This window comes from Lampetra planeri, chromosome 23 (assembly GCF_965212315.1).
Source record: "Lampetra planeri chromosome 23, kcLamPlan1.2.h2, whole genome shotgun sequence".
Taxonomy (NCBI): domain Eukaryota; kingdom Metazoa; phylum Chordata; class Hyperoartia; order Petromyzontiformes; family Petromyzontidae; genus Lampetra; species Lampetra planeri.
Genome location: NC_136129.1, coordinates 9,625,337 through 9,696,158, shown reverse-complemented (window position 1 = coordinate 9,696,158; position 70,822 = coordinate 9,625,337). Strand labels below are relative to the sequence as shown.

The 70,822-nt window shown below is 53.3% G+C and overlaps 4 protein-coding genes across 7 annotated transcripts in view; 3 read left to right on the top strand and 1 right to left on the bottom strand.

Annotated features, from left to right (window-relative positions):
• Positions 1–3,237, top strand: part of BUD31 (BUD31 spliceosome associated protein) — a 5,742-nt gene extending 2,505 nt beyond the window's left edge. The window contains exons 4-5 of the mRNA XM_078605192.1: positions 121–287; positions 967–3,237. Coding sequence (XP_078461318.1) covers positions 121–287; positions 967–1,017 — 218 coding nt within the window. The 3' untranslated portion in view covers positions 1,018–3,237. The remainder of the gene's footprint in view (positions 1–120; positions 288–966) is intronic.
• A 2,199-nt stretch (positions 3,238–5,436) lies between these two features.
• Positions 5,437–16,972, top strand: SLC29A4 (solute carrier family 29 member 4). The gene is made up of 10 exons (XM_078605191.1): positions 5,437–6,639; positions 7,827–7,964; positions 8,340–8,453; positions 9,815–9,943; positions 10,256–10,330; positions 10,835–11,124; positions 12,309–12,438; positions 13,324–13,502; positions 13,884–14,124; positions 14,611–16,972. The coding sequence occupies exons 1-10, from the start codon at positions 6,360–6,362 to the stop codon at positions 14,811–14,813; spliced, it is 1,779 nt and encodes a 592-aa protein (XP_078461317.1). The 5' UTR covers positions 5,437–6,359; the 3' UTR covers positions 14,814–16,972.
• A 2,699-nt stretch (positions 16,973–19,671) lies between these two features.
• LOC144726457 (actin, cytoplasmic type 5) lies at positions 19,672–25,225 on the bottom strand. Its single transcript, XM_078605190.1, has 6 exons — positions 25,040–25,225; positions 23,379–23,530; positions 22,268–22,507; positions 21,291–21,729; positions 20,793–20,974; positions 19,672–20,530 (listed from the first exon to the last, which is right to left on the bottom strand). Exons 2-6 carry the CDS (start codon positions 23,502–23,504, stop codon positions 20,387–20,389), a joined length of 1,131 nt encoding a protein of 376 aa, XP_078461316.1. The 5' UTR covers positions 23,505–23,530; positions 25,040–25,225; the 3' UTR covers positions 19,672–20,386.
• A 25,189-nt stretch (positions 25,226–50,414) lies between these two features.
• On the top strand, positions 50,415–63,164 carry LOC144726449 (fascin-like). Of its 4 annotated transcripts, none has more exons than XM_078605176.1 (9): positions 50,415–50,750; positions 51,693–51,990; positions 53,213–53,411; positions 54,698–54,976; positions 57,671–57,827; positions 58,735–58,891; positions 60,830–60,951; positions 61,767–61,937; positions 62,925–63,164. In XM_078605176.1, the coding sequence occupies exons 2-9, from the start codon at positions 51,704–51,706 to the stop codon at positions 63,125–63,127; spliced, it is 1,575 nt and encodes a 524-aa protein (XP_078461302.1). In that variant the 5' UTR covers positions 50,415–50,750; positions 51,693–51,703; the 3' UTR covers positions 63,128–63,164. The 4 variants fall into 4 exon arrangements, with proteins under 4 accessions (XP_078461302.1, XP_078461304.1, XP_078461303.1 ...); XM_078605178.1 differs by having other exon boundaries at positions 51,509–51,990; XM_078605177.1 differs by having other exon boundaries at positions 51,455–51,990.
• The last annotated feature ends 7,658 nt before the right edge of the window (positions 63,165–70,822 follow it).

Sequence of the window (70,822 nt, the reverse complement as noted above, 5' to 3'; positions counted from 1 at the left end):
GAGCTTTTCCGGCAGGCAAGGATGCGTTGGCTGGGGTCAAGTGCTCGCGAAGCACTTATGAAGGTCGTCTGTTAATGCTATACGGGGGGACGGTTTGTCTTTGTGTGTGTCCACGCGTAGAGCTGTACGATTACTGCGTGAAGGAGGGCTACGCCGACGCCAGTCTCATCGCCAAGTGGAAGAAGCCGGGCTACGAGAACCTCTGCTGCCTGCGCTGCATCCAAACGCGCGACACAAACTTCGGCACCAACTGTATCTGCCGCGTCCCCAAGGCCAAGCTGGAGGAGGTGATCCCCCCCCCTACCCCCCCTACCCCCTCTACCCCCCTCGCCCTCCCGAGAGGGGCCCTCCAGCCCAGGGCCCAAACACACAGGAGACACTCGCAAACACACAGAGACAAAGATCCCCCTCGCAGCCTTAACAGACTCGAGCATCATGAAGGCCGGCACAGCACACGACGGGGTGGCCAGTGCCACACCTGACCACCTTTGTCTCCCCAGTGGCGATGTTCACACGTCGCACCAGGTACTCACACTCGGAGGGATCCACTCCCTTATGGGGTCACGCTGGTCAGGGCCCACTCAGTGATGGGGTCACACAGGTCAGAGCCTACAAATAACGCAGTCGACACGTGCACCTTGGAAAGGACCCTTCACACAAAATGAGGTTGCACGCCTTTGGACCCACGCGCACCAAGGCCCGTGTGCTGATGAACACCTCTTCTCTAGGAGGCCACGTGAGTAGGCAGTAGTGCCACCGCGTGTGGATACGAGACAATCGAAGTGACCTGGGAAGCAGTTTCTCTGAAGTCACCTTCCAGAGTTCCGGATGGCGATTCCGTCATCTCACGAGTGTGTGATTGCCGAGAAACACAAATAGAGTGCGAATGTGAAAAGGGGCAAATGGAGTAACAATGCTAATGGCTCTTCTCCTCTCCCCTCCTCCCCCGGTGCCCGTGTGGTGCAGGGCAAGATCGTCGAGTGCGTTCACTGCGGGTGTCGGGGCTGCTCCGGATGAGATCTCGGGCACCGTTATCCCTCCCTGCCCACACTCCTTCTGCCCTCCGTGCACCCTACACATCTTTTTGTTTTTTGTTATTTACTGACGATGTAGGAAATTCCTTTTGCATTATTTTTCTTCTTACTTGTCGCTCACCTGCTATTTACATGCGAAAGCCCAGTTTGCCTTGGTCCAGTGAACCGGGAGCTGCGAATTTTAAGGTGGGGGGGGGGGCAGTGTCCTTGGGGGAAGAAAAAAAACCCAACGATGATCCACAAACGCTCATTGTACAGAGAGAGTGGCTGGTTGGGTTGAGCGGGAGGAGAAAAGTGGGCCAACCGTGTGAATGATCAAATGCGTTCAGAATTGAGCGCGTACATTTTTTAAATAATAAAACGTGGTTCATCGATTGTTTCAATGAAGCCAGCATGAGTTATGTTTAAAAAAATATAACAATGATTTGTCACGTTTTTCCAAGATACTCCACAAAATAAAAAATGTGCTGCCCCTTGTCAATCAGCTGACCAATGAAAGGCCCATTCTCTATGACATGTCGGTGACGGGGGCTTGAACCATACTTCACCATACTGGTCGCTGTGGGATGTGGTGGATTGGGAGGGGGGGTGGGTGGATGACCCAGGACTGGCTCGGGTCTAACTTCACTGATATCAGTGACGGTCGCCAGAGATCAAACTCGGGTTGCCAGGTTCATAGCCTACTGCGCTAACCGCTGCACCACCGCTCCCATAGCGTGGTGTTTTATGAATATAACTGACGTAGAGTCATCATTGCCTTTGGTTAACTTTTGCAGTTGTAGTCGTGTAGGGACAGATATCATTTGCTGACTTGCATCTGTATTGTACAGTTAGCATTGCAATAATTCATAACCGATTCTGCATGGCATAGCTGGCATGGGGACTCAACGCGACAAGGGACGGTGGACATTGGCTGGGGCTAGCGACGGGAGTGGCAACCCAAGGAGCGAACCGCGCTCCCGAGGACGGCTACCACGGAGATGGAGCGGATGAGTTGAGCCCGTGCGCACCGATGGGATTGCTGTTCTGTGAGACCGAGAGAAGGTGACGACTTCAGGGGGTGGTGGGGGCGATCTTTATCCAGCAGTAGATAGATGATGGCTGGCTATGCTATCTCTGTTGTGGTTAATTGTTCCACGTTGTGGACCTTGGTAGAGCGTGGATGTTCACGGTGCGTCTCTGTGCCAGGCGTGGAACGATGCATCCGTATTGGTTAGAGATGTCTTGCAGATTATTTTTTCGTATTAATTTCAAGTACCAGTTTTGGATATAAAAATCGTGGCCTAGACGTACAAAATGTATGCTAAAAAAATGTTGAATCGATCAGAAAACATGACCGTTACAGGAAGTGGCATCACTTCCACGTTACAAGTTGAAAAAATATTGCTCAATCGAGATGTGACGTAGAATCGGAATCTGCCGCCGTCACTTGCGAGTGCGAAGACAGGATACATTGGTGCGGAACACGAATAATCCGATTGGCCATGAAAAATCCAAAACACTTTAAACGGGGGAAACCGTCCTTTATCGCTCAGCTCACGGTAACGTGCGTCTGTCCGAACGGCGTGCTTCAGATTCGACCTTTGAACCCACGTGTTGAAACCCGCGATCAACAAACTAAACTATTTTTTGATTTGACCAGGTAAGGCCCACTGAGCTGTATAGCTCTTCAGAAGCGACCTGGCCACAACTGATAGCTCAACGAAGTGGCTTTTCACGTGGAAATGTATTGCAGCCAAATACTCAATGCACGTTGATTCTAAACGCCGAAGGGAAAACCGGAGGACCCGGAGAATACTCCACGTGATCACGGGTAGAGAGGCTCCAAATATACAGCAGGGTCGGGACCGAACCCACGAACCTCCTGCATACCAGGCGAGAGAGCTAACATCTAGCCACCGTGACGCCACCACTACCCCGCATATCGCACCGCGGGAGATATCTGCATGATCGTGACGCGGGCTTCCCACCCCCCCGCCACTTTTCTCTGCAGGGCTTGATGCAAACAGACCACCATCAATCCCCCTGTGATGCTTATTGCCTCATCATTCAATTACAGAGTCCGGCCCAGAGGCACGCCTGTGTTTGTTGTTGTGTGTATGTGCGCGCGCGCGGTTTTTGTAATCGTTATTTCGATATGAACGATGCGTTCCCGTGTCATGGTTAAGGCTGGACAAAATAAAAGATAAATTGCCCATCCCAATTATTTTTTTGTATCTCTTGTCCGCAATTATCCATCAGTGTCGGCCCGCTACATCGCTAATGTTTGGCCATGATGGCGATGCCAATTGTTGCTTGAAAATAATATTTATTGTTGGGTAGTAAAGTATTCCCAACAGGGTACTTGCACTGTGGTCGGTATAGCAGCGGTGGTGTCATTTATTGAGCCGGCGCCGAGGGAACACGGGCCCATTGAGGCACGTGACAATGCCTACTGATTTACAAGGGTGGTCTGGCTTACACACGTGCTGTGGAATACAACGGAGATCGAATGACAAATTCGAATTTAGTACGTTACGGATGATTCTGCTTAAATGTACAATAAACACACTGTACGTTACTGGAAATGAAAGCTTTGCCGAGTATTGTTAAGATGCGATGACCCAGCAGTCTGTGAAGGCTACACGGGGGATCTTTGTCTTTGTGGCCGCGTGCGTGCGACTGTCTTTGTGACGTAGGCGAGTCGTCGAGAGAGGGGGGGGGGCAGCAGCTTGGGCCCTCGTACAGCGCCAGCCCTCCCTGCACCCTCCCGCCCCCTCTCCACCAGGATGAAGTCAGCGAGCAGCAATCAGAGCTTGACATCTGTGAAACGGAGCTCTGTAGCTCCTCGGATCCCTCCAGAATAGATACAGATTCTGAGTATGAAGCCGTGGGCTGGGTGGCGGGGGGTGGCGTGCTGGTGGGACGGGGGCTAAGAGCAGCGGGGAGGGAATTTAGTTGCGGCTGAGAGGCCGAGTGGTTCCGTGTTGGCGGGGCGACCGCTAAGAAGGGTGCCCAAACGCCTGCAGGCGTCATTGTCGTTGTTGTTGTTCGCTCTGGGCACGGACGCACGGGGGGAAATGGCTGGCTCCGTCCCCTCGCTTGGAGCTGGTTGCGGTCAACGCAGCGGCTGCGGCGGGTGCCTTGCACTCGCATGGGAGACGAGGCTTGGTTGCCGCAGGTTTCCCTCCTGTCTGAGCGAGGCTGAAGACCGGCGGGTTGAGCGACTGACAGCACGGGTTAAACGTGGAGCGAACAAAAGCATATATTCTTTTTTTTAAATGAGGATTTAAATGCCAGTGGGGTTGAGGGTTAGGTACAGAGTCAGGGGTTGGGTTGACCACGTCGCGCTAAATATGGACACGTCAAGCATCGTACGTACGTGTGTGAATGCGTTTGCTTGTTTCTGTCACTAGATTTGACGAATGATTCAATTCCGAAATGGTTTGGTACATCGCCCTCTATAAATCTGGGTCTGTTTCCCCCACCACCACCCACCCCCACCACCCGCCACAACCCCCCACCACCCACCCTACCACCCACCCTACCCCCCACCACCACCCACCACCACTACCACCCACCCCCACCTCTGCACCAAAGACATCGAGTCTAATTGAATTGCTCCGTGGTGCAGTGTGGGTAATGACCACCCCGGAGGAACTGCGCCCCCCCCCCCCAAAGGCTGAACGACGCGGGGTGTGCGAGACAGAATGTTTATTCATCCTGGAGGAATCCGATGAGCTATAAAGCTCTTCGTCACAGATGTCCAGTAAGGGCTGGTCAGGACGTTACAACAACAAACAACACAAAAACACGATAGGAGTGCAAAGTATAGAAAAGGTAAAACAAATCAACTAAAAAAAAAAAATGATAGCTCAACAGGGGGTGGTGGAGATGGGGGGAGACGTGACTCCAGGTGGGTGTTGTTCAATGACCATCGATGAAATCGCAAATCTGCTTACGGACTCTCTTGCTCCCAGAGTGACGGAATAATCAAGAGCTGACTCCGGGGTCATTTGAGCGATGAACGCCGAGCAATTTGCTCTCGCGAACTTTCGAACCGCACGGATATCATTAGTCACCGCGTGGCACTTTCAGCGCAAGACATTTCCAGCAGCAGCAGCAGCAGCACCATCACCATCATCGCCCACCGCGAGCCATGATCAATTCCTCTGCCGCGTGAAGGCTTTGCCCCTGCGAGTTCAACAAAGCCGCCCAGTAGGACGCACGCGATTAGAACTCATCTCTCGAAACGCTCCACAGTGCACAACAAGCTGGCCGCAGCTGATTACACCGGCAGTCCATTCTCAAGCCACTGCTGGATGAGGGTTGTTTGACCATACCTCACTGCCATGGTCACCGCGAGGTTTGGGTGAAAAGGGGCACCACAACCCCAGGACCCGTCCCGATGTCACTCGGCAGCTGATGTTAGCCGTGGCCGGGATCGGAACCCAAAGTGTGGTGAGATGTTAATTGCCTCGCCTGGTATACAGGAAGTCGTGGGGTCGATCTCGACCCTGACGCCTGCTGTGTATATTTGGAGTTTGCGTGTCTCTCTCTCTCCGTGGTCGCGTGGATTTTTCTCCGGTTCCTCCGCATTTGGAATCAACGTCACGCGTTTAGAGTATTTCGCTGCTAAATTCCCACGTGACAAGCCACTTCGTTGAGCTATCATTTGTGATGGCCAGGTCGCTTCCGAAAAAGAACTCCATAGCTCAGTGGGCCTTATCTGGTAAAATAAAATATATCAATAATGTCGGAACGTCGCTGGGTTAATGGTGCAGTGCACCAACCACTGCGCCACCGCTCCACCAATTACAATTGATAAACAGGCATCGGGAGCGAACGTCTTGGAGAGGGTGGCGGGTTGGATTGATGGACTTTGTGATTTGAGGCCGTGTGTGATGGAGGGTTATCTGCGATTCATGCAACCGCGATTAATTTGGAGGCACAAAGTGCGGCTTGGGTGTGGTGGCGGTGGTGATATGTGGGGAGCCGTAGTCGGAGTGTAGCCAAAGATCCCCGCTATGGCCTTAGCAGACTGTAGGGGCAAGTGCTGTTAGCCAGCACCTATGAAGGCCGGCACGGCGCACGAGGGGGTGGGTGGCCAACACCGCGCACCCCCTACATCCACTCACACATTGACACACACACACCCACGCACGTTGACACACACACACCCCCACTCACACGGGAGGACACACACGCACGTTGACACACACGCACGTTGACACACACCCCCCCACTCACACAGCAGGACACACACCCCCCCACTCACACAGCAGGACACACACGCACGCGCGCCGCTCCTGCCCGGAGCGCCTCGCTGTGTCTCTCCCGAGCCGAATGGAGGAGCAGGAGGAGGAGGCTGCTGCTGTTGTTGTTGATGTCGCGAGGCGCGCTCTCGCCATGACGCCCGGCCGAGACGCGGAGCAGCAGGAGCAGGAGGAGGAGGACGTGGAAGAGGAGGAGGAGGGGGACGCGACGTGCAGAGAGGGCGCCCAGGAGGAGATGGAGCGCAGCTCCGCGGGAGGAGCAGCGGGAGCCGTGAACCACGGATTCGACGAGAGCCCGGACAGCAGCTTCCCCTCCAGCCCCGAGCGCAACAACGACCAACAGGCGCTACGTGCGTGAGACGGGGGGGGGGGGGGGGTGAGATGGGGGGGGGGGGGTGTGAGATGGGGGGTGAGATAGGGGGGGTGCGTGAGATGGGGGGGGTGTGAGATGGGGAGGGGTGCGTGAGATGGGGGGTGGGGTGTGATGGGGGGGGTGAGATGGGGGGGGGGGGTGTGTGAGATGGGGGGGGGGGAGTGTGAGATGGGGGGGGGGGAGTGTGAGATGGGGGGGGGGGGTGTGTGAGATGGGGGGGGTGTGTGAAATGGGGGGGGGGGAGTGAAACGAGAGGTGTGCGTGAGACGGAGGGGAGTGAGATGGGGGGAGAGTAAAATGGAGCGGTGCGTGAGATGGGGGGGGGGTGACTGGGGTGTGTGCGTGAGACGGGAGGTGTAACAGGCTGAGTGGGGAGCGGTGGTGTAGCGGTTAGCGCGCCGCGCTACGAACCCGGCGACCATAATTCGATTCCTGCTCACGGCCAACACCGGTGACGATTATCTGAACCGGTCCTGGGCCTCCCTTAGGTCGACTCAGCCTCAAATGAGTACCTGGTGCGATGTGTAAACATCGCCGCTGGGGAGACAAAGGCGGCCCTACGTGGTGGTGCTCGCTACTCACCCCGTCGTGTGCCGTGCCGGCCTTTATCGGTTCTGCTCGCTCACAGCACTTGCCCCAACAGTCTGTTAAGGCTATACGGGGGATCTTTGTCGTTTTCTTTGTAACAGGCTGTGTGCGGCAGAGTGTGCGTGGAATGAGGGATTAGTCGACCACGGAATTCGGCCTTCACGAGCCGCCTTCTTCTCCTCGTCCGCAGAGGAGGAGGCTCGTGGGCAATTTGGAGGGCGGGGGGAGCGACGCTCACAACAACGAGCGGAGCGCCGGGCGGATAAAGCGCAGCGATTTGGCACAGGAGGGGGGTGCACACAGCCGGTCGTCTCAGCTGGTCAACCCGTGGCACCTGGGGCCGTCCCTTCACCTCCTTGCCAGCGAGTGTTCTGCACAACTTCAAAGTGCACCTAGCCTGGCACAAGCGTCGTGCGTGGTGATGTGACCGCCGCTTCGTGGCGATCGGGGGTCGTCGTCATCGTTGTTATTGTTGTTGTTATTGTTGTTGTTGACCACGTGCGCGCCACGGGGTGACTGGGTCCGGTCGCACCTCAATCGCCCCCCCACACCCTCCGCCCCCCCCCCCCCCCCCAGGGCCCGCAGACCCCCACAAGGAGCCACGTGACCCGTGCCACTTCATTTACCTGTCCATGGTGCTGGCGGGCACGGGGTTCCTGCTGCCCTACAACTGCTTCACAGTCGACGTGGACTACCTGCACAGCGCATACCCAGGTGAGGCTTCGTACTACCCCTTACCTCCACAGGGCATACCCAGGTGAGGCTTCGTATTACCCCCTACCTGCACAGGGCATCTCCAGGTGAGGCTACCCATAACTCCTTACCTCCACAGGGCATCTCCAGGTGAGGCTACCCATAACCCCCTACCTGCACAGGGCATCTCCAGGTGGGGCTACCCATAACCCCCTACCTGCACAGGGCATACCCAGGTGAGGCTACCCATAACCCCCTACCTGCACAGAGCATTACCCAGGTGGGTTTACCCTTCAATGATGATGTAATGGACGATGATGTATTCATGATGATGTATTGAGATAATGTATCGATGACGTGTCGACGATACATTGATGACGATGTGTCTTGCCGTAGACTCGACCATCGTGTTCGACATCAACACCACCTACCTCGTCACGTCGCTCTGCACCGTTCTGCTTGTGAGCCTCCTGGTGGAACGGGTGGACATGCACACGCGCATCACTGCCGGTGCGTGCATGCGCGTGTGCGCGTGTGCGAGTTCGATTCCCGCTCACGGCCACCAAGCCCAGTGACGAATATCTCAAGCGGTCCTGGGCCTCCCCTATCAAATGGGTACCTGGTACGTTGTGTGAACATCGTCACTTAGGAAGACAAAGGCGGGCGGGCGTGGTGCTGGCAATCCAGCCCACCGTGCGCCATGCCGGCCGTCGTAGGTGCTGCTACTCGCTAACAGCACTTGCGGTCACAGCCTACTAAAAGGCTATTGGGTAAACCCCGTGATCACAAATCGCTCTCTAATTCAATGCAAGGGGCTTGAACTGCAGCATCTATTTACCGTCCTTAAGGGAAGAAAAGTGGCGACACAACCTTTGAACCCCCCCTCCCCCCCCCTGAGTATTGCTGAGGCCTTGGGCACGTGACAGGGCAGCCCCCCCCCCCGTCCCTGAAACGATTTTACATCGTTTTAAAAGCAAGTCGTTCAGGAATATTTCCATGGCTGTACCACAGGACATGCCCCTCGTGCTCCGTGACCACGTGTTCCCATACTTCCGTGTCTATGTGTTCCCGTGACCTCGTGACCCCGTGTCTCCGTGACTCCATGTCCCCGTGCCTCCGTGTTTTTTTTTTAAGTGATTTGTTTACCTTTCCTATACTTTGCACTCCTATCGTGTTTGTTCACTGTTTGTTCTTGTAACGTTCTGACCAGCCACAACTGGACATCTGTGAAAAAGCGCTTTATAGGATAATATGTTTTTTCCCCCTTTTTCCTGGCAACAAAACAAGTGTTAAGATGTAAAAATACCAAACTGAAACCTTTAACAATGAATCATGTCTACATTAACCACAATGCTTGTGGTCAGAATGCAAACAAAAACATACTCTGATAATATATACGTTGTTCTTGAAACTGATTGGTCCACACTAGAGACATCTTTCTCTTGAGCCTTGTCTCAAACGGTGTTAGACCAGGGGACGCCAAAAGGCCCAAATCAGTTTCAAGGACATTGCATATATTATCAGAGTATGTTTTTTGTTTGCATTCTGACCACAAGTGTTGAGGTTAATGCAGACATGATTCCTTGTAAAAGGTTTCAGTTTGGTGTTTTAACATCTTAACACCTGTTTTGTTATTTTTGGTTCTTTCGGTAAAGTCACGTAGAAGGGAAAAACCTATTATTCTATTTTGGTACTGGCAAAGGAGGTCCCATGATGTAGCGCTTTATAGCTCATCGGATTCCTCCAGTATAAAAACATATTCTGATTCCGATGAATTTGACCCCAAGATTTTACGTGCCCGTGACCTCGCATCTCCGTGTTCCCAAGATTCTGTGACCCCATGCCCCCGTGACCCCGTGACCCCGTGCCAGGCTACGTGCTGGCCTTGTTGCCGCTGCTCTTCGTGGGGCTCTGCGAGGTGTGGTTCGGGCTCATCCCGCGCCACGCCTCCTACCAGCTGCACCTGCTCTCCGTCGCCGTCGTCGCCTTCGCGAGCACAGGTGTGGGCAGCACGTGACCCGGGGGAGGAAAGGGGGGGGGGCACAGGTAACACGTGGTGGGCGGGGGGTAAAGAAGGGATGGGATGGGGAGGAGGAGGATGAGGATGGAGGGAAGGGTGACCAAGGAAGGTGATGGTAAGGAAGGGAAAGCGATGGAGGTGTGTGGAAGAGTGCGGATGAGACGGGAGGAAGGGGACGGGAGATGTCAGGTAGTGGAGGGAGGATGGGAAGAGGGGTGGGAGGGAGGGAGGGGTTGGGATGGGAGGGAGGGAGGATCGGCTGACCCCTCCGCCGCTCCTGTCTTGTGTGAAGTGCAGCAAGCCAGCTACTACGGCTTCTCGGGGATGCTGCCGCCTCGGCACACGCAGGCCGTGATGACGGGCGAGAGTGAGTACAAGCGTAATGACAACTCGGCACACTTGTCTTGAGATGGTTTCTTTATTGAAGAGACACGTTCACTGCAACAGCCCCGAGTCTCCCGCGCATCCCCCTTCATAACGGACCGAGGCCACGCCCCCATTCCCGGAACTTCTCGCTGACTCTGGACGCTCGCTCCACCAGCAGACTCCACCGTCCTCTTCCGTCACCTGGCCACGCTCCTATTCTAGATCATTCCCGTAGCCACCAGTCCCTTCGTACTTACAGCTGATACCCCTGTCATTACCTCTCGTGGCCACTAGTCCATTCCCACTGCAGGCTGACTCCCCTGTCATTACCTCCTGTGGCCACAAGTCCACTCACACTGCAGGCTGACTCCCCTCTCATTAACTCCCGTGGCCACAAGTCCATTCGCACTGCAGGCTGACTCCCCTGTCATTACCTCCCGTGGCCACTAGTCCATTCGCACTGCAGGCTGTGCCACCTCACCACCCCCCCCCCGCTCCACCCAAGGCCTGGCGGGGGTGGTGGCCTCCACGACCCGCATGGTGACCCGCGCCTCCGTGGGCGACGTGAGGACCAACACGGGCATCTTCTTCGCGGCGGTGGCGGCGATGGAGGTGGTGTGCCTCCTGTGCCACCAGCTGGTGCGCCGCTCCCGCTTCGTGCACCACCACACGGCGGCGGCGCGGGGTGGAGGACGCCGCCCCGTGCCCCCCTCCAAGGCTGAGTCCCTCCCCGAGCGGGGCACGGCCGCGCCCTACCTGGCCCGGCACAGCGTGGCAGGCGAGGAAGTGACATTTGTGAGTCGTCTGTGTGTGTTTATCTATTTGTTGTGGGGTCCCCCCCCCCCGCCACCCCCCCCCCCCCCCACCTCCCCCCCACCTCCATGATAACCTCAACTTCCATGGTTAACTGGACTTCCATAGTAAACTGGACTTCCATGGTTAATTTGACTTCCATGGTTAAATGGACTTCTATGGTAAACTGGACTTCCGTGGTAAACTGGACTTCCATGGTTAATTTGACTTCCATGGTTAAATGGACTTCCATGGTTAAATGGACTTCCATGGTTAAATGGACTTCTATGGTAAACTGGACTTCCGTGGTAAACTGGACTTCCATGGTTAATTTGACTTCCATGGTTAAATGGACTTCCATGGTTAAATGGACTTCCATGGTTAACTGGACTTCCATGGTAAACTTGACATCCATGGTTAACCGGACTTCTATGGTTAACTGGACTCCCATAGTCAGGGTTCGGCAAAAAAATAACAATTCGGTAAAAAAGGTAAATATTTTAAGAGCCGCAATGCATGTGGTGAATACGAGACCGTGGGTCTTTAATAAATGACGTCACGATGCAGTCCTTAAAGAGCCGCATGCGACTCTGGAGCTGCAGGTTTCCGACCCCTGGCCCAGGACTATGGGCACTGTGCAGTCCTGTACACCACAGTACTATAATACAGTTTCAAACCATACCTCGGAACCAATCAATTCCCAAATCCCGAAAATAAATGCCAATTCCTGCACTCTCCGTGTCAGAGACAGGAGGGTCCATGTGAGCCCTTTAACTCTGCCTTCAACTGAGGGCTCGGATAGACCCTCCGTATCAGGGTCAGAGCAAGCCACCCTGCTGTGGCCACGTTACAAAACCCCTCGGCGAAACCTCAGGGTCAGACCAAGCCAGGAGGCCACCCTGATTTGGCCACGTTCTAAATTCCCACGGTGAAACCTCTCGGAGGCGGATTGGGTGGAAGCCATAATTTGTTACAGGGCAATAAGATGATAGCCGAAATAAATAACTAAATATTCCGAGATAAAAAAACCTGTCTTTTGTATAGAATTTAGACTAACGGACATACAAACACACACATTATAAAATTCAATTGTAACCATTTTACTGTTATTGTCTTGGTCAAAACGGGACAAGAAGCTATTATGTATTTCACCCTCCCTCCTCTTCCGTCACAATCTCCCCCACCAGGAGAATGAGGTCACCCAGAAGGATGACTCGCCCGTGTGGGATGGACTGAACCATGTGGGCGAGGAGGGGGGTGTCTACGTCCGCATGGACCCTCCCGTGCAGAGCGATGGCACTTTGAAGAAAATCTTTGGTAATGCTCACCGCGCTACCCTAACGTCTGGTGCAGACGCACCGCGATCAGCTCACTCACTCGCTCGCTCGCGCAGACAGGGCGCCGCTACTTAGAGGGAGTGCCCTCGCCAGTAACAAGGGCAGCAGGGATTCGCAGTGGTGCTTCAAGCACAGGACCTGGGTTCGACTCCCGACTCGGGCGTCTGTCGGTGTGGAAGTCTGCATCTTCCCACCCTGTTCTGCGTGAGTTTCCTCCGCGTGTTCTAGAGAATCCTGCACTGGGATATTTGACCAACCCCAAACCACAGACATTGTGTGTGTGTGTATATTGGTAGCCATGGGAGTAAACTGGAGAAACCGGAGGAGACCCCATGATGAACTTCTTTCGCACCGCACGTAGCCAGCCGTGATAATCGGAGGTGCGGATGGAAGGAGTCGGTGGTGCGGGGATGAAGGAGGACATTAAAGTGGGAACAACAAACAAACTGCACGCAAAAAGTCTGTTGCCCACAGTGCCTGTCCCAGTCTTTACTAAACTACAAACTATTTATTTTATTTTACCAGGTAAGGGCCACTGAGCTGTATAGCTCTTTTTCAGAAGCAACCTGGCTATCACAATTGATAGCCCAACGAAGTGGCTTATCATCATGTGGACATTTCTGGCAGCCAAATACTCTGATTTTGATTTTGAATGCGGAAGGGAAAACCGGGAGGACCCGGCGAAAAATCCACAGCAACACGGGGATTGCACCAAACGACCTCCTGTATATCAGGCGAGGTAGTTAACATCTCGCCACCGTGGCGCCAGGGGCAGAAACTGCATTGATGTTGGGATCTGAGCCTGCCCGATCTGACCCGTAGCCCCCCCCCCACACTCCCTCCTCCCCACCCCCTCCTCCGTCAGGGTCTCGCCTGGCCGTGAGCCGCCTGCTGTGGCCGTACATGTCGGCGATCGCCATCACGTACCTCATCTCCCTGACCGTCTACCCGGGGCTGCTCTCAGAGGTGCGCAGCTGCGAGCTGGGCGAGTGGATGCCCATCATGCTCATGGCGTTCTTCAACTACGCCGACCTCCTCGGCAAGGTGCGGGTGGGGTGGGCGGGGGGGTGAGGGGCAGCCGGGCAGGGAGGGCGGGGGCACGGGGGTCAGAGGGGCAAAGGGGCAGCAGGCAGGGGAGGGGGGGGGGCATGGGGCAGAAGCTACTTGAGTGTCCAGCAGCGCATGTCCTGAGATTGTCCAACGACGGTGCGACCTGCCCATCACAAGTGAGAGCTCAACGAAGCGGCTTATCACGTGGAGATGTATTGAAGCCAAATGCTCTGAACGCGTGTTTCTAAATGTGGAAGGATGATATGAAGTAACCAATTTCCTCCCCCCCCCCACCCCCTCCGTCCCATACCCCCCAATCCCCCGCGACCCCCCCCCCTCCCCGCGACCCTTCCGACCCCCGCCCGCTCGACTCAGTTTCTGGCCGCGGTCCCCGTGCCCTGGAAGCCGCTGTGGTTGGTGCTGGGCTCCCTGTCGCGCCTGCCTCTCATCCCGCTGCTGGTGCTGTGCACCGCGCCGCTGGCGGCCCCCGCGCTGCCCCCACCGGCCTGGCCCTGCGCCCTCTCCATCCTGCTGGGCATCACCAACGGCTACATGTGCAGCGTGCCCATGATCCGCGCGCCCGGCGCCGTGCCGCCGGAACGCAGGGAGCTGGCCGGTGAGTCGGAGGTGGGGGGGGGGTGCGTGGTGCGGGGAGGGGGGTAGTTGTGATGGTTCTGAGAGATGCGCGGTGGTTTGATGATGGGGGTGCTGAATGGGGTACTGGGAGGGGTGCTGGGCAGGGTGCTGAGAGGGGTGGTGTGATGAGGGTGGTGCTGAATGGGATGCTGGGAGGGGTCCTAGGCAGAGTGCTGAGAGGGGTGGTGTGATGAGGGGGGTGCTGAGCGGCGTGGTGACTGGGCAGGTGAGATGAATGCTGAGCGGTGGTGTGGTGAGAGGGTTGGTGAGCGGTGGTGTGGTGAGAGGGTTGGTGAGCGGTGGTGTGGTGAAGAAGCGGTCAGCAGCAGTGCGGTGAGCCGGGCGGCGGCGACTCGTGCGCGGCGAGCGTCTCTGGGCTAGGGCAGGCGAGTGTCACGTGAGTGCGGCACGTCACCTCGTCCGTGCGCTCATCGTCCATCGCGTCACTGTGACCCCCTCCGCGCAGGCAACATCATGACGGTGTCGCTGATGATGGGTCTCACGGCGGGCTCGCTCATCGCCTACTCCTTCTCGGGCCAGGTGCGCGCCCCCGACGTGCCCTGCGGGGCCCTCAACTCCACGCTCGTCAGCTCCACCCTCGGCGGCTCCAGCCGGAGCATCGCCGCGAGCACAGCGCCCTCGGTCTTAGTGGAGCGCACGCTCCTGTGATGATGACGACGACGGCGACGTCACAAAGGGTTTCCCCACACCGCGTGGACCCAGCGCGCGCGCGCGTGTCCCACTCGGCACGCGAGAGGTCCGTTTCCAGAGGTGGCGGTAGTACAGCTCGACAACTGCGGCGCCGCCAGATCTCGGCGCCAATAAAATTACTGCCGCCAACCGCGTGTGGACGTACAAATTCTGTCCGACTATCCGGCTCAAACCGGGTGGTCAAGTCCGGGTCAATCCGAGGTCACGCCCGGATCAGGTGGCGACCCCAGAGCGGCACCCCCCGCTTCTCCGAGCCGCTTTGAGCGTGAAATGTCTCGGCTAAGCGGTGATCCTTAAACGGCTGCTGATGGGACGTGCCGCGTGCGGTGAGTCGTCCTGGAACCGGTTTTGCGCACACGATTCGCACGCAAAACGCGATTCGCAGAACGAGACAATTGGAATCGGTTCTTGCCAATTGAACCGTGGCGCGAATCGTGGCTCTTCAGTGGAATAATTCTGCCTGTCAAAACAAAGCGCCAAGAGTGCGGGCCCTGAGGACGTCGTTGAGCCAATCAAAATAGTTTTAGTTTCGTGTGGTCATTGGCGCTGCTCAGACTTGTGTTGGAAGACAGGGGGCACCGTGGGTTCGGTAGAGGGGATTGGCTTCTGGATAGTTCGGTTTAGAGTCGGAGATAGGGTTCGGTTTGGTTTTGGGATATTGTCGGCGTTACGGTCTGGATGAGGCTTAGGGTTGGGGTTTGGATCAGGGATAGGATTTGGATTAAGGATCGGGTTAAGAGTAATTGTGTTCGGGTTGGGGTTAGGATTCAATAGTGATTGGAATAGAATTCGGTCTAGTGTTAGGATTGGGGTTAGGATTAGGATCGATCGTGTAAGGGATAGGGTTGGGTTATGGTTCAGTACTATATAGTGTTGGGGTGAGGGATATGATTTAGGATAGTGTTAGGATTGGGTTAGGGATAGCGTTCGGATTCGAGATAGATCTATGATTGTCTGCAGAACTTTGTTTTCAGTCGTATTATTTCAGACTGTTTGCGCCTTCGGCTTATGGCTACGTGTTCCATGATGCCTTGCGGGCTGAATGTTCTTCTCTGAACGTGGCCGCTTGCCCGTGTGCAGGTGCGCGCGCATGTGCTTGAGTGTGGACATGTGTGCACGTGGACATGTGTGCACGTGGACATGTGTGTACTAGCGACGATTATCAGAACCGGTTGCTGGGCCTCCCCTAGGTCAACTCAGCCTCAAATGAACACCTGGTGTGGATTAAGGTGTATAAACATCGCCACTGGGGAGAGAAAGGTGACCGGGCGTGGTGCTGGCCACCGACCCCCTCGTGTGCCGTGCCGGCCTTCAGAGGTGCTTGCCCTAACAGTCTGTTAAAGGCTGTACGGGAGGGATCTTTGTGTTTGTGGATGTGTGTAGGTGCCTGCGCGTGTTTGCGTGTGTGGCCGTGTGTAATTGTGAATGCCTCCCAAAGGAGATGTTTTGTTTTTTTAGTGGCCGTGCAGGGTCAATGAAATGAAATGGCTTTAAGTCCTCGTTTAACGCGGTCGTAGATGCGTTCCTGAGAAGTGCCGCGTGAGAGAAGCGAAAAACGCGTTAAGCGAAAACAATTTCCCCAATAGTGAAACGATAAAAGTTTGGCGAGATACGACGGACGCGGACACAGTGAGATGGCGGGACAAATAACCGAGGGCATTCTGCCGCGTTACTCTATCGTTCCGCGTGTTGTATCACTCCGCACAGCTGCGCAGCTCAAGAAAGTAGTTCGTCGTCGACCGCTCAGAAAGCGCGCTATATCGGTGCGCTTATGTACCGCGTTATACCACCGCGTGTTAAGCGAGGACTAGGCGCGCTTGTTTCTATTTGCTCCGCTGAAGGAGAGGAACGAGTTGGCGTTACATCGTCCAACGCGCTGCTCTTGTCCGCGATGTCGATCGCCGTAATCTCCCGCCTGCTGTCAACGTGGCTTCAAATGTGACGCGCGGGAAATCTCCACGTGGGGCGATGGGCGAGAGAATCCGCTTGCTGCCACCGCTGCTGCTGGAATTGAACCCAGGGTCTCTGTGTCTCTTCGCCCGAAGTGCATGACTGTCGTGCCAACGGGCGACTCCCATCTCTTGGGAAATAAAGACGGCCGGCGATGATGATGATGATGATGTTGTGAGCTGGTAACTTCCCACTGATGGGCAACAGCCTCCCACATTTCCTTCCGTTTTCTCCTTTTATGCATCTGTAGGGTTTCCTATGTGAGTCCATGTATGGGTCTCTATGTGAGTCCATGTATGGGTATCTGTGAGTTTATGGGTCTCTATGCGAGTCTTTGTGAGTCTATGGGTATATATGTGAGTTTATGGGTGTCTATGTGAGTCTATGGGTCTCCATGTGGGTTTATGTGTTTCTATGTGAGTCTACGTGTATCTGTATGAGTTTTTGTCACTGTGAGTCTATGGGTCTCTATGTGAGTGTATGGGTGTCTATGTGAGTCTATGGGTCTCCATGTGGGTTTCTGTGTCTCTATGTGAGTCTACGTGTCTCTGTGTGAGTCTGTGTCACTATGTGAGTTATGGGTCTCTATGCAAGTCTATGGGTCTCTATGTGAGCAGGTAATTAGTGTTGTTTATTTTTGTTGAGAGCCTGTAACATCCCGTTCTCTTCCTCTCCCCAACCGCGTCTGTCCGGGAGTGCCCTCTGCGATCAGAAGAAGTAGAAATCCTGGAGGAATCCGATGAGCTGTGAATCTCTGTGATGTCGCCTCGGTCATGGCGCGTTCACCGTCTCTCATCAGCCACTCTCATCACGCGCCCTCTCCCATTTCCGCTCCAATCCATTGGCTTTAACAAACAGCAGTAGTGTGACTCCTCTTCCTTATATAGATGGGGTTTTTTCACAAGGCCATGTGGCCGATGGAATGCGTAAATATTTGTTTTTAATGTGGAGACAAATACGGGAGGGAGCCCTATTGTGATTCTTAATTTTGCAAGTCGAGTTCAAATGGGATGTTCACCTCCGATCAGCACGATTGGCTGCGTACGGTGCGAAAGAAGTTCAACATTTTGTACATACATACCCGTATGGCTCACAAATAAGCCCTCGCAGATCTCCCGTTTGGTGGCGGGTGGCGCCCTCTAGCGGTGGCACGGCACCATCGCAACTTCCAAATTTATCCGGCGGCAGATGTCAGATACCGCATTGCATTCCCAACGGAGGCCCTGACAAACCTTCATCGTCGTCGTTGACAAACCACTGCCGGCCTCTCCACTGCTGGATGAAGGCCAAGACGACGTCGCCGCCACCTTTCTCGCGGCTGGGGCGCCACGGTGGTGAGATGTTAACTACCTCGCCTGGTATACAGGAGGCTGTGGGTTCGACCCCGACGCCTGCTGTATATTTGCGTCTGAATCTCTCTCCACGTAGTCGCGTGGATTTTTTTCCGGGTCCTCCGGTTTTGCCCTCCACATTTAGAATCAACATCACGCGTTTAGAGCATTTACCTGCTATACATTTCTACATGACGAGAAGCCACTTTGTTGAGATTTCACTTGTCGCCAGGACGCTTCTGAAAAGGAGCTATATAGCGGTGGGCCCCGCCCGGTAAAATACAAAAATAGTTTAGTCGACTTGACTGTGGTGTACCCATTTATATTGATGGGTGAAGAGAGGCGGTGTGTTGGATAATTTAAGATTGCAAGATTGTTTGAACAAACACGCCGGGAGATTTCCAAGTTCAGCTGTTGGCTATCGTCTTGCAGCAGAGGTATGCTTATTCGTTCGAAGTGAGATTTGAGGGGAAAAAACTAGTTTTGGAAGTTACAGCAATTGACATATAGCCCATATGTACCCTACAAGTTACCGCTTTCCAGAGGACATTAAACAAGTTTCAACTTACAAAAAAAACTCATTAAAAGAAAACGAAGAGCCGTGGCAGCGTGCCAAGAACTCGGCATTCAATTCCCAGGCACGGTTTGAGTCGGTGCTAAAGTCCAGTAATTCAGAATCACCCAGCCCAGCAGTGTGAAGTTTGATGGCCAAACAAGCCCCACACCCGCCATAGCAGAGGCCTTCATCCACTAGTTAACCGACAAAAGGACTGTACAACAAATATAAATTAAATCCTAACCTCATCCTTTCCAGAGTCGCTCTCGCCAGCTGATAATGGACATCAGCCACGCAAAAAGAGGGTTGACTTGCAGGCACCAAGACTCCGCATTGTCCCTTGATGGCAGGCAAGACTATTTGAAGCATACCTCGAAAAGTTTAGATTGCTCTTTTCGGGCAGTGTTAATGAGGGGAAGATACCGTGCACTACTTGAACACCCATTGGATTAAATTAGCTCAATTCTAATCATGTTATGGTGAATTTGGCGGCCTCTCATTCCAGGTGACAGACCCTGGGGGACATTGCTGCAATACAGGTGTCGGTGGTTTATGAACCATTGGGTAGCACTCCGGATTCCCAACCACCGCATCATTAACAAGTGCCATGGGCTTTGCCGTTTTTGATCCAACGCCTTCAAAGCCCACCAAGCGACCACAATGAATGGTCAAACCCCCCCCCCCCCCCCCACAAATGGTCAAACATAAGGTGGGACTGGACTTAATCCCAGGGTGGATTGTTTGGAGTGGGAAATTGTTTACCATTGCCAATGAACTGTTGTACCATTTAAAACTCATTGCAGGTGTTGCAGATGGCTTGCATTTAAATCCCGGTATTCGGCAGAGCTGGCTTGGGGAGATTTTTGGACAAATGATCAGAGCCATCGGCCAGTGGGCCCGAAAACCCCTACCCCTCTACAAAATAGCACACGTGTTTTTTTGTTGTGACTAGACAGACGGCACAGGAATGATAGAGCAATGCAGACATGGTCCTTTATTAATTGGTACAACCAACAAAGTCAACATGTGAAATGTGCTGCTCACAACAGGCGATACGATTTTAAACGTCACTGTTCACCTTCAACTTCACCAGAAATGGGAGTTAAGTAGTTTTAAGGCAAGTAAAAAAAAATAACGACAAATTCTGGTCTGCGTACAAAACAAGCAGAGAAATTAAATGTACAGGAAATTTGAACCAGTTTTCGGACTGTTGCAACTCACGCAGCAAGTTGTATCTCAGGAGAAGACTCAAAGTCTACGTGGAATGATCTAGGAATGCACAATGCTCACCTATTAAGGGCAATAATCAAGTGCATCAGTGCGTTTTGTATCAATTCAATTAAAACTTGACCTTGCATGTTTAGTAGTACTATGGAGCAGTTAGACTTAGAAAAACAATGGGGAGGGGCAGGCATTGACACGGCCACACGGGGGCCACCACAATGCATGGATAAACGATGGAACAAATTTTTTTTAATCAATTACAGGCCCAAGAACAGAAACAAGAGCCTTCCTGCAACTCTGCCCCCAAGTCGCCTAACTCCTATCCACCCCCCAACAGTGTGAAGTGGGGGTGGAGTGATTAAACAGAGGATCCCCTTTGTTAAGACATCGCGACTCCTAAGAGTGGCGGCACAGGGGGGACGAGACGCAGGAGGGTTTGGTGGCGTTTTGTTGCCGTTTCTGCGGCTGCTTTAGAAGCACTTGCGGTGCACAATGGAGGGCCCAGACTCGTCGTACTCCTGCTTGCTGATCCACATCTGCTGGAAGGTTGACAGTGACGCCAGGATGGAGCCTCCGATCCAGACGGAGTATTTGCGCTCTGGTGGGGCGATGATCTGAGGGGGTAGAGAGGAAGAAGAAACAAAAACCCAGGTCAGTAAAGCCATGCCAGCAACGACACATCACTAATAATTTACCAGTAAACTGTTGGGGTAGTAACATTGACTGAAAACTAAAGCTCGAAAGCTTTCTTTTTGTTAAGAGGACAAACACTTGATACAAGCAACATGCAATGGAATTTTAAATAGAAGCAACTCCCAACTTTAAAATCTGTACAGATAATTTTAAATGTTGAGCCAAGGTGGTGGTGGTAAGCACCTTGATCTTCATGGTGCTGGGCGCCAGGGCTGTGATCTCCTTCTGCATGCGGTCGGCGATGCCGGGGTACATGGTGGTGCCACCGGACAGCACGGTGTTGGCGTACAGGTCCTTGCGGATGTCCACGTCGCACTTCATGATCGAGTTGAAGGTGGTCTCGTGAATGCCACACGACTCCATTCCTGTTGGCACACGTGGTGTAAAAAGAGGGGCACACCGTTAGTATATCATCACCTGGTGGGGGGGGGGGTTACTGTGAAAAGCGCAGTGCAACGTGGCGTTAAAAGAACATCTGTGGGCGTTCATTAAAGACCACCAAGTCACAACTTGGGGTCTTCTTGCAACTCAACGATTTCTTATTTTACTCTCGCTGACAGTTATCAGGTCCGTCCTCTCAACCCCACTGAAGATAAAAAAATAGCCCGCACAAATGGCTAATAATTGGTTTGGACAATCCCGACGCATCCTTCAAACCGCTACAGGCAGCGTCCCCCTCACCGAGGAAGGACGGCTGGAAGAGGGCCTCCGGGCAGCGGAAGCGCTCGTTGCCGATGGTGATGACCTGCCCGTCGGGCAGCTCGTAGCTCTTCTCGAGCGACGAGGACGACGCAGCGGTGGCCATCTCCTGCTCGAAGTCGAGCGCCACGTAGCAGAGCTTCTCCTTGATGTCACGCACGATCTCACGCTCGGCCGTCGTGGTGAACGAGTAGCCACGCTCCGTCAGGATCTTCATCAGGTAGTCGGTGAGGTCGCGGCCGGCCAAGTCGAGACGCAGGATGGCGTGGGGCAGCGCGTAGCCCTCGTAGATGGGCACGGTGTGCGACACGCCGTCACCAGAGTCCATCACGATGCCGGTGGTGCGGCCGGACGCGTACAGCGACAGCACGGCCTGGATGGCGACGTACATTGCCGGCGTGTTGAAGGTCTCGAACATGATCTGTGGATGGCACGGAAAGGAGAGTTAAGCATCGAATAAAACAAGGTCACGGTTGTCTCAATACAAACCATGCAGTTGTCACCTCACTCGAAACACAAATCGTAAAATAAGATGTGAAAAGTTCAGCCAAAAAGATGCAAAAGGAGCATGCGGTTATAGGGATGCAATCAGAAATGTTAAAAACAGGATTTCAAACACAGTAAAACATAAACCTGATAGAAGGAAAAGGGCCATCAGCCATGATCTGCAAAGGTCTGACAACAGAAAGAAGAAATAAGGAAAAGGCACCTTTCACGTCAAGTTCCCCCTTCAATATAAATGGCAGATATTCACAAAACTGAAATTCAAGTGGTGAAAACAAGGGACTCACAAAAACCCCAGCGATTCACCTCATCCACTCGCGCAAGAAGGACGACATTCCAAGTCACCCCCCACCACCAACAACCACCACCACACCACATTTTATTTGCACACCAGCGTGCGCACAACAACTTTATCCTCCACCATCACCACCACTCCACACTGCCTCCTCCCTCACCTGTGTCATCTTTTCACGGTTGGCCTTGGGGTTGAGGGGAGCCTCTGTGAGCAGGACTGGGTGCTCCTCGGGCGCCACACGCAGCTCGTTGTAGAAGGTGTGGTGCCAGATCTTCTCCATGTCGTCCCAGTTGGTGACGATGCCGTGCTCGATGGGGTACTTGAGGGTGAGGATACCACGCTTGCTCTGCGCCTCGTCTCCCACGTAGGAGTCCTTCTGACCCATGCCAACCATCACACCCTACGCAGCAAAAACACACACACACACATGTTAGAGCAGAGCACGGATGCACATCCACTCCGTGCCTATGAGAAGTGGCACGCAGAATTGAAGTGGTTTCAGGTATGCAAAACTTCGTGGATATTTTTTTTAAACAAGTCATCACCACACTTGCAAGTCAGCAGGTCACAAGTGTTGGGAGGCATGTGTGGCTGCCGAAGGAATTGTGGACTTATTATGCCACCTACAATTTGACATTGTTGATGAAAAGTGTATTAAATATTTCTTAAAAAATTGGCCACTGTGCTTCCAATTACAACTATTTCCTGCAGGGGATTTCAATTCACCCATTTGAACAGCCAATTGAAAATCATAACCAGTTTCCAGAGCAATGCATGCATCGCAAAACTCGAGCGAAATACCACAAATTAAAACCTGCCCATTGTGCCACTGTAAATTATTAGTCTACTGCCTTACAGGTGTATTATGCCCCAAATTGTTTTTGTATTGTTGTAACTGAATCTGTGAGGAAAGAGCTTCATAACTAATTTGATTCCTCCAATCCACATCAAGATTCCAATTGCGTGTCCATCGCATTTCCTCAAGGTGATCACAACAACATGCGGCTGTTGTGTGGACTATGTGGACAGATTGGTGGGAGTTGAATGGGACTTGGCGGGCCTGGCAGGGGGTTGCCCAGGTGAGGGGGGAGGTTGCCCAGGTGAGGGGGGGTGCCCAAATATGTGGGGGGAGGGGCGCCCAGGTGTGGGGGTCCCCAGGTATGTGGGGGGTGCCCAGGTGAGGGGGGGTTGCCCAGGTATGGGGGGGGTTGCCCAGGTGAAGGGGATTCCCGGTTCCCATGGGGGGGGGGGGGGGACCCAGGTGGGGTTACCTGGTGGCGGGGCCGCCCCACGATGGAGGGGAAGACTGCGCGGGGAGCGTCGTCCCCGGCGAACCCGGCCTTGCACATGCCGGAGCCATTGTCCACCACGAGCGCTGCAATTTCATCTTCTGCCATTTTTACTTTGTTGGGGTTTTTTGTTTCTGCAAAAGATGGGGGGAGGGGGTAGGGACAGACAATAAAGTTGAGTTGGAGTCGTTACCATAAAACAATAAACTCGTGTGTCGTGATCCCGAATGCATTTTCAACCATAATCATCAAGTATTGGCATCAACATTTTAAGAGTCTTGCCTGGATGAGCAGAGTTTGCTTTTAGAAAAAAATGACTACCCTGGTGATGTAATCTGTTGAATAACCATACATGTGTATCACGCTACACTTAACAATTAGACAACGGTAGTTGTGTATCCATGTTCACTTTAAAGAGGCAATTAATATTAAATTAGGTGCTAGGGACTTATTATGGCAATTCGCCAAAACTCTCACTGCAGTCGATTGAGAATAGAAAGCGATACGAGTCACGAGAAAAACCCCAATTTCCAACGTAATCCACCGGCTAAGCCACATTAAACACGCCAATCTATTTATTAACACCGATCGATCTTTTTTTAATCAAACAGAAATTATAAAATTTTTTATCGAGTAACATTAAAACGCAAAGCAAATCAGTCGGGGCTACATTTTTCATCACCGACAGCGAACGAGTTCCCCCAGCCCCCCAGAAATACTTGGTTAAATTAAAACCATATAGTAGAATTAACTCATTAAAAAAAGTTACGCGCGAAACCAAAGTGGCGGCATTCTCCCGCCTGTCAATGGGAGGCGGCCACCGCCCTTACCCCTCCCCCCTCCACGAGGGGGCGGAAACGTTGACGGCTCATGGGGGGGGGGGGGGTCAAAGGGCGCGCCCAACGGTCGCCAATGCCCATAAATGGTCACACGGCGGCCAGCGCCGAGCCCGCGCCACTGCCATATATGGGCATGCTCGGCGACGCACGCATCCCATTGGTCGCCGGCAAGGGTCGCGCGCCCCCCCTTACACCAACTAAAGCCACGCCCACAACCGCCCCCCCCCCGCCCACTTCTGAAATCCGCTTAGTGGAGAATTAAGTGACGGTGGTGGGAACGGCGCTGCGTTGCCAACTATTAAAATTGCCGTAAGGCTTACACGAATTGGTCCCCCCCCACTACCACTACCGATTTTCTCTCAGGAACAACAACACAAATTGCAGGCATTACCGATATGCATTAATAATGCGAGTTAAGTGGAGGCAGCAGCAGCAGCTGGGACAGATGGGGTGTTGGCCGCTGTCACGCTAACAAAAGACCGGCCGGCTTTCAAAAAGACTCGGCGGCGACCCCTCCACCACACAACCAGCAGCCCAAACAACACCGCGGAGAAGCCCCAGCAGCGAATTAAACATCCAGACACTCCGCAAAAAACCTTAAACGCAACAGCTACGAATTATTTCAACCCTAGCAACAACAAAAAAACCCCGATCTACACACAAAAAAATCAAGCTTTCACAACATCAAGCGCTGCCGCTTGTTACACACAAGGATAACTAATTACAAGTTTGTGTTTAAGCGCTAGTTACTCGTTAACAACTCCGCTTGCGTGCATTTCCATAGAGGCCGGGCGTGTCCCTTACCTTTTTAAGAGGCAGAAGTGAGCGTGGGAGACGAGGGCGAGCGTAGAGCAGCAGCGCACAGACGGGGCCGCCCGCCCGTCCCACCCCGCTTATATAGGCCCGGCCGACCCAAGCGCCATTCCCTTATATGGGCATATTTGGCGAGGCTCGCTCCCCATTGGCTCACGACGCCACGCGCGAGCCCCGAGACGGCTGGGTTGAGAGAGAGGGGGGGGATATGAGGGGCGGGGTAGTGCGGGGGGGGGTGATGCGGGGGAGGGGAGGGGGGGAAGTTAGAGGCTTCCGTTTTCCCCGCTACGGTTGCAAGAAATGCATGGGGGGAGAGTGGGGGGAGAGTTGGGGGGGAGGGTGGTGGTGGTGTTTGTGTGGAGTTCTTAGTTCCTTTATCGCTGTGGGCCCCCTTCTTTATCGCGACACGCAAGGCTCTATTGTCCTTAAATGGTAAATTCATTCATCACTCGGCTGCCTTGCATGAGACTCAAGTTCCAGTGGTACAAAAGTCAATTGAAAGATGACATAAAGGCAAACACGCTGCACTGTAAACTACCATCCCCAAACGCCTCGGGGAACACGCCCTAACTCCACATCATCAACAATCAGCAACCATGATTCACAGCTCAACACCATCAACACCCCATCGCCTCTTCAACACCATGATATTCGTTCCCTTAAACGCCATAATCATCACATCATCACGCCATCAACACCACCACCCCTCATCGTCACCACTGTTGGGAATCCACAACTTGGTGAAATGAAGTTCAGTAAATGAACCAACTGTGTTGGAGCAGGCACACGGTCACTTGGGAAACGCAGGGAGCTCCCATAACTTCTCAATAGTCGGGGTGATGTGGTGGTGGTGGGGGGCAATGGGCCATATGCCGTGCCCCCCTCATTATGCGTCCTTTATTTAAACCCCCCCCCCCAAATGCTTAGCGACTTCACCCCAACCCCTGCCACCCCCTTCAACTTAAAACATTCTTACCCCAACCCCCAGCAAATGGCTACGGCTCACTAAAAGGGCATTGTCCATAGAAGCAGAACCTCCGTTCTCTCTCCACACACACACGCACACACGCGCAGATAAACACATTCTTTTTAGTTCTCATCAATCTACTCGTGGCTTCCCACGCCAATGTTATCAAGCGGAGGGCTTGCATGTGTGGCAGCAAAGCCAGTTCTGTTAATGGCACTCCTTGCAAACTATGGGGCTGACGTTCGAACACTCAAACAACAACAGCAACAACAAAATGCGTGCATTGTGGGGCAGCATGCAACGACTGTTGCTCTCATCGGTTGCTTTTGGTGTGGAGTTTGCTGTTGCATGCAATTGGTTGCACACGAAACGGGGAAGGGATAAAAATGGGGAACTGTGTACAGTTTGACAAGAATCACTCATGAATGTAGTCTTGACCCAATTAATAATACAGTGAATTATTAAAAACAAGCGTGGGGGATGGGGGGTAAAGGTGCAGCCCTGCAGCTGCTGGCGGAGGATGCCCCCACTAGAGGGAGCGCTTGGCGGGCGGGTGGAGGATTTTGTTGTTTGTTTGGCCAGAAGACTTTAACGTCACCACACTCAGCCAGCTGGTCGACTGCGAATGAACGACTCAAGGTTTGTAGAGGTGAAAAACCTCTCGGAACGAGAGGGACGGTCATCGAGAGCGGAGATGGAGCGGTTAATTCAACTCGGATGGGTGGATCACTGCCTAATCGGAACAGCGAGGGACGGCGGTGGCTTCTGGAACCCTTCATCCAGCAGCTGATTGATCGTGGCTGAAGATGATACATTTATGATGATGGACGGTATGGACCATTAACAGCGAAAAAAACACCGCCCTCATCATCATCATCTCTTGTGTGGTGGAGGCTCTGTCAGACGAGTTATGTGTGTGCAAGTTGGCAGTGGGGGGCAGAGGTGGTGCATCTGTCAATCATCTCAGACAGTTAACCCATAACACCTGGGGCTCTCCTTGCCAGCAGCTGCGAGCCTTCCACGCTTCACCTGCTTTCAGAGTGCACCTAGCCTGGCACAGGCCGGCGTGGTGACGTCCCCGACACTTAGTTGCGAATGTCGGCTGTTGTTGTTGTTGCAAAATGAACGTAATGTAATTCTGTTCGCACGCTCTTGAAGATACCAGCACCCAACCACCATCAGCAGTAATCATTATCATCACAGACCCACAGCGCTTTATCCACTGCCGGATGACAGCTTCCCCACGCCGATCCGATTCTCGTAATGCACCGGAGTTTTGTATCGATTCCAAGGGCGTGTAACGATCTCCCGCACTCGCCCGCCCGCCCGCGAATCCGCTTATCTCGATTCTTAGTCCGCGATTCGATTCACCTTTTCGCCCCGTTGTGGCTGCAGGGGTTTCCGACGGAGTCGCCGTCTAACGATTCGATTCATGTCGCGTCTTGATTGACAGGTCGCGATTCTATTTAAATAGCAATCGACTTTCTCGTCTGGATGTTTTACCATCAAATGTTTTGTTAATATTATTAATCTGTTTGCTCGGCTGTTTTTCCGCCTCGTTTGTAAAGTCGTGTCAGCTCCAAAAGTGAATATGTAAGCGTTTTTCTCATTCTTGAACCGTGCTTTTGGCAGTAAAATTCGTCGTAAATACCTGCGTTAGAGTTCGCGTTACAATGTAACTTAATCGATAAAAGCGCAGTGGTTGGTAAGCGCGCTGCGACGTGAACCAATTGATCCCGAGTTCGTTTCCCGGCCACGGCTTTTACATCAGTGGCTTCACGAGTGATACCTCGACACGGTCCTGTGCCCCTCATTCCCCTATAAGCAAGTTCAATTATTTCATTTCAAGTTAATTTATTTCATTTCAAGTTCATTTATTAGGTAGAGCCCTGTGAGCCATTCGGCTCTTGAATCGGGTGCAACCGCAACAAACAAAAACATGAACAAGAAAACATCTTAAAGTAACTATGTGACTAAGTGCAAACAGAAAATCCAAGAAAAGATAGAAAAATATTGCAGAAAAGGCACCGTACAACCAACACTGTGTGCAAAAATCCCAGTGGGTTGCAAGTCAAACAACAACAACCACAAGAAAACTTAGATTAAGGCCATCAGTCTAACTCTGTACTACAACAAACATGGCCAAACCAAAAAACTTTTCGAAAATCACCAATGTGGTGAAGTATGGTCAAAACAACCCGTATGCTTGACACGGCGTTGTTGGTAGGCGTTCATCGAGCAGTGGATTGATGTAAATGTGTCCACAGATTTGTTGTGTGAGCCCGCTGCTGTAGACATCAGTGACAAAGAGCTTCATAGCTCATCGGATTCCTCCAGGAATAAATATTCAGATTATGTACGGATCGTGGGTGTTACATGACCACGCTGGTTAATATGGGTTGGTGAAGGCAGGGGTGGTGGTGGTATAGTACCCTAAAACTGGTGGCCACAAAGTGGAATGATTTTTAGTTCCACCAAATTAACCGAGACATCCTGGCGTGGCTGAGCCAATTCATTCTCAGGCCGTGATGGTCATTTTGAGATTCCAGCTGCCCATGTTTGGAGCAATTCCACGGTCATGGTGATGGTAGGGCGATGTTGGTTGTGTTGATGGTGGTGGTTTTGCGAACACTGTACTAGTAATGTTCGCATTGTGATGGTTGACGGTGGTAGTAGTTGTGGGGTTTGGGTGTAGTGATTATGGTGGTTGTGGTGGTGGTGTTGTTGGGTGGGGATTGGTGGCGTTAAGGGGGTTGTTGGTGATGGCTGTATTCACGGTGCGATGGTGTTAGGGGAGAGATGATATCGTTCGGGGTGTTGGTGGTGATGGAATTGAGGGAGTGATGATGACCACGGAGAATGTTTGTTGGTGTTGGTGGCGATGGCATTGAGGGTACAATGGTGGTGTATTGAGGGAGCTATGGGTGTGCGAGTTGGTGGTTGATGGTGGGTGATTGTGTGTGTGTATGGCATTATGCAATGTGCGTTCACGTCGGCTCTGACCGGGAGAGTGGGTGGGGAGTTGGGCCAGGCATGAGGAAGTTGCGATGCATTGGCACGCAGCTGATAAGACCTTGCGTAAAGAATTTCCCAGAATTAAAGGCGAACACACGGGTGTGATTTTATTCGCGTTTGACACGACGTACAACTGTGTGTGTGTGGACACAGTCAAGCGCAGATACCAGTGCAGAAAAACATCCATTGTTGCTGTTATTGTGGCATCACGCCTAATGTTACCCAGCCTTCATCAACCGGCACTGACCAGTGTGGTGAAGTATGGTCATATAACAGACAGTCCCCCCTCCCAGCACACAACATGCCCTATTACAAGTGGGACGTCAAATTGGCTGTACACGTTACACAAGGGTGTATATGGCTCTTCTATGCACGTGCATGAGTTGTACACGGGCGAATGAGTATACAGGTGAATGTTGTACACACAGATGCGTACACACGTGAATGAGTTGTCCACAGGTGAATGCGATTAGGTGAATAAGTACACACAGGTGAATGATTATCAAAGTGAATGAGAACACAGATGAATGTTGTGCAGGCGAATTTTATTTGTTACTAAGTACACGTGAATCTCTACACAGGTGGTACTAATACGAGTTATATACACACTTATGCATGAACGCACACAGGAATGTTCTCCACACTTGAATGAACACACAGGTGAAAACACGCGTGACTGAGTACACAGGTGAATGAGTTTCGATTTAAAGCTTTCGTGACTGCAGGGATTCATCTTCTTGGTTCTTTCGGTAAAGTCACGTAAAAGGGAAATAATAAAATAATAAAAATAAAACATAATAAAATAATTCTCACGACGTTTCGGCCACAACGCAAGCAGCCGTCCTCAGGTGAAGAACAGGTCTGTCGGGGAGACGGACATTCAGACGCTGTCTTTCCGACAGACCTGTTCTTCACCTGAGGACGGCTGCTTGCGTTGTGGCCGAAACGTCGTGAGAATTATTTTATTATGTTTAATTTTTTTAATTTTATTATTTCCCTTCTACGTGACTTTACCGAAAGAACCAAGAAAATGTGAATGAGTATACAGGTGAATGTTGTACACACAGATGAGTACACACGTGAATGAGTTGAACACAGGTGAATGCGTACACAGGTGTGGGTGGAGCCCTGTATAAACCCAAGCCGCACTTTGGCCAGGTGAAAGTCCATGGGGAGTGGACTACCTTTTTTAGGCAAACTATTTGGCGAAACTACGTTGACAAGAGGTGCACACACAACAGAATAACATCGGGTGCAGCCTCACAAAGGCAATATTAGGCGACGTTTCGGGCAGTGGGCCCTTTATAGCACAAAGGCCATTTACCCGAAACGTCGCCTCTCCTATATGTCCTTTTAAGGCCACTGTGTTATTGACAAAACGCTTTTAGCACTCTTCTTGGTTCTTTCGGTAAAGCCACGCAGAAGGGAAATAATAAAATAATAAAACATAATAAAATATAATTCTCACAATTGTATTTTGTTTGAGAATTGTATTTTATCATGTTTTATTTTTCTATTTTATTATGTTTAATTTGTATTATTTCCCTTCTACATGACTTTACCGAAAGAACCAAGAAGATGAATCCCTGCAGTCACGAAAGCTTTAAATCGAAGCTTTTAGCACTGTTAGGCGCGGGTCCATGGTTACTGCACGGGGGCGGTGATGATGATGGTGGTGGTGGTAGATGGCGCTGTAAAATCTGGTCAAAAGATAACTCCGGTGACGTGCCCATGCAAATGAGACTTGGACATCGCTTGGCTTTGGCGGCGTGATGGCACCACTTGTTCGTGTCTCACGAAACAATAGGGCCGCTAAGTTCTCAACAATAGGGCCGCTGAGTTCGAAACCTGACTTCGGGCGCATGTGGGTGTTTGGTTGTTCTATGTTCTCGCCTTCTCCCCTTTCATCCCCCGACGGTGTAATTGTGACTTGGTCAAACGTTCTGATGCCCGAACATTTTACCCGCATAAATTATTCAGCTGGGATGACACATCAGCAGCAGCATGGCCCCCTGCTAAGAAACATCTGGGAGGACCATCGTGAAGTTCAGTAGGAGGATTCCATGGGTAACATAGTAGTGTAGGGCTGTTACGGGAGGGCTGTAAGTGCATACGATCCAATGGGTAACAAACACAGTGGGCGGAGTTACGGGAGTACACGGGGGGGGTGCCCGCAGCGACGTCCGCATCAGGCAGCCTGGGGGGTTGTGATCCTGATGGGGGGTATAAAGGGGGAGGACAAAGAGAGCTCGGGGCTCAGTCTGGGAACGAAGGAGGAAGAGTGAAGATCCTCTAGCTAGAGCCCTGGACTCCCCTCGACGCCGCCCTTGTCAGGGCTGCAGAGGAGCGAGCCAGAGGCGTGGTTCCGTGAACCAGGGTTAGACCCTGGGACTCCGGAGACCGTAGCCCGACTCACCAGTGTCGGGCCAGTTAGCCTCCCCTAGCTCGTTAGAGGAGGACTTGGGGATAGGTGAGATTAGCTAGGGGGTATCCCCAGTTATCCGGGTGAGGGGGCCGCTACCCCCTCTAGTGTTGTCCTGTACCGATAAGCTGAAATAAATATACGTGTGCCTCAACCTGGGTGTCCAGCGTCTTCACCGGTACTTCATCTGGTGTCAGAAGTACTACGGACATGGAAACACGTCAGACAGCTCGAGCCAGAGTACCGGAGGAGGACACTGCTGAAGTCGTTGAGCCCGAGGCGGCTCACCAAGACATGGCGCAGCCGGGGGCCGACGCGTTCCTACCGGGGCATCGGCATGAAGAGGGGCCGCAGCCAGACGCGCTACGGCTGGCTCACGAGAGACTGGCGGAGCTACTGTACGCCGCTGCCGCCACGCTGGAAAACATCACGCGGCTGGGGGCTGGTGGTCCACCACGGGGCGAGGGGAGTCGTCAACCTGAGCGCCTTCCCGCCATTTCTGAAAACTCAAACTTTGAATTTCCCGCCATCGTCACGGCAGCTGCGGAGGGCGTGGCCGGGCTCAACCTTGGGTCCGACACCGCTCTCGCTGGGACAGCTGCGTCATCTCCAGCGGAGGGAGCGTCATCACATCCGCGACAGGCGATTCCATCTGCCATTCGCGCCGACGCACAGCCGAGTCCCGGGGATAGCAGCCTACAGACGTCCAAGGCGAACGCTGCGCTACAACAACGGCTGCCTCCGTTGAAAGAATTTGTTGGTGCAGAGGGCGACTGGGGCGGCTTCCAGCGACGCTTCATCGCCCACCAAGAAATGGCAAGGTGGTCCGACGATGAAGCCCTCTGCGCGCTGCCGGCGCTCCTCGACGCAGACGCGCTCGCCGCCCTCACATCGGCGCCGAAAGAGAAGCGGTCTACTCTGCCGAAGGCACTACAGCTGCTGGCCGGGGTCTATGGACCTTCAGCGGAATGCAGAGAGCGGTTCTACGAGCGCAAGCGGGGTGAGAAGGAGTCGCCCCTGGCATACAGGACGAGCCTCCTAGCGCTGGCTAAGACGGCTTTTCCCCGTATGGACGACGATGGCGTGGACGCGATGGTCACGGAGAAAATACTCCTCCTGGCAGACGACCTGGACATCGCTGTCGTCGCACAGGAGGACGCCGAGATGACCTCTCTTCAGGCGGCGCGCCTCCTTCACGCCAACCTTCTGTCCCTGCGGCGGAAAGCCAGCAGGGCATCGGCAGGGCGTGCGGTGGCTGCAGCCACCCTTCCGACGGAGGAGCTCTTCGCCGTCGACCATCGACGGCAACAGGCGCAAGAAGTACGGTCGGCCCGGGACGGGTCAAGCCGTTTCAACCGCCCGTCGTCTCCACCGGGGCTCCCGCGGTGTTTCAACTGCGGCGTCCGGGGCCACGTCGCCTCGGGGTGCCGCTCTCCTCGACAGCGCGGGACGACGGCTCGACGGGACGCCGGGCCTCCTCCTCCCAAGCTCCAGCAACATGACCCGGCGAGTCGCGGCACCACACATGTTTGGCCAAAGCACCTACCCGTTGCACGCTCTCGCACCACAACAAACGGGGGGCCGATGTCGCGTTGCGAGGGGCCAACGCGGATCACTGCGGGGACTCAAATCGAGCCCAAACAGTGGTCCGTGTTGGCCCATCGCGTGGTAGCCGCGTCGTCAGGGTCGTCGGCCGTAGTCGGACACATTGACGGGGTAGAAGTACGCATCTTGGTCGATACGGGGGCATCGGCGACAATCATTTCGGAATTAATTTACAATATTCTGCCCGTACAAAGCCGGCCTTTACTGCCGGTTAACGTCCCATTCTATGCCGCTAACGGGGGCTCTCTCGGCATCATGGGACAGATTCGAGCGCAAATTTCTATTGGGGACATCAAATTGTCGGGGCCGATTTTCGTTTCCTCCTCGCTGGCGGTTCCGTGCCTGCTGGGGACGGATTTCTTAGGTAAAATGCCCATTCGTATTTTGATCGACCAAGGATGCATTGAGCTTCCATCGGGGCGGCGCATGGCGTTCCTGCCATCCCCTGCGGCGGCTCGGTCGGCGTTCGCGACGGTACCGGCGTTCGTCGTTGAAACTGTTCGTGTGCCGCCGGGAGCTCAAATGCTAGTGCCTCTGAAACTTCGTAAGCCCTTCGCTAAGGGCATAGGGGATCAGGGTGTTTTGCTGGGACCGTCTAGGGCCGGGGTTAATGGGCCTCATTTGATTCCGGCCCAGACCGTCGTAAGAGGGGACGGGGACCCTTTCATCGCGGTCCTAAATGTGGGATCGCAGACGGTGGTGGTTCCTCAAGGGACGGTGCTCGCTCACGCGACGCCAATGCCCTGCGAGGAACCTGTCGCGAACCACGTTGGCACTGCTTCCCGGATGCTCCCACATTCGGACAGCGATGAAGGGTGGATCGACGCGCTTTGTGCGGGATCGACGGACCTGACAAATTCAGAGCGCCAACAGCTTAGAACGCTACTGAGGGAATTTTCCGACGTTTTCAGTCGTGATAAATATGATTTGGGTTGCACTCACCTGCTGCGTCACCATATTGACACGGGTGACAGCGCGCCAATTCGCCAAAATCCGTTTCGGTTAAGTCCCGCCGAAAAGGACCATGTCAAATCGGCTGTTGATGACATGTTAGCCGCCGACATCATTTCTCCCTCCACCAGCCCGTGGGGAGCGCCGATCGTCCTGGTTAAAAAGCAGGACGGCTCGTTGCGGTTTTGCGTGGATTTTCGGCGCCTTAATAAAATTTCGGTTGCCGACGCATACCCGCTCCCACGGATGGACGAATCGCTGGACGCTTTGGCGGGAGCGCGATTCTTCTCCACACTAGATTTACTTTCGGGATTCTGGCAGCTTCCTCTGGACGATGATTCTAAGCCTAAAACTGCTTTCCGTACACCGCACGGCCTGTTCCAATTCAACCGGTTGCCGATGGGCTTACACTCAGCGCCGGCAACTTTCCAGCGATTGATGGAATTGGTTTTGGCTGGATTGCAATGGGAATCGTGCCTGATTTATTTGGATGACGTTATTGTCTTTGGTAAAACTTTTGATGAACATCTCCAGAGGTTGCGGGCGGTTTTCCTAAAGATGCGGGCTGCTAATTTGAAATTTAAGCCCCAAAAATGCCATTTGTTACGCGAGTCGGTGCGTTATTTGGGGCACATCGTAGGGCGCTCGGGTATTGCTACCGATCCCGCCAAAACGCAGTGTGTCAGCTCCTGGCCGACTCCCACCTCGGTGGGAGAGGTCAGGAGTTTTATTGGCTTCGCATCATATTACCGACGCTTCGTCGCTAATTTTGCAACAATTGCCAAACCCCTACACGCGTTAACATCTAAAGGGGTTCGGTTCCACTGGGGTCAGGATGAGGAAGCTGCTTTCTGCTCCCTTCGGGACGCGCTGGTGAAGGCTCCTCCCTTGATTTACCCAGATTTTTCGAGGCCGTTTTTGCTCGACACCGACGCGAGCAACACGGGTATTGGAGGCGTGCTTTCCCAGGTGGTTGACGGCGTGGAACGGGTGGTCGCGTACGGCAGTCGGGTGTTGTCTCCAACGGAGCAAAGATATTGTGTCACCCGTAGGGAACTGTTGGCAATTGTCTATTTCATCCAACAGTATCGCCCATATCTGTACGGTCGGCATTTCACCGTCCGCACAGATCATGCGGCACTGCAGTACGCCCTGAAGGTTCAACAGCCATCGGGACAATTGTCCCGATGGCTGGAGGTCCTCCAGGATTTCAGTTTTGAAACCACTTATCGTAAGGGCGTTCGCCACACCAACGCTGACGCTCTGTCACGGATGCCAACCGCCTCCGAATGCGCATGTCTCCTGGGGTCGGGGCGTTGCAAGCCAGTGGGGGACGTGATGGTTCCGGTCCTGGCGGCGGCCGCCGACGATGAAACGGTAGTCCCCATTGATATCGCCGAACAGGGGAGAGATTCCCTGCTTGGATTGCCCGTTGATGAATGGGGGCGCCTCCAGTTGGAGGATGCCTCCCTCCTCGCGTTGCGTCGTCGCGCCGGGGAGAGGGGGCGTGTGACGGGTCATGCCGACGCATGGGAAACCCATGCGGGCTTGCTTATGCATTGGGACGGGAAATCCCAGCGTCACCGGCTGGTGGTCCCTTCTGGCCTACGAGGTAAGGTGGTGTGGGCTGCTCATGAGCGCCTCCTCCACCTAGGTACCCAGAAAACACTCGCCTTGCTTCAGCTGAATTTTTTTTGGCCGGGTATGACAAGGGATGTTGCTGATCTGTTGGCGGCATGCCCTCAGTGTGCGCAGCGCAAACCACCGGCACGGGAGTCGAACCCGCCCTTACAATCCATCCAGGTCTCCAGAATAAATGAACTGGTCGCACTGGATATTCTGGGGCCATTCCCCGCCACCTCCAGGGGAAATAAATATTTGCTTACTGGGGTCGAATATTTTACGCGCTGGCCTATGGCCTGGCCCCTGGCGAATCAGTCGGCAGCAGCCATCGTCGACGCCTTTGTCCAAGGTTATGTCATGGACAAAGGTGCCCCGGAGCGGTTGTTGACCGACCAGGGTAGAAATTTTTCGGGGAAACTCCTAAAACAAGTCTGTGATCTCCTGGGAACGAAAAAAATTCGAACCTCCCCCTATCACCCGCAAACGGACGGGATGGTCGAGCGTCTGCATCGCACCATCACGTCTATGTTGTCGCAGCAAGTTTCGGACTCGCAGGCTGATTGGGACTTACAAATTCAAGGGGTTCTAGCGGCATACAGATTGGCTCCCCATGCTGCGACGGGGTTTTCACCTTTCTTTCTTATGTATGGCCGCGAACCCGACCCACCTGTTCGGGCACAGTTGCAGATCCACGTGCCGCTGGGCAAATCTAAATTGGACGATCACGTTAAATTTAACCTTGACAAACTGACTGAGGCGCGGGATGCGGCGAGGCTAAATTCTGACAGGCGTCAGAAGGCGAACGAGCGCCTCAGACTGGCTCGCGCGCACGTGCTGCAGTGGAAGCCGGGGGACAGGGCATGGCTGCACTGTCCCCAGGTACCACTCGCGACCTCCTCTAAACTCGTACGCCCGTGGCGGGGCCCCGTCGAGGTTATTGAGGTTTTGAGGCCTCAGTGCGTTCGAATCCAATGGGGGAGGCGCCGGTGGTTTGTACACCCCTCTAGGCTGAAGCCGTTTGTTGCGGTGCGGGGGCCCACGCCACGCACGCGAGGCCAAGCATGTGGGGGGGTCGACCGACTCGGAGGGTCCGTCGCTGCTCTCGCCTGATGTGTTGCCGGCTGTCCCACCCACAGGTGTACCGGGAATGACGGGCTCACGCCCTGGAACCCCCACAGGTGATGCCGACAGTCGCGCGACTTCAATCGCGACCTCACCTCGAATGGGACAGCCGCCACCGGATGGTCCGCCGTCCGGGGTTGCCCCGTGTGACGGGCCTGCGGCAAGGACGCGCGCTAAAATGCGCAGACTCTTATAATATACAGCAGGAAGAAAAAGGAAAAAAAAAAAAAAAAAAAAACTTTTCTTATTTATTTTCCTTCACGTGTCATGGTTACTGTATGCTGCGTCGGTGGTGTGCTCCTTGCACACTGAGTGTGTTGTGTTGTGTGGGCGCGGTGTGTGTGTTGTGGGTGCGTTGTGTGTCGTGGGTGTGCTGTGTGTGATGGGGGAGTTCCTGGCTAGTTGTACATACGTGCTTACGGATTTCGTATTTATGCGGGGGGGGGGGTGCGTCGGACATTCCCTTCGGGGGTATGGTTGTTGTTCTTGTTGTTGTTCTGCTATTTGCATTTTGTTGAAAAAATGAGGCACACACGGGGTCGAGGGGTAATTGTTCCTTTATTTGGAATTGTTGCAGCCGGGACGGCTGCGAGCTGTAATGGGGGGGGTGATGTAGGGCTGTTACGGGAGGGCTGTAAGTGCATACGATCCAATGGGTAACAAACACAGTGGGCGGAGTTACGGGAGTACACGGGGGGGGTGCCCGCAGCGACGTCCGCATCAGGCAGCCTGGGGGGTTGTGATCCTGATGGGGGGTATAAAGGGGGAGGACAAAGAGAGCTCGGGGCTCAGTCTGGGAACGAAGGAGGAAGAGTGAAGATCCTCTAGCTAGAGCCCTGGACTCCCCTCGACGCCGCCCTTGTCAGGGCTGCAGAGGAGCGAGCCAGAGGCGTGGTTCCGTGAACCAGGGTTAGACCCTGGGACTCCGGAGACCGTAGCCCGACTCACCAGTGTCGGGCCAGTTAGCCTCCCCTAGCTCGTTAGAGGAGGACTTGGGGATAGGTGAGATTAGCTAGGGGGTATCCCCAGTTATCCGGGTGAGGGGGCCGCTACCCCCTCTAGTGTTGTCCTGTACCGATAAGCTGAAATAAATATACGTGTGCCTCAACCTGGGTGTCCAGCGTCTTCACCGGTACTTCAGTAGTAACACGTGCATTTTACAACTTTGATGATGAAGCTATGGCTGACAATGCTGCTGCTGATGATAGACGTGTGGATGATTACGATAATGATGATAATATACCTGCTGTTGGTACCGCTGCTGATGAAAAGTATTAAATGATGATCCGTCAAGTAGTTTAGTGGCGGATCGACCGCCGGTCGATGGACCAGGTTCCAACTTTGTGTGGAAGTCAACATTGGTTGTACTATGATCATACTCGCCCTCAGCCATAGTAATGGGGAATTTCCACCGCGAGAATAGGGATGTTAATGTTCATTTGAGCAGATCGCTTTGCTTCTGTAGGTGATGATGAAACTGCTCGTGGTAATCGATGCGTCAATCGATTAACAATGTGCACTTGATAGCTCCCTGCTGGGTGTGGCCACGTCACTTTGCAATCGAAGTTCGAACCCGGGTCCAGTCAGCTCAACGGCGCCGACATTGGGAGGTTGACACCCACCACACACTGTACCCACCCACCACGCACTGTACCCACCCACCACTGTACCCACCCACCACGCACTGTAACCACCCACCACGCACTGTACCCACCCACCACGCACTGTACCCACCCACCACGCACTGTAACCACCCACCACGCACTGTACCCACCCACCACACACTGTACCCACCCACCACGAACTGTACCCACCCACCACACACTGTACCCACCCATCCCACACTGTACCCACCCACCCACACTGTACCCACCCACCACACACTACCCACCCACCACGCACTGTACCCACCCACCACGCACTGTACCCACCCACCACTGTACCCACCCACCACGCACTGTACCCACCCACCACACACTGTACCCATCCATATTACACTGTACCCACCCACCACACACTGTACTCACCACACTGTACCCACCCACCACACACTGTACCCACCCATCACACTGTACCCACCCCACACTGTAAAAAACCTTCCTCTTTCTCATCGCATCCACACCGCTGCATTGCCGCGCGTTCTCTTTCCGATCCTGCCAAGTTGCTTCCACCCCAATCTATAAAGGCCGAACGTCGACATCATTGCACCACGCACAATACATGCATTCACGGTGGGTTTGCTACACGTATAAAGAAAGGACTGTGCTTATCACCACCTCATCATTATATTCGGGTCGAAGCGAAGTTCTCTTGTGAACATAAATAACGAAGTCGTGTATCCTGCAGAAAGCAGGACAGCCGGAAACCCGCAGCTCGATTTCCTCATCAGTAGATATTTTAAATAAGTTATACAATCGGGCGGTTCTTTATTTATAGTTTATTCCGCTTGTTACCCAAGACGAACCTCTAAACGGTATACACTGTGTTCCAAATAAATGTTAACACGTCTGAGAATTTACAACAATAACACAAAACACATTCCTGCGGAGGGAGCTGGTAGGAACGTTGGGTTGCTCGGTCAAAGTGCCAGGGTCAACGGCGGCGTGGTGTATTCCGCAAATATGTCCGACTGTGAGGGCGGGCACAAGCCGGCGTGAGTAGGTTAAACGTTGAGTTTTATAAGGGCACCACGGGGTGACCAGCCCCTCCCCACCCAGCCCCACCCCTCCCACCCCCCACCCAGCCCCACCCTCCCCACCCAGCCCCTCCCCACCCTTCCCACCCCCCACCCAGTCCCACCCAGCCCCACCCAGCCCCTTCCCACCCAGCCCCTCCCCACACAGCCCCACCCCTCCCATTTTTGGATGCGCGACGGACGGACACAAGAACCCCCTGTGGGCTGGTGTAACCAGGAGGTTCCTACCAGTATAAATGTTTACACGTCTGAGAATTTACACCAATGCCACAAGAAATGTGCCTCCGGGCTCTGGAGACCACCTGGAGAAGATTTCAGGCAATGTGTTGACAATGATGACGAACAAGTGAAGACTCTTTGAAGCTGTTAACATGACATTTGTTACCATCTGACAGTGTTATTATCCGTTCTTTTTCCATTAAAAACTATCACATTTTTTTTAAGCACCCTGTATGTTTGTTTTTTAAAGGAGAGTTCCTGACAATTGTTTGCGGTAGGGGGCGATGTTGCTGCTGGGTGTGACCCCATGTGAGTCCAGCGGCACAGGTAATAAATAATTAATCACTTCGTCGTTGGGATGTTTGGCCAGGAACGATTCCTTGTACATTGGGTTGTTGTTGTTTTTCTTGTAGCTATGGGAAGAAATCCGGTGAACCCGGAGGAAAGCCATGCAGGGTAGAGGGGAGTGAACTAAACACGCAATGAGGCCCCCGAGTCGGGAGTCGAAGCAATCTACTTGTTAGCTGTGAGGCAACGAGGGTTAAACAACTGCCCTGGCACAATGCTGGTTCTTATTCTTGGTTATTTCTACGTGACTTTACCGAACGAACCAAGAATATTAATCCCTGCAGTCACAAAAGCTTTAAATAAAAAAATGCTGGTTCTGTTAATTTATTAACCGGACCGCGATTTCGAACGCAGCGAGAACATTGATGAAAAAAAACCACACGAACTCGACACTAAATATCGTCGTCATCATGGTCTGCCATAATCCACTGCTGGATGAAGGCATCATCAAGGCTACGGCCCCTCCAACAGGCGATACTCATTCTATCTGAGCGCAGCTGCCACTCTCCGTGTTTAAAGTTACCGACCAGCGATTCGCACGGTTGGCTGCGTGCGGTGCGAAAGAAGTTCAACACTCCGCGGCAACATCCATCATCCTCCATCCCTTCTCGCCACGACGCCTCCTGCCCCAGCGCCACTTTGATTCACAGCCCCGACACCTCTGCGTTTTGTGTTGTTCAATCATCGACCGTCACGACACACACCTATAACCATTCGCCATCATTCACCCAGCGAATCCGATAATCGATTTTGGTTTTTGTTTGTTTGTTGTGTCTCCCGTCTGTATCGCCTCGTTCGTATTGTGTGCTAGGAATCCGGTGACCCGAGTTCGATTCCCGCTCACGGCCACCACCGGTTACGATTATCTGAACTGGTCGTGGGCTTTCCCTAGGTCAACTCAGCCTCAAATGAGTACCTGGTCTGTTGTATAAACATCGCTACTAGGGAGTCAAAGGCGTGCGTGGTGGTGGCCACCCACCCCCTCGTGTGCCGTGACGGCCTTCATAGGTGCTCGCTAACAGCACTTGCCCTAACAGTCTGTTAAGGCTACACGGGGGATCTTTGTCTTTGTATTGCCCCCACCCCCATACCCTTCATCCCCTGGGGTCTCTCCTGGACGAGAGGGGGCGCTCACAGTTCGAGTGACGTGAATCTGACATTTAATCGTCATCACATGGACATTATCATTCGCGAAAGCATCGCCACCACCAGCAGCTTCATTATCATCACCTTATTCATCATGATCTTGATCATCATCAGAGGAAGTGGCAGCTTCATTATCACCATCAATATAGCTTTCAACATTAGCAGGTTTTTTATCACTACTATAATCATTATTACCAGAGGTGGGACAAAGTCATTGTTATGCAAGTCCAAGTCGAGTCGCAAGTCATCAAATTCATGACTCGAGTCTGACTCGAGTCCAAGTCACATGACTCGAGTCCACATCTCATAGGTGGGACAAAGTCATTGTTATGCAAGTCCAAGTCGAGTCGCAAGTCATCAAATTCATGACTCGAGTCTGACTCGAGTCCAAGTCACATGACTCGAGTCCACACCTCTGATTATTACCATCGCCTTATTCATTATAGCCACCATCGTAGACTGGCATTATTGTTAGAGACGTTTTATTAATCATCATCGCCATTATCACTACCATGATCGTGAACTTCAAAGTGTCTGTGTACGTGTCATTACGTTGTTTTGCTGTGCATGTGCCAAATCATAAATTTACACGATGGACACCATTGCAAACGAGGCGTCCCATCTCAGATGATTTTTCGAGGTGAAATATTTTAATATACATCATAATAGCAAACTTTATCGTCATGGGTATAGCTTTTCTGACCCGCCCCTACTGGGCATTTGTGACAAAGAGCTTCATTGCTCATCAAATTTTTCCTGCAGTCTAAATAAAGATTTTTTAGAATTCTAAAATAAATATTCCGATTCTTCATAATCACTGCCATTATCATCATCGTCTTGAGCAGCATCATCATTATCATCAGCAGGGTCGCTATGCACGTAGTCTGTGATCTAGGGCTGAACGATTTGGGGAAAATATCTAATTGCGATTTTTCTGACATTGCGATTTGATTTGCGATTCAATTTTTTTAAGTCAAGCTTCAGTTCAATATTGACTGTGTAATAGATTTAAAACATGTGATGGAGCATTTCCACATGCTACCATCAAAATAGAAACTGCTCTGTATTCTAATGCAAGGATGATAACTTAAAAGATATGAAACTTTATTTGAAACTTGATTTGAAGCTTTCGTGACTGCAGGAATTACTCTTGGTTCTTTCGGTAAACGATATTAATTGCTTCCAACATGTACTTATTAAAATGTTTTAATTGAAAAAGAACAATCAAACATAGAACAATTGTTAAGTTAAATAAAAATAGTTATAATAATAAAATAATAAAATATTTCCAATAAGAAAGTAATAGGACTTTTCAAATCGCAAAAAAATGCGATTTGAAAATTTGCTAGTCGCGTAGTTTTAAATTGCGATTTCGATTTGAAATCGATTAATCGTTCAGCCCTACTGTAATCCTCCAGCACTGTAGAGGCAGCCAGGGTTTGCGGATCACTCAGTTGTCGCGAAACTCCCTTCGCGTGGGCATCGAGGGAGTGCCACCCTGGCTTGCCAGGAGAAAGCGGTACAGCAAGTGTGGACTAATCTCCATCTGTTCCATCTGCACGGGATGAGAGTGTTTCCCCTTGGCACGCGTGGTTTTACGCCCGAATGTCCCTGTCACCTGCTCCCCACGTGAATAAGGAAAATAATAATAATAAACACAAATCATGAATTGGGGCTGAAAACATATTACGAATAAAATCCAAATGTAGCAGCAGCAGGTGACGGAGTGGGAGCCAAGAGAGGGAAACACACCCAGGGGAGGCAATGACCGCCGGGGAGATGCAGCGATGAGATCAACCCAAGGTCCAGAAACGAGATAGACTTTGGAATCACGGGCACTATGGTGTAGGGAGCTCTTTGTCGAGCAGTAGGTAGACCATGACTGATTATGATAATGATCGATTTGTAAAGCTAATAATTTTGCAACAAGATAACTGAGAATGACCGATTTATAAAACTAATAATCTTGCAGCAAGACAACTGAAAGAGCACTTAACTGTCAGTGAAACAAAATAACAGCAATGCAAACCATTCCGAATGCTATTCACAAAAACAAATGAAACAACAGTTGATATAACGAATTTAATACCATATACAATAAATACTGATTAAACAACACGATAACGTGCTATTACTGATATCATTGTAATGCAATACCATTCCATTTAGTAATACTGTACTGAACCAATGCTGACGAAGTGCCAGATGCCTATGGGCAAGGACCTTGTCTCTGTAAGATACATAGAGCAATGGTTACACAATCAAGTTAGCGTTGGGGAATGCTGCGTTGCGCCTTTTCCGATTCGACGGGACGGTGCCAGGCTACGTCATCGTTATAGCTGGTGGGCGAGGAGCCAGGCTATGCTATCGTTGCAGCTGCAGGGATTTCGCATGGAGTTGTGCACCAGCAGATCGCGGATGTTTCGTGCTTCAATTTCACAACAATCTGTTTCGGTTATTGCTTCCTAACGAGTTGTATTGCTTCACGATTTTTTTTCAAACATTTATTTCCAATCTACGCACGTACAAATGATTGACTATGTAGATGAGAGTCGCGTGGTGAACGCATTGCGTTATGAACCCAGACATTCCCCCAACACGCCGCCTCTGCCCACCAAGCAGTATGATCGGCTACAACGACAGTTAGTTGAGTGGCAGGTCGTGTGCGGTGGGACACAGTGTGGGTAATCCCACACATTCCAAGACATCTGCCCGGTGTGGAAGAGTTGATCATAAGCAGCCTCTATAGAGGTTCTCTAGAAGTCCCTCTATTGGAGACCTTTCCGCCAGCAGCGGAGTGAGCAAGACATTGCAGGGTTGCGCCTTTGCCGAGAGGAGGTCGGGTGTTGATCGCTTGACCCGGCCCAATTTTCTGCACGATCTCGCAAAATGTGTTTTTTTTTTTGTCAATGAAAAAAGTATTACGTGTATCTCACCCCACTCACCCACCCACCCCTCTCTTCCCCCTACCGAACTGTCTAAATCCCCGCACTCGGCTCGGATAGGATTACCCTCATTAAAGCCTATTAATTAATTAACGACCGGTCGCCCATAGGGCTGGGTCTGCGACTGGCCCTGACCCAAATCAGCCCCCAACCCCCTCCGCTGCCGCCCCTATCTCAACGTTCCAATCAACGACCCCCCCCCCCCCACCACCGCCCCCCCCCCCCCATACGTTGATAGTAACTGGAAAGCGGGGGGACTATCGACCCCTGGACCCCTCCGCCCATCTTTCCGTGTTCAGCAATCTCACACTCGCCACGCCACGCGGTGCCACCGTGGATTGTGACGTCACGGCAGTTGAGACCTGGCCACCGTAGACCAACGTGCGCAGGGTGGGTGACTGGCGGTCTTTATGACACCTCGTGAGGGCCCGTTGAGATTCGTTATATGGTGTCAATGACGTCATGTAATCTAGCCAGGTGAGATCCCCATTGAGATTCGTTATTTGTTGTAAATGACGTCATGTAATATAGCCAGGTGAGAGCCCCATTGAGATTCGTTATATGTTGTGAATGACGTCATGCAATTTAGCCAGGTGAGAGCCCCATTGAGATTCGTTATATGTTGTGAATGACGTCATGTAATCTAGCCAGGTGAGAGCGCTATTGAGATTCGTTATATGTTGTGAATGACGTCATGTAATCTAGCCAGGTGAGAGCCCCATTGAGATTCGATATTTGTTATGAATGACGTCATGTAATCTAGCCAGGTGAGAGCCACATTGAGATTCGTTATATGTAGTGAATGACGTCATGTAATTTAGCCAGGAGAGAGCCTATTGAGGTTCAATGATGAACTGCTTAAAGGTGACGTTGACTTTTGTGTTATTGACATCTCACCTGCTCAGGCAGTTCCTCCACGCATCACAAACACCTCCGAGTCAACATTTCAAAATCACCCCAAATATTGTAAAACTAATTATTCGGCGATGCTGCTGCTGCGTTGGCAGTGTTGCAACTTCCGCGGGTTGGTGAGCGATGGCGTTAGGCTTGTGGGAGGCCTTCATCCAGCAGTGGATGGACGATGGCTGACGATCATCATGGTCCATTGACTACGCCCAAGTAAAACAAACAAAAAACGAAAATAGCCACAGCGCGATTATGTCAACGATATGAAGCGACCATGGGTTTAACAACTTGGCTGCTACAGTTTCCACTTCGCAGGTTTAATAATTTACCATCTTCCGTTGTAAAACAATTTTTATTTTATTTTACAAGGTAAGGTTCACCATTGAGCTATATATCTATTTTCCCGAAGCGACCTGGTTATCACAAATAAAGGGTAAAATAAGTGTATTATCATTATGGGGGTATTTATAGCAGCCAATTGCTCTAAACGCGTGATGTTGTGGATGGAAAAACCGGCGGACCCAGAGAAAAATCCACGCGACCACGGAGAGAGAGACACGCAAACTCCAAATACACAGCAGCAGGCGTCAGGGTTGGGATCGAACCCACGACCTCCTGGATACCAGGCGAGGTAGTTAACGTCTCCTAGCCACCGGGCTTTGGGCCTAAGCGCAGTTTCTGCGACTAAATTGTCGCCCCTTGCAATGCACAGCAGCATCGAGGTCAGATTCCAGAATAAATCCCCAGACTTTTTGTAGACTTGTCAACGGCCCTACGACACGGTCTGGATTAGAGATTCCTGATGGTGAACCTCGCAAGGACCATCGCCTATAGCAGTGTACACTACACCCGCTGTGGACAATGCTGGACAATAGGCGGGTGATGGAGGGGGGTGGGGGGGGTCTGTGTACATTTGGGTGACGAAGTCAGCCCGCCTTGGTTCGGCCGTGGAGGGAGTAGGGATCAGAAGGGGGGCGGGGGAAGCTTGGTGATGATACTGGGGGGGCGAGGGGGGGTACATGACGACAGTGAATTCGTTGCCCACTGCCCGCTCCCGCATGAAACTCGCGCTGCCCTTCAATGTTTGATGGCGATGTTCGTGTTACGAGCACGAGCAAATCAGGGGCTGCCATCCATCCCACCTTCTCCCCTCAATCCCTCCCCCCTCTCCCACCTCGGGGTGGGGGTGGGGGTGCACGCGCGTGCGTGCACCCCCCCCCCTCTGCCCCCCCCACCCTCCGCTCGTCACCGGAGCCCTCCGCGTGCACGCGCCTCGCAAACAGCCGCTTGAGGCGAGCGCACGACACGCGGACAAGGCGACAATTGTCTTGGGTGGACAATTGTCGCCTTGTCACCTTCAGGGAGATACATTTGTTAGGATGTCACGCAGCTGGGGAGGGGTGTGGGGGGGGGGTCGCGTTACGACCACGACACCTTCCCCCCACACCACCACCACCGAGCCCCCCAGCACAGCTGCCCCATCACCGACATCCATCTAGGAACTTTTTGGTTTGTCGCACCGCGAGAAGTTGCGAGCTCCTGTTGTGCGACGAGATGTGCGCTCTACTTCGGAGACGGTTGGCGGACCTGGCAGCGGTGATGCACCGGCAGGGTTATTTATTAATCCTGGATTCAAATTAGACATTCTTGTGGCAAGGGGCGAGTTTCTCCATCGGGTCACCGCTGTTGACGTCCCTCCAGCGCCGTTGGCGTCCCCAGAAGTGGCGAATCCTCATCGCATTTCGTCTGCGCTTCGGGACAGATTCAGTCCGCCGCATCGCATCAAGAGACAAAGATCCCCCCACCCCCCGTAGACTGTTGGTGCAAGTGCGAGCACCTCTTGAAGCCGGCCACGGGCGCACGAGGTCTGGATTAAAGGTGGCCAGTGACACGCACGCTCGCATTCGTCTGCCCAGGATAGGATACTTATGTTTGCACACACACACACAAAACAACGCGAGGCAGTCGTTTAAGGCTGAGCCGATCTAGGAGAGACCCTGGACAAGCTCTGGTATCACGCCCCACTCGACGTTCAAGCCCTTGGCCTTGGAATCAAACGCAGGCGGTCCGGGCTTCGTGACGCAAGTGCGCTAAGCGAAGCGCCACCGCTCACCACGGGGCAGGAGGCGCGTCTGTCGTGTGTGTGTGTAGAAGAATGACATAACGAGATGACGCGATGGCGAGATGACGGACAAACATGAATTATCTCTCTGGGCGATTGTTCGCTCGCAATTAAGCGACATCAAACACGAGAGTCTATTTGTCGTCGGGGCGAGAGCGCGCGCAGCGTGCGCGCGTTGTTTCATTGTTTCATGTCAAAACAGAAAATCACTCTCGCGTACACACAAACACTCAAATGACTCGCTCGCGACAAGACGCGTGAGTCGACGTTTGCACAAAACACCGGAGGCTCGTTTAAGTGCGTACTCGTTTCGGGCTGAGTTGACCTAGGAGAGGTGCTGTCCAATGTATACGATATCACTCGCCGCTGATGCTCGCCTCGGTCAATGGCTCATGTCGGCGGAGAGACCGACAGCTCGAATTCGACATTGAAGGCTGCGCGCTTGCGCTGGCAGTGCGAAAGTTCGCCTGCGTCTGCAAATGTGCGCGACTCCGTTGGCTCAAAGTGCACCTAGCCTGGCACAAGCGCCGCGGAGACGTCACCGCCACGCGATCATTACGTTCGGGACGTCGTTGGCTCGTGCGGGCGGTGGCGTGTCCACCACGTGAGTCACGTGGTAATCCACCACGCGAGTCACGTGGTAGTCCACCACGCGAGTCACGTGGTAATCCACCACGCGAGTCGTCCTGCCAAGGGACCTCTCTCTTGTTCCGATCAACACCATCATCACCAACATCAACACCAACATCAACACCAACATCAACATCAACACCAACATCAACATCAACACCAACATCAACATCATCACCAACATCAACACCAACATCAACACCAACATCAACACCAACACCAACATCAACAACAACACCAACATCAACACCAACACCAACATCAACAACAACACCAACATCAACACCAACATCAACACCAACACCAACATCAACAACAACACCAACATCAACAACAACACCAACACCAACATCAATACCAACATCAACACCAACAACAACACCAAACGCCTGTAGGGCACGAACATCTTTGTTGTTGTTTGTGTTGTTGGGAGTGGTGGTGCAGCAGTTAGCGCGCTGCGCTACGAACCCGGCGACCCGAGTTCGATTCCCGCCAACGCCAGTGACGATGAACTGAACCGGTCCTGGGCCTCCCCTACGTCGACTCAGCCTCTAATAAGTACCTGTTTCTGGTGTGTAAACATCACCACTGGGGAGACAAAGGCGGCCGGGCGTGGTGTTTGGCCACCCATTCCTTCGTGTGCCGTGCCGGCCTTCATGGGTGCTCGCTAACAGCACTTGCCCCAACAGTCTCTTAAGGCTATACTGGGGGATCTTTGTCTTTGTTGTTGTTGTTATTGATGTTGTTGATGTTGTTGTTGACGACCAGCGGTTTCTTCCTCGGAGCCACGAGCCGTCGTATTACGACTTTTTCTACGCCATCTCCCCTTCCTCTCCTCTCTATGATCTTCTCTCGCGACTCCTTTTAAACCCTCTCTCCTGCTGTCCTCTTTCCCGGAAAATGTGTCTAATCCTTGGGGTGTCCCACCCAATCCACTGTCCCCCATTCTCCGCGCCTTTGACCTTTTGCGTGACCCCCTCCACCGCCCACCGCCCCACTCAGTGGTGAGCGCGTCCCCGCGTGACCTCCACACGGGCTCTTTGAGCGCTGCGCTGTTGAGGAACCCTGGCGGGCTGACTTTGACACCCGAATGGACACGTGCTCAACATGCTCAGCATGTGTCGTCCATTTGTCCACAGCGGGCGTAGTTAGTCACCATTTGAGGAACGCGATGATCATTCGCCAGATTCATCACCAGGCCTCGAATCCGGACCGTGCCTTAAGGCCGACGACATCTTCTTGGTTCTTTCGGTAAAGTCACGTAGAAGGGACGACAGTTCTACAAAAAGGTCGTGCCGGTTTTGGGATTCCTTCTGGAACCTGGCCTCGATGCTGCGAGTTGCAAGGGGCGAAAACTCGGTCGCTGCAAATGCATTAAGGCCGAAACCCCGCCGTGGATGACGCTTGCACGAGACGGCTGATTACCCGGAGGATGATACGTTCCCAGAAGTATGTCCGTCGTTTGCAGGTCAAGTTAAGTGAGCGAGCGGTGTAGTGTAGCGGTTAGCGCGCTGCACTGCGAACCCAAAGGCCCGAGTTCGATTCCCGCTCACGGCCAGCAACGCCAGTGGCGATTATCTGAACCGGTCCTGGGACTCTCCTAGGTCGACTCAGCCTCTAATGAGTACCTGGTGCGGTGTGGAAACATCGCCCGTCGGGAGACAAAGGCGGTCTGGCGTGGTGCTGGCCAGCCACCCCGTCGTGTGCCGTTGTGGCCTTCATAGGTGCGCTCGCAAACAGCACTTGCCCCAACAGTCTATTCAGGCTATACGGGACGCCTTTGTCTTTGCATGTGAGTGAGTGGGTGGTTGTTGTGTTGGCGGTGCAGTGTGATTAGCGACCCGAGCTCGATTTGCGCCCACGGCCAATAACGGTGACGAATATTTGATCCGGTTCTGGGCCTCCGAGCACCTGGTGCATTACACGTCAGAGCCGGGGAGACAAAGGCGGCCGGGCGCGGTGCTGGCCACACCCCCCCACCCTCCCGTCTGTCGCGTCAGCCATCGTGGGTGCTACTCGCTAAAAGACCCTCGCTAAAAGACCCGAAAGTCTGTCAAAAAAAAAGGATCTTTGTCCTCACGTCTTTATGGACGTGCGTGCATGCAGACCCGCGTCGTATCCTTCGTGCACCTGTGCGTGTGTGCCGTGCCGGTTGTAATATGCAGCAGCACTTGCCCCCGATAGCTTATGCAGGCTCCACCGGGGGGTTGTTTATCTTGGTGCGTGTGTGCCCAGGATATATGCGTGGACAGCCGCGTGGATATTCGGAGACGCACGCGCGCCTGAGCGGCCCTCCGCACACCTGCCCCCCCCCCCTCCAGATCTCACCCCCCCTCCAGACCTCACCCCCCTCACCCCCCCCACCTCGAACATCCCCCCCCCACCAACTGTCACCCGCCCTGTCTCTCTCCCTGCTCCATCCTCCTCCAGGTCCTCCCGCCCGCCCCGCCCCTCCCACCTCCATCGGTCACTGCTCAACGGTGGTTGGGGGGCGGGGGGGGACGCAGGTGGAAGGGAGCTGACGTTGAGGTGCGCGGTTGACAGGGGGGGGTGGGAGGGGAGGAGGGGGGGAGGTGGGGGGGGGGAGGAGGGGGGGAGGTGGGGGGGGGTCAAAAGTGGGGGGATAAAGTCTCTGGTCGCAGCTCTCCGTGGTTGAGGGCTGAAAGTGTCGCACCCGTGTCTTTACAGCTGGGCCCGTGCGGGTTCTCTGATATAAATATCTGGGCGCCGCGAGTTATCTCCGGCTAATAAGTAACCGGCTGCAGCAGCAGCAGAAGCAGCAGGAGGTCGCCGGGTAGGTGTGTGGTGGTGGTGGAGGCGACGGGGATCATTTGACGATTGAATCGAGCGCGCTCGGCTCACGGAACGGTGGTCACCGAGTGACCTAGATTTGTCATCTCGAGCGAATTCGCGGCTCCGTTCGCGTCGCGCGCAGGGGGACAGCGGCGAGGGGCCCACGCGTGAGCCTTCGAGAGCAGTCGATACGGTACGTGCGCTTTACACACGCACGCGTACACGCACACGCGTACGTAACACAAAGACAAAGAGTCCCCCGTATAGCCTTCACGGACTGTTGGGGCAAGTGCTGTGAGCGAGAAGAAACCTATTGAGACCAGCACGACACTCGAGGGGTGGGTGGCCGGCACCGGTGGCGATGTTTTTACACACCGCACTAGGTACTCATTTGAGGCTGAGTCGACCTAGGCGAGTCTCAGGACCGGTTCAGATTAAGATTAATCGCTACTGGTGTTGGCCGTAAGCGGGAATCGAACTTGGGTCGCCGGGTTTGTAGCGCAGCGCTCTAAACGCTGCACTGCACACATACACGACACACACACGCTGTCCAAACACACACGCGCGCGCAGTACAGAGATAAAGATAGCCTTGAACAGATTGCTGGGAAAAGTGCTGTTAGCGAGCACCTACGAAGGACGGCACGACCTCGTGTTCAATACACTCCTCAGCAGGTTCTCGTTTAAGGCTGAGTCGACCTAGGAGAGACCATGTGAAGCGTCGAAGGGGCGTTTATAGGTCACGTGACAGACCCAGGTGCCTTGGGTTTACTGACTAAGATGACTGGCAGACGCACCAGCTGTGCTCCCCACTGTGCCACCTCGCTGCGTTTTATGCGCCCTGCGCTCCGCTCGTTGTTGTGAGCGTCGCTCCTCTGCCCTCCGTTGTTGTCAGAAGGGCGACTGCCTCCAACTGCCCAGCCGCGTCCATCACGAGTCTCCTCCTCCACAGAAACCAATCTTGACACCACCGGTACCGGTCATCGGCAAGTCCGCTCAGCTCCACATCCTCCAATACCGCATCCGCGCCATCCCTTCTCTAGCCCGTGCCGCGCCCGTTTTAGCCCCACTGGCCAAACAGAAGTCACTCATCTACTCACCCACATCCTCCCTCACCACCACCACCACCCCTCCAGAGTCGGGCATCATGGCCGCCCCGGAGCTACTCAATGTCCACTTCGGCCTCGTCACGGAGTCGGGCCGCTACCTGACGGCGGAGCCGTTCGGCTTCACGGTGAACGTGGCGGGCCAGAGCCTCAAGCGCAAGCAGGTGTGGGCCCTCCAGGAGGAGGCGGCCTGCCCGGAGGCCGCGGCCGCCGGGGCCGGAGCGGACGCGGCCCCCGTGCTGCTCAGGAGCCACCTGGGGCGCTTCCTGAGCGCCGACAAGAGCGGGAAGGTGTCGGCCGACTGCGACAAACCTGGGCCCGAGTGCAGGTGCGCGGACACTCGTGCGTGTGATGTGGGAAGGTGGGGGGGGGGTGTGGCAGCGATGGGTGCAGGTGATGGGGGATGGGTGATGGGCACAGGTGATGGAGTGGGTGATGGTGTGATGGGCAGAGGTCATGCGGGATGGGTGATGGGCACAGGTGATGGAGTTGGTGATGGGGATAGCTGATGGGGTGGGTGATGGGTGATTGGCACAGGTGATGGGGGTAGGTGATGGGTGATGGGCAGAGGTCATGCGGGATGGGTGATGGGCACAGGTGATGGAGTGGGTGATGGGGATAGCTGATGGGCGTGTGTGATGGAGATAGGTAATGGGGGTGGGCGATCGGTGATGGACATCGGTGATGGGGGATGGGTTATGTGCACAGGTGATGGGGTGGGTGATGGGGATAGGTGATGGAGTGTGTGATGGGGATAGGTCATGGGGGTGGGTGATGGGTGATGGACACAGGTGATGGGGATGGGTGATGGGCACAGGTGATGGGGGTGGGTTATGGGGATAGGTGATGGGGGTGAGTGTGGGCGGTGTGGGTATGGTTCGTGGCTTCGGGCAGGGAGATGGGCCCAGGGCGGTTGCAGCTGAGCTGTCACGGCATGTGACCGTCGTGATGATGGTGATGATGGTGGTGATGGTGGCGGTGGCGCTGTAGCTGATGACAATGGCTCACGATGTCCCACCGTGGTGTCCGTGACTCACGCGAGCCCTCGCCAGGACCCTGCTTGTGCCACACTAAGCTAGCACGGCGGCACGCCATACGATGCTACAGCCACGATAATCGTACGGTTCGTATCCCCTGCAACCCAGAGCGCCGCGGTGACGAGATGTTAACTACCTCGCCTGGTATGCAGGAGGTCGTTGATTCGATTCCGACCTTGACGCCTGTTGTATATTTGGAGTTTGCGTGTCCCTCTCCCAGTGGTCGCGTGGCATTTTCTCCCGGCTCTCCACGGCTTTCCCTCCACATTTACAATCAACAACAACAACAACAACGCGTTTAGAGTGTTTGGCTGCTGCTATACATTTCCACGTGATGATGTTCGTTTGCGATCATTTGCGAGAGCCAGGTCGCTTCTGAAACAGAGCTGTACAGCTCAGTGGGGCCTTACCTGGTAAAATAATAATAGTGAACGCTCCCCCCCCACCTGCCTTGTCTCCCTACCTTGCCCCCCACAATGTGCCCCCCCACACCCCGCCCCCCTCCCCCCCAAGGTTCTTCGTGTTCCCCCAAGCCGACGGCCGATGGGCTCTGCAGTCGGAGCGCTACGGCCGCTACCTGGGGCTCGGGTGCGCCTCGGTGGCTGGGGGCCTGGCCCCGCAGACCGCCAGCGACTCGGAGCCGCTCGAGTGCTGGGCTCAGACTCTGGGCCCCAACGAGCTGTGGGCCGTGCACCTGGCCATGCACCCACAGGTGAGCGGATGGTGGCGTTCGTGGGGGCGGCTTCGATTGTCGGAAATAAATTCCAGCGCTGGTGGCGGGCGGGCGGGTGGCTCGCATCGTTGGTGGTGGTGGTTGAAGGAGGAGGGGCAGGGGACGAGGTCATCATGATCATCAGCAGCAGAAGATTCGTCAGGAAGCAACAGCAGCAGCAGCATTTTCATCAGTTATCGTCATTTGTCTACCAAGCATCAGTAGCCACATTATAATGATAATAATCACCACAATGATGATGATCATCATCAGTAGCAGCATTATTGTGATCATTATCATCATCAGACGATTCATCATTCGGACGGGTGACTCAAGCGGCAGAGGGAGCGGCTCGCATTCCGAAGGTTATGAGTTCACATCCTGGTTGACACAGCACATCTTTCCTCTGGGGTGGATACAATACGTAACCCCCCACCTTAGGGTTGGGGGTGGGGAGGGTGAAAGTCAACAGTGGGTGTATGTGGATGTACTTGACCCCCGCCGTACAAATGTGGAATTTCCACAAGTGGCTCAGGGCTGTTAAATATTAAGTGAGCATCGATGTCTTACAATGCTCATCTCATCATCGAGGTGGCATCCTCGCAAAACATTACACCTTGAACAAGGGCGATCACCGCATGGCGCGCTTTCAGATGCGCTTCTGCGACCGTCTGATATGAGGAAGGCACTGGGAACCGTGCACTTTTAGATCATCGAGATTGATAAACTCATCTCATTGGAACTGATTTTTGTGTGTTAGTTTGTTGTCCTTCCCCCGCACCTCCGATTAGCACGGTTGGCTATGTACGGTGCGAAAAAAGTTCGGCGTAACAAATTAATGATGCTGGTAATGGTGGTGATGTTGATGATGCGGCCGTCTGGAACGCTCTTCATTCTGATATTAGGAAGCCACCGAAGCTGTGCACTTTTAGATAATCTAGATTGACTTGCTAATTTCTTGAGAACTGCTTCTTGTGTTTTGTGTATTGTCCTTCCTCGCACCTCCCATTAGCACGGTCGGCTACGTACGGCGCAAAAGAAGTTCAATATACCTACATAAATCGAAAAACGAATTTCTTTAGAACAGATTTTTTTGTGCTTAAATCGTTATTCTTCCCCCGCGCCTCCAATCAACACGGTTGGCTACGCACGGCGCGATAAAAGTAAAAAAAACACCTACAAAAATCGAAAAACTAATTTCTTCAGAACATCTTCTTTCGTGTCCAAATCTTCACCGCGTCCCGCGCGCCTCCGATGTACATGCCCCCCCCCGCCCCCCCCGGCAGGTGAGCATGTACTGCGTGGGCCGGAAGCGCTACGTGCGTCTCTCCACGCCGACCCCCGCGACCCCCGCGGCTCGCGACGAGCTGCTGGCGGACAGCGCCATCCCCTGGGGCGTCGACTCCCTCGTGGTGCTCGAGTTCAACCCGGGGGGCGCCTACAGCCTCAAGGCGTGCGACGCGCGCCTCCTGCGCAGCGACGGAGTCCTCGTGGCCGAGGCCGAACCGGGCACGGCGTACGTCATCGAGTTCAAGGGGGGCAGGCTAGCCTTCCGTGATCATCAGGTGTGTGTGGTGTGTGTGTGGGTGTGTACACACACACGTACACACAGTGCAGCACACCGCTCTCACGACCAACACCAGTGACGATTATCTGAACCGCCCCTAGTTCGCCACGAGGGAGACAAAGGCGGCCGTGTACCGTGCCGGCCTTCATAGGTGCCGCTCGCTTACAGCAGCACTTGCCACAACAGTCTTTCAGGCTATGCGGGGGATCTTTGTCTTTGAGTGGACAAATTCCCATCAGTGAGCTCCCCCGGCAGGCAAGGCTGCGTTGGCTGTGTCATGTAGCAGCTCGCGTGCTTACCCACCGCATGTCCAAGCAGTTTCTGTTTGGACGGATAGAGGGGGCTGAATGGACACTAAACAGGCTCGAGAAGAGATGGAGCTGATGCGGTACGGGAAGGTGTGGAGCTGAGTGGACTTGCCAAAGACCGGTACCAGCGCTGTCAAGATCGGCCTCTGTGGAGGAGGCTCGTGAAGGACGCTGCTGGGCAGTTGGAGGCAGTCTCGCCCTCCAGCAACAACGGAGGGCGGAGGAGCGACGCGCAGAATGCCCGGCGGCTAAAATGCAGCGAGGTGGCACGGGTGGTGCATCTGCCAGTCATCTTAGTCAATCAACCAATGGCACCTGGGTCTGTCCCGAGACCTGTCATTGAGCCTTCGACACTTCACGTGGCCTCACGGTGCACCTGGCCTGGCACAGGCGCCGTGGTTGACGTCACCGTCACTTCGTGGCGAATTGCGGGGGTGTTGGTATTGGTGTGTGTGGTGCTGGCCACCCACCCCCTCGTGTGCCGTGCCGGCATTTATATGTGCTTCTCGCTAACAGCACTTGCTCCTACAATATGTGAAAGTTATACGGGGGACCTTTGCCTTCGTGGTTAATTGCGAAGTTGAGAGTGTGCTTATTCATGCGTGTCACTGCAGCAATACTGCTCGTGAGGTCGGTGCCAATGTCTAAGTCTGCTGCTGCTGGTCACGACGAGAGGGCTTCAGCAAAGCGAGAACGCAGCCCGCAGTGGGTTCACTGTGTGGGTCCATAGCTTGGGTTGAATGGCTACAGTCGCACTCCTGTGGCTTGTCTTTAATGTACGCCTATGCGTCTCTCTGGGTCTCTCTGTAGCTCTATGGGTTTCTATAGATCTCTACGTATGTCTATGTGTCTACTCTATGGGTCCATAGTTTGGGTTGTGTGGTCACAATCACACTGCTGTGGTTTGTCGTTAATGTATCTCTCTGTGTCTCAATGTACATCTATGAGTCTCGACGTATCTCAGTTTGTCTCTGTGTAGATCTACGTATAGCTCTGGCTTGCTTATGGACACATGTTCAGCAGATGAATCCATAGTGTTGGGTCGCACGACTGTGGCTCGTCTTCGGTGTATCTCCACGGGTCTCTATGTATCTCTATGGGTCTCTCTGTCTATTAAGGCTATACGGGGGATCTTTGTCTCTGTAATTTGTGCACGACCCTTAGGGGGAGGGCGTCTTCCCCCCCGCGACCCCCCCTCCCCTATCCTCCCCAATCCATTGGGACGTTCTGCCGATTCCCTTCCACCTCTACCCTCCTCCACCCCTTCCTCCCTCTGCGTCTTTCACTTCGTCCAGGAGCCTCATCGCCCTTGCACTGCTCCCACACCGACCCCTGTCCCCGGCTCGCCCTGCCAGGGTTCAAACTCCGTTCCTGGGAGTCTCCGCGTCAGCAGCAGCAGCAGCGGGCGAGATTGACTCAAGCATCTTCATGACTTTCCAGGAATTGAATTACATTTAATTGCTTATTTTACCATGCCCTTTAATGACGTCTATTGAAATGATAAATCTGGCGTGAGGGCGGTGGGGGGATGGGGGCAGATGCCGGGTTATGAAGAGGAGTGAATTGGATAGCGCGGGGAAGGAGGGAGGGGGGAAGGATGGGGGAGGGGGACGCTGGGGTCGGATCCCAATAATAATAAAGAAATATTATGAATGAATGTACCTCGTACATAGGTTGTAGTGGTAGTGCCTTACGCTGATAATCCACACTGAGGGCCGGCCTAGATATGAAATGACCGCATAACCACGGTAGCCTGGCTTTCTTTGTAACGCGGCTGAAATCTCTTTGACTTCGTTGTTGCACATCCAAAAGACAAAGATCCCCCGTATAGCCTTCAACAGACTGCTGGGGCAAGTGTTGTTAGCGAGCATCTATGAAGGTCGGAACTGTGGCACACGAGGGGGTGGGTGGCCAGCACCACGCCCGGCCGCATATGTCTCTCTAGTGGCGATGTTTACACATCGCACCGGGTACTAATTTAAGGCTGAGTCGACCTAGAATAGGCCCACGACCGGTTCAGACAATCGTCACTGAGTGTTGGCCGTGAGCGGGAATCGAATCCGTGTCGCCGGGTTCATAGCGCAGCGCACTAACTGCTACACTACCGCACACACACTGACACACACACAGACACACACACGCACATAAACACACATACACAGACACACACACACAGACACACACTGACACACACACAGACACACACACGCACATAAACACACATACACAGACACACACACACAGACACACACTGACACACACACAGACACACACATACTGACACACACATATACTGACACACAGACACACACACAGACACACACAGACACACACTGACACACACACACAGACACACGATAACCCTGACCTTGTGACCGACTCAGGGTCACTACCTGGGCGCGATGGGCCCCGCGGGGGTGCTGCGAGCGGGGAGGAAGCCGAGCACGCGGCCCGGCAAGGACGAACTCTTCATGCTCGAGGACAGCCAGCCCCAGTTCGTGCTGCTCGCGTGCAACGGGCGCATGCTCAGCGTGCGGCAGAGTGCGTGAGCCGCGAGTGTCGTCACAGTTGCAACGGCAGCGTCATCGGTGTCGTCATCAGTGTCGTCATCAGCAGCAGCAGGAGCTTTAACAGCGACAGCATAAGCAGCAGCGGCCGCGGCGTCATTATCATCAGTAGCAGTATTAGCAGCATCAGCAGTTGTATTAGCAGCATTAGCATCAGTGGCATCAGCAGTAGCATTCGTAACATTAGCAGCATTAGTTGCATTATAAGCAATAGCAGCATGTGCAGCAGCAGTGGCGTCATCATGAGCAGCAGTAGCAGTAGGCGCATTATCACCATAATCAGCAGCATCATCATCATCATCACCACCATCATCAGCATCATCGCCACCACCAATATACTCAACCCCACCATTGTATACATGCAGAATGGTGTCTAAGTGAAATATTTAAAATGTGTGTACACGTGTAACCACGTGTTGGCTATGTATGCCAATCGACACGAGACGTTACATTTCAAAGGCGTTTCCAGATTAAATATTTTTTACCAAAAATAACAAAAAAAAATTCCAATAGCATCACCATCATCATCATACCGATATGAGCAGCGGTGCTGTAGTGATTAATGTATTGTGCTATGAACCCAGCGACCTGAGTTCGATTCCCGGCTATCACCCGAGACGAATACTTGAACCGGTCCTGGGCCTCCCCTTAAATATGTTCCCAGTGCGTTGTGTAAACATCGCCGCTGGGAGAGACAAAGGCGGCCATGCGTGGTGCTGGCCACCCACCCCGGCATGTGCCGTGCGGGCTTCTTCATAGGTGCTACTCGCGAACAGCACTTGTCCCGACAGCTTGTCATTTGTCTTTGTGCGCGTTCCCGCGTGTGCGCGTCTTCTCGTGCGCGTGTGCCCGTGCGTGCGCGCGCGTTCCCGTGCGCGCAGCGATGGACGTGTCCGCGAACCAAGACGAAGAGACGGACACGGAGACGTTCCAGATGGAGATCGACCGCGGGAGCTCGCGAGTCGCGTTCCGTACGTGCGGCAGCCACTACTGGGCCCTGGTCAACAACGGCAGCATCCAGGCCTCCACCTCCGACAAGTGGGTGCCGGCCCCACCGGGGAAGGCGGGATGGGGTGGGGCAGGGAAAGGTCACTGGGTCACTAGGCCATTGGGTCACGTCTATTATGATGATCTTTATGATGTCATCTTCTTGGCTCTTTCGGTAAAGTCACGTAGAAGGGAAATAATCAAATAAAATATGTTTTATTTTATTATGTTGTATTTTTATTATTTTATTATTTCCCTTCTACGTGACTTTACCGAAAGAACCAAGAAGATGAATCCCTGCAGTCACGAAATCTTTAAATCGAAATCTTTATGATGATTATTATTATGATGACCACACGCTGAAAAGCCTCGTTGAGTCCATGAAGACTTTTCCAAGAGGGTCACGCATTTGGGATGTTTTTTTGGCGCCACATTTTCCGTCCACCTCTCTCCCCACCAGCCTCCCTCCTCCCCGTCCTCGTTCTTCACCTTCGATACACCTCCTTAAAGGCAGTTTCCTCCTCCTCCTCCTCCTGCTCTTGCCATCGCCTCTCTCCCCCACCTCCACCAACGATCAGAGTTCAAACTCCGTCGGCGGTCCTCTCTGAGTCGTGAGGATCTTTACGACTTTTAGGAACTATGCTCGATTGCGTTGTCTCTGAGCGGTCTGTGTCGATGTCACCACATTTTAAACCTTGAGTGGTAAGCGCTCTACATGACTAAAACATTAGATTAGATATCGGCTAAAAATGTAAATCATTACCGGGGTGGTGGGTGGTCGTTTGACCATACTTCACCACCTTGGTCAGTGCGATTTATAGGTGAAAGTGGTGGGGGGAGGGGGGGGGCATATTTAGAAATCGGTTCGGATCTCAGTCGCCACGAACGTTCACCTCGGCCTGGAATGCAACTCAGGTGGCCGAGCTAATTAATCATCGCAGTGCTCGTGACTGCCAGCAAAGGATCTACGTTCTGCCAGAAGTGAGCAATGATCACGGCCACTCATCTCCTTGGATGCATGCCACGGCGCGCGTAGACAATCGAGTTTAATCGATTACTCTCTGTGGCGGGGAGGGGGGAGCCTTTCATCCAGCGGTGGACTGATCATAGTTGACGACGCCGACTACGATGATGATGATGATCGCGACGTTGGTGATGATCACGAGCCGAGACGTCTTCCCCGAATGTCCCGAACGTGGCGAGTTTAAGAGGTTCACGTGAGGTCGGCCGCAGGCGATTGTAAATCGGCGCGCACGAATGGGGCGTAGTCCGGACCCTCAGATTAGATTAGCGCAGATTAAGGGGGCAAGGCCATCTGCCTGGGTGGTGGAGGTGGGGGGCGATGGAGGCGCTCACGCGAAACAGGGATACTGGGAAGATAAAGGCGGCCGGGCTTTGTTGCTTGCTGATAACACTCGCCCCAACAGCTTTTCCGGCTATTGGGTGCGGTGTGTGTGAGTGTGTGGTGTGTGTATGTGTGTGCGTGTGTGGTGTTTGTGTGGGGTGTTTGGTGTGTGTGTGATGTGTGCATGTGTGGTTTCTGTGTGTGTGTGGTGTATGTGTGGTGTGTGTGTGGTGTGTGTGGTGTGTATGTGTGTGGTGTGTGTATGTGTGGTGTGTGGTTTCTGTGTGTGTGTGGTGTGTGTGGTGTGTATGTGCGGTGTATGTGTGTGGTGTGTGTATGTGTGGTGTGTGGTTTCTGTGTGTGTGTGTACTGTGCGTGTGTGGTGTGCGTGTGTGTACTGTGTGTGTGCCGCATGTGTGTACTGTGCGTGTGTGGTGTGCGTGTGTGTACTGTGCGTGTGTGGTGTGCGTGTGTACTGTGTGTGTGTCGCATGTATGTACTGTGCGTGTGTGGTGTGCGTGTGTGTACTGTGCGTGTGTGGTGTGCGTGTGTGTACTGTGCGTGTGTGGTGTACGTGTGTGTACTGTGTGTGTGCCGCATGTGTGTACTGTGCGTGCGCACTCCGTGTGCGTGTCACGTGGCAGAGGGGACAGCTGCTTCTTCGACGTTGAGTGGCGCGGGAAGCAGATCGCGGTCAAAGCGCAGAACGGGAAGTACGTGACGACCAAGAAGAACGGTCGCCTCTCCGCCTCCAGCGACACCGTGGGTGCGTGTGTCAGTGTGACCGTGTGTCAGTGTGACCATGTGTGTGTGCGAGTGTGCGTGTGTGTGTGACCGTGTGCATGTGTGTGTGCGAGTGTGTGTGTGTGTGGGGGGAGCGGTAGTGTAGCGGTTATACGCTACGAGCCCGGCGACTCGGGTTCGATTCCCGCTCACGGCCACCAACACCAAGGTGACGATTATCTGAACCGGGTCCTGGACCTCCCCTAGGTCGACTCAGCCTCAAATAAGTACCTGGCGCGGTGTGTAAACATCGCCGCTAGGGAGACAAAGGCGGCCGGGCGTGGTGTTGGCCACCCACCCCCTCGTGTGCCGTGCCAGCCTTTATAGGTGCTCGCTAACAGCACTTGCCCCTACGGTCTGTTAAGGCTATACGGGGGATATTTGTCTTTTACTTTGGGGGCGCAGCTGGGTGTGCATCTTGCCGGTCGTCTCCGTCGGCCAACCCATGACACCTGGTGCGGGGGGGGGTCTGTCCCGTGACCTCCTGTGATCGACGCTTCTCAAAGTGCACATAGGCTGGCACGAGCACCACGTCACCGCTGCTTCGTGGCGAGCGGCGGTTGTTGTTGTGGGAGACAAAGGCGGCCGGGCGTGGTGCTGGCCAACCATCCCCGTAGCGTGCCTGTTTTTTTCCGGGCACAACGATCTGTTAAGGCTGTAGGGGAGATTTTTATCTTTGTGTGCGTCGTCTCATTCGGGAGCGACGCAGCGGGCCGAACGAGCCAGACGTGGGCTCACTCTGAGCGACGCGTCTCCTCCTGCCCCCCTTCCCTCCCCCCCCACGGCGTGGCCGTGCAGGCGAGGCGGAGCTGTTCATGCTGCGCCTGGTGAACCGCCCCATCCTCGTGCTGCGTGGCGAGCACGGCTTCATGAACGCGCACCGCGGCGACGCGCCCACTCTGCACGCCAACCGCTCCTCCTACCAGACCTTCCGCCTGCACTACCGCAACGGCGCATACGCCATCCAGGGTGGGAGCAGCAGCGGCGGCGGCAGCAGTAGCTATCACCGCTGTTATCATCGCCATCAGAACCACTATCATCATCATCATCATCACCGCTATCATCATCGCCACCACCACTATCATAATCATCACCACCACTATCATCATCATCATCATCACACCACCACTATCATCATCATCATCACCACTATCATCATCACCACCACTATCATCATCACCACCACTATCATCATCACCACCACCACTATCATCATCACCACCAGCACCACCACTATCATCACCACCGCTATCATCATTGCAACCAGCACCAATGTCATCATCACCACTATTATCATCAGTATCATCGTTGCCACTAGTATGATCTTCGTCGCTATCATCATGATCATCATCACAACCACCACCACTATCATCATCACTACCACTATTATCACCACCACCACCACCACCACCGCTGTCATAACCATACCAACCACCACCATCGCCACGACCAGCGTGATCTTGAGGATTAATGTTCTATAAATAAGGGCCATTGCCCAAAACATAAAATAAATGTGAACACTTCTGAGAATTCGCAACGACGCTACGAGAAATGTGCCACCGGGCTCTGGAGACTTCAAACTTTCGTGACTGCAGGAATTCATATTCTTTGTTTCTTTCGGTAAAGCCACGTAAATAGAAAAAAATAAAGTAAATTGAATACAAACTACGACGTTTCGATCGCAACACAAGCGATCGTCATCAGGCGGAAGAAAAAAAACACGTCGTAGTTTGTTGAACTTTTATTTTTTCAATCGACCTGACTTTACCGAAGGAAGCGAAAAATATTAAATCGTTATCATCTTACAGTGCATTATCCCTTTTTTGTTTCCATTAAAAACGACAGTCCCATGTATAAAGCGTTCACCACTTTTTGAAGCCCCCTGCAGCTAAACCCACCACCTCATCGCCCTGCCCCCTTCCCTCGTCACCCCCCCTGCCCCGCCCCCCCCCCCAGGTCAAAACCAGCGCTACTGGGCGCTGAGCGAGCTGGACGTGGCGGTGTGCGGGGATGAGCCCACGGACTTCTATTTGGAGTTCGTCGGCTACAGCCGCGTGGCGATCAGAGCCCCCAACGGGCGCCTCGTGCGAGGCGACCAGGCCGGGGGCGTGCGGGCTGACGCAGACTCCGTGGACGCCGATTCTCTGTGGGAGTATTGACCCCCTCCCCCCCTCGCCTCCCCCCCCACCCCCATGTGCCCACCCCCCACCCCCCCCTCCCTCCCCCACCTGCCCCCCTCCCCCACCCCTACCTGCCCCCCTTACCCCACCCCTACCCCCACCCCTACCTGCCCCCCACCCCCACATGCCCCCCCTACCCCACTCCACCCCCACCTGCCCCCCCTCCCCCACCCCTACCTGCCCCCCTTACCCCACCCCTACCCCCACCTGCCCCCCACCCCCACATGCCCCCCTACCCCACCCCCACCTGCCCCCCTCCCCCACCCCTACCTGCCCCCCTTACCCCACCCCTACCTGCCCCCCCACCCCCAGCTGCCTCCTCCCCCAAGTTTGATTCCCGTGAGCGGGAATCAAACTTGGGCCACCAGGTTCTTAGCGCAGCGCGCTGACCGCTACACCACCGCTCCCCCATTGTCCCAAACACACGCTACACACACATGCACGACCCTTTAGTCAATCCACTGCTGGATGAGGGCCTCCGCACGCCTTGCGGGCCGTGATGGTCATTTGGCCATACTTCACCACGCCAGTTCAGGTGGGAGGAATGCAGAACAGCAATGGAGGTTGCTGCTCTGCCCTCTACTGCCCACGACTCCCCCCTGCACGTGTCCAATGTTCGGCACGGGCGTGGTTAGCCCCTCCAAGCGCTAAGAAGGGTCAACCCCGCTTAGCTTACGAGGTCGGACGAGATCGGGCGACACATACGCAGCGTGCAGACAAAGATCCCCCGGGTAGCCTTCAACAGGCTGTTGGGGCAAGTGCTGTCGGCTCGCACCCCCGGGGCCGCATTCGCCTCACCACGGTGGCGACATTCACGCATCGCATGATTTGAGGCTGAGTCGACCTAGGTGGGGGGGGGGGGAGGCCCAAGCGAAATGGAAGTTGGGCGGCCTGGCTCGCAGCGGCCGGCGCAGTGCCGCGCTGCGCCAACCGCTGCGCCACCGCTCCCTACCCCCCCCCCCCCCTCACGTCCGTGCAGTCACTCGGCGTGGCGCGGGAACTGCCGAGTCACCGACTTCAGTTCCACGATGGAACATCGATGCGGGGGGGGGGGGGCAGGGGAGGGGGTCTAGCGACATTGTTGGAAGTTCCGGATTTCCTCGAAAGGCAAAGGTCGTGGACGACTCTGGGGGGGGGGGGCCGCGAGACCTGCCTGCGAATGTTTACTTGTAGCCGTCGCGAAACGCCATTCGGGCATCTCTCCTCGTCAAACTGCTCAAGGGTTCGACGGCGAAACGTCTTTCCGAGGTCCACCGACGGCTGATGGTGCGGCATTCCCAATGTTAATCAAAAAGCACAGTCGCAATGAAACATGCGTGCCAGCTCTGGAGTGATGAAATATATGTACTAAAAATGTGAACGATGTTGATGAGATACATTCAAATTATAAATCGTGTTTCAGCCAATTGTGCGTGAATGCAACCGCTCGATGGGAGGTTCCCCCGCGTCTTGTCGAATCGCGCGATTCGTTTGGCCATACTTCACCGCGCCGGCTTCAGTGCGTGCGCTCGACTTGGGTTCGAGCTCAGGGTTCATCATCGGGGACGAGCGCGTCACCTGCGACGTTGACTTCTAATTGAGTTTTTGTTGCAAATAATGTCTCGTCAGAAAAAACAAAAAAATTCTAGAGCCTTGAACCTCAACAGCCGCAGGGCGTCCGATTATCTTCCGAGCTCGGAGTTAAGCTAAGCAGGCTTAAGCCTGGGACAGCTCGATGGATAGGTGACCGCCACGCACACGAGGCGCTATAGGTTGTGCGTTGTGGGCAATTCGCAATGATTGTATTGTTGTACTGTACTGTGCTCCAACGGCTATGCTCCCGCATTGACGAGCATTCGCCAATCCGCATTGACCAGAGGGGGGAAGTATGGTTCATAATTCACCTCCCGCCCCCACCCTAATCCAACCCTCCTCACCCAGCAGTAGATCGACCAAAGCGCTACACACGTGTGTACATGGTTCCAGCTTCCGCGGATTTCTTTTGACCCCGACTACGCGGGATGATGTTTGATGATAATCGATGATTTGAAATGATCGAATCGTGTGTTGTAAGAACCAAGGTTTTGTTTTCAATTCGTCATGTGTTGTATGTCACGTGTGTACACGTGACCCCCAAGGACCGCGAGAGGCCGCAACATTCCACGCAGTGTCATAATAATCGATTAATCGACTCGCGAAAATTGATGGAATCGTCGGGGAGACTGCTGAAACGTGACGACACCACTCACGATTGTGTCACGCACGGAGGTCAAAGAGGCCACGGAATGTGTTAATGAAGGTGAAGAGGAGAATGTGGCAATGATTTTTTATTAAGAACTCGACAGATAAGTCAATAACACCGTGGCCTTAATAGGGAAATAAAATATATATAATAGGCGACGTTTCGGGCAATGGTCCTTCTACATATCATATAGATGATTTTATTATTACGTTTGTTTACTCAATAAAGCCTCAGTGGTGTCTCAAGACTCGTTTTCATGAGGGTCCTGATAGTTTTTTTTTTCACAGAAGGGAAGCGACGATTGCAATGCGTTTCCCAATGAAGCAAATAGTTTTAATCAAATATATAAAATGTAAGTAATTTTTCAAATGATAGCCAAATATTGGGACCTCGACGCCAGTACAGGCATGCCCTTCTCTGCTCCCCATGACATCACGGGCCATACCGCTCAGTGTAGAGCGGTCGGCGCGCAGAGTAATCAATGGTTAATGACACACGTCAGCAGTATTAACCAGGGCGGCCTTGCGGATGTAAACTTACTCGACTAAACGTTCTATTGTATCAGGAAAGGCTCACTGAGCTGTGTAGCGATTTTTTCACAAGCGACCTGGCCACAATTGATGAGTGGCTTATCATGTGGACATGTACAGCGGCCAGACACTCTTAAGCGCACGTTTCTAAGTGTGGAGGAGAAAAACCGGAGGTCCCGGAGAAAAACATCCACGCGACCACGGGGTGAGAGAGACACGCAAACTCCAAATGTAGAGTCAGGCGTCAGGGTCGGAAGCGAACCCACGACCTCGTGCCTACCGGGCGAGGGAGTTAACATCTCGTCAACGTGACCCGCGACGCGAGCGCACGACATTCACGCGCTTCCTGAACAACTTCCTTACATGATATCCGCACGCGCGCTGAAAGTATAAATCTGTACTCTCGGTTCACAGTGGAGGCCAGAAGGGATCGGGGGAGAGTGTGGGGGCGAGGTGAGTAGGGCCTTCTCCCCGAACCGGGAGACCCACATTCCCAATATTTTCAGAGTCGATTCTATCGCCAGAATGGTTCCCGTCGAAATCTATTTTTCAAAAAAATGTGTATTGTAACTACAAATTTCATTTCACTGGTCACTTGGTTTAATTTATTTACGAAAAACTTCCCGGTAATTTAAAACAGGGGTTTATTTCATAATAAAGATTTTTCGGGAATGAGTCGTAACCCTCCATCACAGCCAGTAAGGATTGTCACTTAAACAACACGCGCCAATTAGTTACCACTTCAGCCCACCTGTATGGTGAAGAGCAAATCGCCCGATGATGCTGGCTGATGTAATTACCAGCGAAAACGTCGTACTACTCAAATTGTAAATGTTGTGGATTTATTCTCCAACACACCGGTGGGCTGAAGCAGTATACTACACTATACACTACACTATACACTACACTATACACTACACTATACACTACACTATACACTACACTATACACTACACTATACACTACACTATACACTACACTATACACTACACTATCCTAGTAAGTAATTGGCGCGTTTTGTTTACGTGACAAACCTTACTGGCTGTATTCGGGTGGTGGAGGGTTACGACACATTTATATTTACGCGATCTAACACAAAAAACATTGATTATTAATAATATTGGTCGCGAAAGCCTACGTATTCAACTAAGGGGTTTATTTATGAATTGTATGCATTTTTGTTTACATGTTAGTGATATTATAGCGTTAGGAAAATTCCGCTATCACCCCCAACACCACCTTTATTCCGTGATCTCTCGGAGATTTTAGATTTTATTCGTGAATATCTCAGCTTTACTCGTGACGATAGTGCAACTCGTGGGGGTGGGGGGGGGGGGTGGAGGGGGGGCTGATGAACGATGATGCTGCCCACTGATGGTGGCGAGCATGTTTAATCTGTTATGATTGCTCATGAGAATTAATGATCGTACAAATGAAACCCTCCACCCGGACTGTGTCATCGTTAACTCGTAACGCGCAGGCAGCGCGATTGCGTCTGACACTGAATATCTTGAGACGGGAGGAGTTGAGGCCGCGTCGCCCGTGGTGATGATGATGGTAATGATGATGATGGTAATAATGATGATGAGGGTAATAATGATGATGGTGATGATGGCAATGGTGATGGTGATGATGGAAATGGTGATGATGAAAGTGATGATGGTGGTGGTGATGATGGTAATGATGATGATGGTGATGGCAATGGTGATGATGATGGTAATGATGATGATGATGATGGTAATGATGATGATGGAAATAATGATGATGAGGGTAATAATGATGATGGTGATGATGGTAATTGTGATGATGGAAATGGTGATGATGAAGGTGATGATGAAGGTGATGATGATGATGGCAATGGTGAAGGTGATGATGATGGCAATGGTGATGGTGATGATGGTAATGATGGTGATGATGGTGATGGTGACGATGGTGGTGATGGTCGTGATGGTAATGATGATGATGGTAACGACGATGGCAATGGTGATGATGGTAATGATAATGGTGACGATGGTGGTGATGGTAATGATGATGGCGATGATGGTGACAACGATGATGGTGATGATGGTGATGATGGTGATAATGATGGTGGTGATGGTGATGATGATGGTGATGGTAATGATGATGGTGGTGACGACGATGATGGTGATGATGATGATGGTGATGATGATGGTGATGATGGTGATGATGATGGTGGTGATGGTGATGATGGTGGTGATGATGATGGTGATGATGATGATGGTGGTGATGATGATGATGGTGATGATGATGATGATGGTGATGATGGTGATGATGATGATGGTGGTGACGACGATGATGGTGATGATGATGGTGGTGATGGTGATGATGGTGGTGATGGTGATGATGGTGGTGATGATGATGGTGACGACGATGATGGCGATGATGATGATGGTGGTGATGATGGTGGTGATGGTGATGATGGTGGTGATGATGATGGTGGTGATGGTGATGATGGTGGTGATGGTGATGATGGTGGTGATGATGGTGGTGACGACGATGATGGTGATGATGATGATGGTGATGATGGTGGTGATGATGATGGTGATGATGATGATGTCTGCTGACGTGTTACGCGCGAGAGATGTCGTCTGCATGCCTTCGTGGTGGGTGGGGTGTAGGGGCTTTCAATCGTCACCGAAAATGTCAACAACCAAACTTTGTTATTGGGCACGGAGTCGTAATTTACGACCAAATTAAACTCTGGTTTCGCTTTATAAGGGAAGTCGCGCGCGTGGGAATGAGCGGCTGTGTGTGTGTGAGAGGGAGTGAGTGCCTACTCTTTGTGTATACGAGTCGAAGACGATGAGTTATGGGGAGCGGCGGTGATGTGGTTAGCGTAGCGCACGGGGTGATGAACCAAGCGACCTCAATTCGATACCCGCTCACGACACACATCTGAACCGGTCCTGGACCTGCCCTGGCCTTCTGCGCTGGGTGAGACAAAGGCGGCCGGGCGTGGTACTGGCCACCCACCCGTGCAGGCCTTCAGAGGTGCTCGTTAACAGCACTTACCCCAAGAGGTCTGTTCAAGGCTATATGGGATATTTATGGAGGGCGACTGCCTCCAACTGCCCAGTGGCGTCCTTCACGAGCCTCCTCCTCCTCCACAGGGGCCGATCTTGACACCGCTGGTACCGATCATCGTCAAGTCCACTCAGCTCCACGTCCCGAACCGCATCAGCTCCATCTCTTTCTCCAGCACGTGGGACGCCCGTTTAGCCCCGTCTGTCCGGCCAAACAGAAGCTGCTTGGGCATGCGGGCTACGTGACCCAGCCAACGCAGCCTCGCCTGCCAGAAGCAATGTTTCAAGATCTGTGCACTCCTCACAATCCACCCAAGTTAAAAAAGGGATTTATTGAACGCACATAGGTCAGCCAGTGCCGGATTAAGCTAGTGAGGGGCCTTTAGCATATGTTTTAAAGGGGCCCTAAATACATTTAAAAAAACACGTAAATATTAAAACACACATTTTGTACTTGTATAGTAAAGTAATTGTATTGTTTCATTTGCTATACAGCCAGATAAAAACGACAAATCGCTAACCTTAAACACCTAGTCGTTCATAAAAGTTGAAGGTGGTATAGTACTACAGTAATCAAGCAAGTGCAGAATCACTGAACCGGAATTGCTGGGTGTGCGTGTGTGGGGAGCGAGCCGAGTTCGATCCCCTCCTCTCAAGGCCAACAATATCCACGTCGAATATCTGCACAGTTCCTGGGAAAACAAAGGCGGCCCGGGCTTTGGTGATGGCGACGCCCACCACATCGCCGCGTCATCCTTGTTGGCATTCACGAAGGTGCCTCGCCACCAGCACTTGGCCTCCAACAGTGCGTGAAAGAGGCTACACGGGGGATCTTTGTCTTTGTGTGTGTCCTCGTCTTCGCGGACGACTGTTTGCTGTTGGAGAGCACCCGAGGACTGGGCGTGGTGACGGCGGCCACGCCACTGCCTTGCTCGGCGCTGATGTTTACATAGCGAGACGTTTACTCACTTGAGGCTGAGTCGACCTAGGGGATGGCCCCCCTCCTCTCCCCCTCCTCCCCCCCGCCAGACAAGTGCAGACAGCGCTTCACGGCGCAGCGAAACTGACCATCATCCCGCAACACACGCACACAAAGACAAAGATGCCCCCTCCCCCCGTATAGCCTGAAGGGACTTTGGGGCAAGTGCTGTTAGCGATCACCTATGAAGGCCGGCACGGCACACGAGGGGGTGGGTGGTCAGCACCACGCACGGCCGCCTTTGTCTCCCCCAGTTGTGATGTTTTACACAACGCACCAGGTACTCATTTGAGGCTGAAGCGACATAGAGGAGGCCCATGACCGGTTCAGCTAATCGTCACTGGGTGTTAGCCGTGAGAGGGAATTGAACTCGGATCGCCAGGCTCGTAGCACGCTAACCGCTCCACCACCGCTCCAAGCGCTCACACAGACACACACAAAGACACAGACACACAGACACACACAAAGACACAGACACACACAAAGACATCGCCACACAGACACACACAAAGACACAGACACACACAAAAACACACAGACACACATAAAGACACAGACACACACAAAGCCACACAGACACAAACAAAGACACAGACACACACAAAGACACACACGCGTGTGCATATCTAACTAGACACACATACAAACACATACACAAGTACACACAGACAAAGATCCCCGAAATAGCTGAGTCTGGCTGTTGGGGCAAGTGCTGTCAGTGAGGGCCTATTGAGGCCGGCGTGGGTCGTGGTGTCGGTGGTGAGGATGTTTACATCAGCACGCGCCAGGTACGCGTGTATGGCCAACTTCTTTCGCACCGTACATAGCCACCCGTGCTCTTCATTCGTTTAAAGAGGGGTCGCTCGTCTTCAGGAGGAGGCCCAACACCGGTTCGGATAT

Coding starts and splice junctions, on each gene's coding strand:
- SLC29A4 (XM_078605191.1), top strand. CDS start 6,360: ATGGAGGAGCAGGAGGAGGAGGCTGCTGCTGTTGTTGTTGATGTCGCG. Junction 8,454..9,814: donor GCACACGCGCATCACTGCCG/GTGCGTGCATGC, acceptor ACCCCGTGCCAG/GCTACGTGCTGGCCTTGTTG. Junction 11,125..12,308: donor CAGGCGAGGAAGTGACATTT/GTGAGTCGTCTG, acceptor CTCCCCCACCAG/GAGAATGAGGTCACCCAGAA.
- LOC144726457 (XM_078605190.1), bottom strand. CDS start 23,504: ATGGCAGAAGATGAAATTGCAGCGCTCGTGGTGGACAATGGCTCCGGC. Junction 22,508..23,378: donor TGGGGCGGCCCCGCCACCAG/GTAACCCCACCT, acceptor TTTGCTGCGTAG/GGTGTGATGGTTGGCATGGG. Junction 21,730..22,267: donor ACCGTGAAAAGATGACACAG/GTGAGGGAGGAG, acceptor TGCCATCCACAG/ATCATGTTCGAGACCTTCAA.
- LOC144726449 (XM_078605176.1), top strand. CDS start 51,704: ATGGCCGCCCCGGAGCTACTCAATGTCCACTTCGGCCTCGTCACGGAG. Junction 60,952..61,766: donor CGCCTCCAGCGACACCGTGG/GTGCGTGTGTCA, acceptor GTGGCCGTGCAG/GCGAGGCGGAGCTGTTCATG. Junction 61,938..62,924: donor CGGCGCATACGCCATCCAGG/GTGGGAGCAGCA, acceptor CCCCCCCCCCAG/GTCAAAACCAGCGCTACTGG.